The 72,089-nt window shown below is 40.7% G+C and overlaps 3 protein-coding genes and 1 long non-coding RNA gene across 6 annotated transcripts in view; 2 read left to right on the top strand and 2 right to left on the bottom strand.

The window, feature by feature from the left end:
• Nucleotides 1-20,434, top strand: part of LOC124263003 (zinc finger protein 543-like) — a 21,807-nt gene extending 1,373 nt beyond the window's left edge. The window contains exons 2-3 of the mRNA XM_046697617.1: nt 18,364-19,225; nt 19,562-20,434. Coding sequence (XP_046553573.1) covers nt 19,000-19,225; nt 19,562-20,202 — 867 coding nt within the window. The 5' untranslated portion in view covers nt 18,364-18,999 and the 3' untranslated portion in view covers nt 20,203-20,434. The remainder of the gene's footprint in view (nt 1-18,363; nt 19,226-19,561) is intronic.
• Nucleotides 20,435-33,214: 12,780 nt separating this feature from the next.
• Nucleotides 33,215-33,805, bottom strand: LOC124263000 (extensin-like). Its single transcript, XM_046697615.1, has one exon. The coding sequence runs from the start codon at nt 33,803-33,805 to the stop codon at nt 33,215-33,217; it is 591 nt and encodes a 196-aa protein (XP_046553571.1).
• Nucleotides 33,806-41,344: 7,539 nt separating this feature from the next.
• LOC124262997 lies at nt 41,345-62,551 on the bottom strand. The gene is made up of 4 exons (XR_006894746.1): nt 62,061-62,551; nt 59,764-59,767; nt 47,787-47,796; nt 41,345-41,355 (listed from the first exon to the last, which is right to left on the bottom strand). It is a non-coding gene; the product is annotated as an uncharacterized LOC124262997 (long non-coding RNA).
• On the top strand, nt 44,666-67,406 carry LOC124262993 (zinc finger protein 2 homolog). 3 transcript variants are annotated; one of them, XM_046697611.1, is made up of 2 exons: nt 44,666-44,836; nt 66,323-67,406. In XM_046697611.1, exons 1-2 carry the CDS (start codon nt 44,669-44,671, stop codon nt 67,028-67,030), a joined length of 876 nt encoding a protein of 291 aa, XP_046553567.1. In that variant the 5' UTR covers nt 44,666-44,668; the 3' UTR covers nt 67,031-67,406. The 3 variants fall into 3 exon arrangements, with proteins under 3 accessions (XP_046553567.1, XP_046553566.1, XP_046553565.1); XM_046697610.1 differs by lacking the exon at nt 44,666-44,836 and adding an exon at nt 54,006-54,123 and having other exon boundaries at nt 65,911-67,406; XM_046697609.1 differs by lacking the exon at nt 44,666-44,836 and adding an exon at nt 61,853-61,880 and having other exon boundaries at nt 65,911-67,406.
• Nucleotides 67,407-72,089: the final 4,683 nt, after the last annotated feature.

The raw sequence follows: 72,089 nt of genomic DNA, 5'->3' as shown, positions 1-72,089 counted from the left end.
CAAACTCATACTTCCATTCATACACATATCTAATCCAGTCAACCCCCGTCACTCAGCCTGCATCCAGTCATTCCTTCTTTACACCTACACAAGCTTCACACTCCAGTCTGTCATGACCGCCTCCGTGGTGTAGTGGTTAGAGCGTCCGCGCGGAGAGCGGAAGGTCGCAGGTTCAATCCCCGACCACGTCTTACCAAAAGACGTTAAAAATATGGTACTTGTTGGTTCCTGCCTGGCGCTCGGCATTAATGGGTACAACAAGGACTGGTCGGCTCGGAGTCAGTATAATGTGTCTGAGTGGGATATTTATTCTTCACTGTGGCATGGTATCTCAGTGGAATAGCACTATAAAACCAGCTTAAGTCTGGGCTAGTACAAGCAGCCGCACATACACAGGCATGCACGTCGTCATATGAGCGAAATATTCTCAAGCACGACGTTAAACCCAATTTCACCTCACCTCACCTCCAGTCTGTCATAATCTCATCATCCTCTCACTATCACATGTACTTTCCATAACATACTATCACAAATAATTGTCAAACATTAACTGTACATACAAATCATATCATGATGATATCCCAGAATTCTTGACTTGTTTGTGACCTCTGCTGCACCACCAGCATGCGCAATTGATAGCATAAAAAAATATAGATTGATCAACAACGATGAAATCTTTTGTACTTGATAATATTTCCATCTTCATTAGGCCAGACCAATTTTATTTCTTGTTTTACAGATTTTTGTCCTCAGAAAACCTAAAGGCAGGAGGGAAAAAAATAAAAAATAAAAATCCCCAGTCAAAGTAATATTTCTGGTATATACTAAAAGTATTTTACTTTTGGCAATTTACGAAGTGTATATGGGGCCCAAAAAAACAATCTAAAAGCATTTTCTTGCATATTTACATTTTTGGCCTATAAACATCTAAAAAAATTATTTTTTGAGCGGGGAAAATTAATTTTTATTTGAAAAAATACGACAGGCGGATCCATAAAACAAGAAATAAAATTAGTCTGGCCTTATTGTGATAACAAATAAGAACATTTTGAAGTTTAACCATCTGCCAGTGGTAAAAAATATGAGGACTGAAAAAACACGGAAGTCAATGTGCATCTCTATATTTTGTCTTATAATACAGTGACATGCATAAAGTACTGTGACTATGTGTCCCAGTCCACCCAGCTGTGAATGGGTACCTCGTTAGGATGAGAAAGCCACAGAAACTCGGTGCGCCTAGTGGCTGCAAGAGTTATATACTCCCCAGGGAGTTGAGATTGATAATAAGATGTGGCGTTTAGAGTGACATCCAATGATTGAGGGAAAAAATACCAGCTCCTTGAGCCTTGAGCATGTACTAGTTGCCTGGATCCCAGATAGCATTCGGACGTTGGCTCAACATTGGCAATGTTGGCAAAACCATTGCCAACGTTGGGCCAATGTCTGAATGCTATCTGGGATATGTGCGCTATATGAATATCCTATATTATTATTATTAATTCTAATTAGTTTATTATGATATTTGTGTGCATTTTGAAACTTGATAAAAAGCACATGATCTGCTTATACTTTATGAATTTATAACATGACTGTAATATCTAGACATTTTATAGATTACGTCAATCATATTTCACACACACGCCCTAAGTGCGACCTAGTGTATATTGTCTCATAACACTTCATGGCGAGGAAATGATTCTGTTGAATGCTACAACAAATGAATAAAAACAAAATGCAAATATTAAAAGTAAAACAGACTTAAATTATAGCAACAATGTCAGGCTATTACCTTGTTCAAGGAATGTATCCATCAATATCCACATAAACAAACGATATGCCATTCATCTGCAGGTGACAAAGAATCCTGTTCCATGTCATGTGCCTTTTAACAGCCTAATACAGTAGAACACGGATATAACGAACTCCAAGGCACCAAGAAATTTAGTTCTCTATATCCGTTGTTCGTTATTCACATTTACCGCCATCTTGGATTGTAGAGGTGTAGACATTCACAGACATTACCTATATCATGTTGATAAATATGAAGTTTATTTTTATAATAAAATTGAAATAATACAACTACAACAATGTTGATTCACCGCCAACAAGATTGATGTATACTGTACCGCTAAGTGGCTGAGCTGACACTGAGTGAGTTCGCTAATCACGTCGTTAATTGGGTCTTGGGGGTAGTAAATCAGTTCGCTATAGCCGTTAATTCGCTACTCACGAGTTCGTTATTCACGTATAATTTTAATGATATTATAAAGGACTGTTGATGGGACTTTTAAATTTGTTCGCTATATCCGTGTTCGCTATATCCATGTTCTACTGTATGTGAAAAAGTGATGTAACGTTATGACTAGTGGTAGTTTCTCAGCTGATCACGTGACTGTTTCAGGTATTTCACATTGGTGTATAGTCTCATTGGTCACCCAAGATAGCACACCTGGCAAGTAATTGCATGATGTCCGCCATTCTTTAAGAAAGTATGGTAATTTAGTTAGCCAATAATGATCAATCAATCAATGTATTGGTGGTTAATCCTTTGAAGGAAGGATGTTGTTTTTACACAGGCACTTTACAACAAGGTGTATTCAGTATAGATTAGTAAATCTACATACATAAACACTACCTTTTGACAAATACGCAGTGCAAGATGTAATTAATCAGTCAGCGTGTTATCTGTAATCCTTTGATCGATATTTGTTTTTGTAACTCAGTTGATAATTCCTCTTGCTGCACTTCCATGCGCATATTACATAACATTAACTTCTTTGAGAGCCATTTTAGAAGTTGGGTAGTACAATATAGAACAAACTTTATGGATGACAACTTCTTTATTTGTGAGTGCGACGCTTCGATACAGATTCTTGTACCATTGTCAGATATATATAAGTATTTGCGGTGTACTTACATTAAAAAACTATATACCTATTCACCTTAGTAAATTTTCAAACTTTTCTAGCAATGGCAAAGTGGAGTTGTTTAGTTTACTTATTCAAATAAATCAAACATGTTTTTTTAGGATCATAGGTAATACACATTTTTACATGTCATGATTAAATATTGAGGTAAAAAAGTAGGATTAAATTGGATAAGTCACCATACCATCCAGGCATTACAAAATCTGAAAAGCCTACAATGCTGGGATACATTATTACAATCAGACAAGAACTGCCGGGAATATTTTCAACTAATGGCATCTGTTGGGCATCCACCCTACCTAATGTCCCACTGTTTAGATTGAAGACATTCTGCCAAAGAGGACAGTAGCCCAGTCCCTGTGTCCGTCACGGTTTGAGAGAGATGGTACCCACCAGCTTTCAGCAAAGTATCGTAATTCGACTGTTTGCGAGAAACATACATCGCTCTGGATCAGTGTCCCTTTAATGTTCACCGGAAAACTACTGAATGTGGATCACACTGTAAAACGTCATTTTTATTTGTGCATTCATTGGGAGAGTAATTTCTATTATCACATACATTATACATTAGAATAATCATTGTATTAAAATGTATTAAAGTAATCTTTATATTAGGCTATAAGGTATCTTTTTTCTTTCTGAATGCATTTCATTCATTGAAATTGACAAAATGTTCATGGAAGATAATTCTTCAACTTATGATGTCAGCCCTCAAGATGCATGCATACTGTTTTACTTAGAAAATCAGAGGTATATAACGTTATTATATACCTCTTAATGACTTCAATTAACCAATCACAATCCAATATTTACTGAAGTCATGGTAGAATGTGTTGTAGTCTGTGGTCTAACGTTAAGGTGATGTCGGTACCCAGCAAAGAATACTTGGTGTCCACCTGCTTGTGAAGTGATGAATTCAACATGATGAACATTTACCATTGTGTGATGGGTGCTGTTGGTTCCCATTCTAATTGATCAGGAGTTTAACTGAGCAGACTCATTGTATAAGTCTTTATGTATCTTGATTGGATTATAAGGACCAACCACAGCACAAACTTTTAACTTGCCATTCATTATCTCCAATATCAGAGGCCCAGATAAGCTGCGTATCCAGGTAAAATATGCATAGAAAATTTCCAATTACGCATTGAAAAATAATTGTTGCGTACTAATTAGGCATTTAAACTGTTAGATACACAAAGAGTTTAAAACAAATGCGTATGGAATATACTTATAAAAATCGCTTGCGTAATGAAAAGGACATTGATTGCTATCATGTTGTACTGTTAGTATAGGACAAGTGTTGTACTGTCAGTATAGGATGACTGATTTTTTATGAAATCATTTCCATTATAGTTAAGTTGGTTTGTATTAGGTATGACATAAGGCAGAACATACCTGCTTAGTAAACTTACTCAATGACATAATACTTAGGTGTGTAAAATTACTGAAATACCCACATATTTGAAAGCAGTGAGTAACGGAAAATGAAATACCCACTCAACATTCATAATACCCACTCCAAACAAATATAGTGGGTACAGTACCCACATTAGCTATATCTTATCTGGAGCTCTGTCCAATATCATGATGTCGTTTAATTTAAGTGAAATTGCATTAAGTACCCTTTCTCCTTCAGTGACTGGTAAATGGGTTGTGTCATTATTTTATAGGTCAAATATCATATCCCATTCTGGCTACAGTCATTTTTGTAGGCAAACTGGGATGTAGGCAAGTTGAGACTGGAGACAGAATGGGATGTAACCATCTGAAAGGGTTTGGGTAGTTTCACCAAAACAAGCTCTTCCAGTAAATAACAAATGACAGTAGTTTCTATTATCTATGTGATAAATAATACACATTGCCATCACCTTCATTCGCTGAAGCATATGAAAAATATAACAGGTGTTTTTATTTTGATACACATTATACATAAAATAGTCTTTGTATTAATGTGTATTAAAGTAATCGATGAGGCTACAATATATTCAAGATATTCGCTCTACTTTGACCAAGGCGTGGAATAGTGCTAAGTTGAATCAAATCCGCTAACCTCTCTCCCACTCGACAGCTCCATAATTCCTATAGCTGGACCTGTCAGTCATCTCAAAGCACTCAGATGGTCACGTGACATCCCACTACTGTCATTCTCCTTCTTTTCGCCCACTAGTGTGGACATGTGTTATGCTCTGTCTGCCACTCGTCTCTACTTTTCATCATCGGGAAGTAATCGATCTTCCCGGAAGAGATAACACTGTGACATTTATGGAAGTATTTTTTTCTGCAGTGTTCCTCACACGCTGTGTGTTGATTGTATCGGATGGTGTGACGTGCCTCACCATTGCTCTTATTGAGCCAATTTGGACGATGAAGTGTTCTCTGATATTGTGAAATGGGCACAAGACGAGTGGCAGACAGGGATCGTCGGAAGCTTTCGGAGGGTCCATCATCATCTCAACATTCGATGCAAGATTGTCTGTACCAAACAGCTTGCTGTTCATCACCATCACCACACGAAGATTTCTCCATGCAGCGCCAGATTTCTACCTCAGCAAGAATAATGTTGGTTATTCCAACCCTAGATTTCATGTCCAGTATCGGGACAGAATTACTCGCCGTCACTCCCGATTGACAGATCTAGTGACTTTTTTTCAAACACCTGATAAGGCATTGTCAGCGCCTACTGGCAATGTGTCTCTATTTTCTTGATCGGCAATTAACTTAACTACAGTGACTTATTGTAGTGCGAGCTTGTCTACGACGATCCCTCCAACTCCAGTGATTATATCAAGTTCAACAATCCCTGTTTGTTCGGTGTTTTCCACCTAGTGCACTGATACTGTATGGGTTGAGTTTTCACTCCAGTGCGTCACTCTTACACTATTCGACTCTCCAGAGCGGCCCTACACTTCTGTTTGGGTCGTCAATACAGGCCGGAGCGCCGTTTCGGTTCGGCCTGGCACTTTGTACCAGTGTGTCGCTGTCACAAAGGGAAGAAGAGGCCAGTGCACTGTTTCGCTTCAGTTCACTGCTCTTGTTTGGTCCAACGCTTTAGCCCTGTGTGCCGCTTTTGATTGGATCAACACTTCAGACCAGTGCTCCGTTTTCGTTTGGAACAACGCTTCATCCCAGTGCACTGTTTTCGATTGGAACAACATTTCAGTCCCGTACACCATTACCATATGGTATGGCAATAGGGACCAGTGCATGACTTCTGTTTGGTTTGGCGATTTAAACCTGTTCGATGCTCCTGACTGGTTGAGTCATTCATGGGGCGGTGGGGTAGTCTAGTGGTTAAAGCGTTCGCTCGTCACGCCGAAGACCCGGATTCGAATCCCCACACGGGTACAATGAGTGAAGCCCATTTCTGGTGTCCCCCGGCGTGATATTGCTGGAATATTGCTAAAAGCGGCGTAAAACCAAACTCAGTCAGTCAGTCAGTCATTCACACCAGCTTGCTGCTCTTGTACGGTTCAGCGCTTTGGACCAGTGCACCTGTCCCGATCACGTGGCCGAACCGAATCACAGTACCATTCCAGATCTTCTCTCATTGAACCAGATCACCTATCCGATCCAGATTGTCACACCAACCTAGATCTCAGAACCGATCCTGGTCGCCAAACCATACCAGATCGCTGTTCCAGATCGTGTTGCCGAAAGCTGTCAGCATTCGCCGAATCATCTGATTACCTCTATGGTTTGCAAACCTATGCCCCCAATTGGATCATTTTAAATTCAGTCGGATTCTCCAACTCGGGTGGTGGTACTCCATATCTCTCAATCTCAGTCTAGACCGTCAGTGTTAGTTACTATTTCACATCACCCGTTGTGATGGGTCCAAGCGAGGGTCTGTTGTCCAAGTGAGCGTTCTGGTGAAGCCCCGTATCTAACTGGCATGCTGGTCTGCTTGGGGGAATTAACTCAACAAAGAGTCCGAAGTCACAAGAAGCTAATTACAATTTTATTTACATGAACAGAATAACATGGGGTGGCCACAGAGAGTCGGTACAACCCTCTGGGCTGAGGGCTAGAGCTAACCTGTGTTGGGAGAGTCTTAACCCTACTGACTAAACATTTGATTTTCAAACTATTTATCTAGAATTAAAACATTAAAAGGATTATGATTTGCTGAATGATACAAACTGGGTGTGCCCTAAAAAACCCAATGAAATACAGAATATACAGAGTGGACGTCCTACTGGAATGACCAGGCAGAGGGGTGTACTCTTAATCCTGTCAATACTATTTCAACTGGCACTAATCTTGTTTGCACATTTACTGCATGCTTGGATGCTGACCCTGGGCTAGATCTTAACGAGCCTAAGTTCAAGTGTCAATTATAGGTGCTTGGATTACAATAACTTCTTTGAGTGGCATTTTAGGAGTTGGGAAGTACAATATAGAACAAACTTTATGGATAACAACTTCTTTTTATTCGTGAGTGCGACGTTTCGGTACAGATTTTTGTACCCTTGTCAAGCATAATTCTATACAATTTCACAGATGTTCAAGATAAATCCTAGCCTAAGGTATCAAGGGCCCAGCTGTTAGACAAACCTTTCAGTAAGACAAATGTTATGTCTAGACGGTTTAATAAACTGTTTTGATAAAGTAAACGGAGCACCTTTAGAATACAGCACCACAACTTCTCGTGAGGACGATCTCTGCCGTAGGTCACGTGTCATTAAGACAAGCAACCAGTTTGTGAGAACCCGTCGGACGCGAACCCGCGACCTTCGGATTGTTAGCTCGACAGCTAACCGACTGAGCTACGTCCACACTGTTGCACAATGTGCAAATTTATCGAGTCATTCCTGTGACGTCACGGAAATGAACGGAAAGAGTCGAATAGGTCACGGACAATTACGAATGCTACGGGTAGACTTGGTGTCGTGATTTTATTCTCTGGAAAATTGCGAATGGATCCGATGCCATTTGGCACACTTCGTCCCATTCCGTAATCTACAAATGCGTGTGGCGTGGAATGAGCCGATATGCCTCAAACTGAAAAGGGTTGTTGGCGTCAGGCGTCAGGCGTAGATTTCACGGTGCATGCATGAATGGCGCTTTTATATAAATCGGTGATTTTGTGACAGAAAAGTGATGTAGGGAACACTGTAAGGATAATGTGGATCGCACTAATAAGGAACGAGGGAGACATGAGCATGTGTAGTGACGGCACTTTCGGGTGAGTTAGCCCCGAATCATTACTTTACAAAATTTCTGTTAATGTGAAAGAGGCTTGAGTGCAAATTCCAGACCAATTTCCATTAGCCCAAAATTTCTACATTAACCCATTTCATAATGTACTTTCGACGTTTTGGGTTTCCCGTTTTTGTGTGAAAAAAAAGTATTAAAATGCAAAAAGGAAAAACAACAAATGGTACTCACGTATTACACCGGTCATGTACCTGCTATATTGGATTAGGTCCCTAACCCTAACCCTAACCCTAAACCCTAACCCTAACCCCTTGAAATAATCCTAATAAATAGAATGCATTGACCGAACCACCGGACATGTACCTACTATATATTGCATTAGGTCCCCAACCCTAACCCCTAAACCCTAAACCCTAACCCTAGTCCTAGTCCTAGTCCTAGTCCTAGCCCTAGCCCTAGCCCTAGCCCTAGCCCTAGCCCTAACCCTAACCCCAATCCCTTGAATTAATCCTAATAAATAGAATGCATTGACCGAACCGGCGCAAACACGACTGACGTGTCTAGTGTAATGCATTATTACCGCTTCGACAAATAAAATACTAATAAAACACTTTTCTATGTAATGGTGCAAATTACTGAATGACAAAATATATATATGTAAATTTAAAAATTAAAAATACAAAATACACAAAACATAACACCTCAGCAGCCCGTAATACAAATAAATATGAGCGTATTAGTGAAAAAAGAAAAATATTTCAAACTGGTGCTTGCAAAATATTACGCATCCGCCGGTATACAACTACTGGAAACTCTCAACATCGTTGGGCTTATGCAATGACATAGCTCGTAGAGATGAAACACCAGTGAGCGGAGCTTATACGCACTCGCTGAGCCAGACAACCGTGTTGCCATGCAGGCGTCATAAGGCATTGTTTCGAGAACGTGCTTTCGAACAAAATCACATTACTTTACGTAAAAGGGTATTATGACGTATTTTTAAAGTTTGTGGTGCTGTATTCTAAAGGTAGGCCAAGTAAACATGTCATCATCTATATCACAATAACATCTATTGTAATCCAAATATAGAACAAACTTTATGGATAACAACTTCTTTTTATTCTTGAGTGCGACGTTTCGATACAGATTCATGTACCGTTCTCAAGCATAATGCTTGACAACTGTACATGTGTCTGTATCGAAACGTAATTCTTGACAACGGTACAAGAATCTGTATCGAAACGTCGCACTCACGAAATAAAAAGAAGTTGTTATCCATAAAGTTTGTTCTATATTTGGATTACAATAGATGAGTTTACTCTGGGCCATGTCTCAATGACCCTAAATTGGTGTTTGCTCAATGTTATTGTGATATAGATGATGACATGTTTACTTTATCAAAACAGTTTATTAAACCGTCCAGACATAACATTTGTCTTACTGAAAGGTTTGTCTAACAGCTGAGCCCTTGATACCTTAGGCTAGGATTTATCTTGAACATCTGTGAAATTGTATAGTCGTAACTTATGTTTTGTCAGTATGTCTGTGAAATGGGTTTTACTACTTTTGACTGGAGTCTTTCTCTAAGCTATTACTGATCACGATGAAACTAATGTTCTTTATTTATATTTGCCTAATATCTGAATCCTAATATATTGCCTGCAGTGGTAATAATAAATAATGAATAATGAATTTTGTATGAATAATTATTCCATGACACACCGATTACGACGATGTGTACCCTACTGTCAATGTGATTTTATTTGCTAGTTCGCAAACAACGTTACCTTCAGTGACTTTTTCTACTGCAACTTTACCTTCAACAATTCTTCCAACTTTGGCGTTGATACCTCATTCTACAGTTTCTACTGGTGCTCAGCTTGGCTTTGGGGTTACGCCTTCTGCTTCTGCGGTGTCTATGTATGGACAGAGCGTTCACTCTAATGTGGCCCTTTCATTCAGTTCAGCGCTTCAGAGCGCTCCTCAGGTTTTGATTGGAGCGTCTCTCCACACCAGTGTGGCACTTTGTCCCAGTGCGCCGCTTTCATTAAATAACATGTTGTCTACTAGTGCGCCGCTCTTATCCAGACTGCTGCTTTACTGCAATGTGCCGCTCTCTTATGTATCAACATACAGACTACTTGTAGCGTTATGGTGTATCGGTGGGTGTAATTGTGACCTGTTTTGTCATTTATATCACCTTCCTTTTACATCATCAGTGAGTTTCTGGACAGATGTGTTACGTTTCTGCGAGTGGCACCAGCAGTGATGTCTTGTCCAGTAGCTAGTGTCCCTTAGCCCGGATTTTATGGGTTGGGACTTGTCTGGTTAACCGAAGACTGTGTTGTCCGGATTTTGTCACTATTGCATTTTGGGTAACATTTGCAATGGCGGACTACTGTTTGTTTACTGGAGACTTTTGATGATTAGAGTGACTATGAAGTGCCCTGACAGTGGTCCTGACGAAGCGGATAACTATCCCAGCATTGAATTGTCAGTGATTGTAAGAGTGATTATGTCGAAATTCGTCAGTCAGCCAAGCGAAACAGCTTAATGAGGGTGTCAGACAGAATCAACTGAGAATGCTTTGACTTTGGCTAGGGTTACTCGGTTTCCTGCATTAGCTTAAGCCCTCCATTCAGTGGTCACTGCAGCTATGTTTGGACAGTCAGCAGGCATAGATTTTACCACCTTCGTCTCCCTTACAAACGTTCCTGGGGTCACCCGTCTTTTTACCTCCGCAATTCCAACAACTTTATGAATGTCCCGGTAGACTGACGATCCCAATGCGTCGAATCTACTAACTTTCTCACTCCATCTGGCTGACCAACAATTCATTTGGTGAATGTTCCTGCAATCACTGATTGTACGACCTTCATCACTCTGTATAATGTGAACATTCCTGTAGATTGGCTGGCAATTTCCATGCCCTGTACCAACTACTGTAATGGTAGCTCGGCTAATTGAACGCTTCCCTTATCTCAGGAGAGATCCCTTCTTCAGTGGCAATATTTGCTAGGCTTTCTGACTCAAGCCCTAACATACGGGGGCCCTCTCCAGCTTGTCCGATACAGAAATTTCTATGCCCGTATCTCGACCCCGACAACCCCAAGGAATTGATTTGCCCTCCAGAACCGCATCGTCCAGTCCTTCAGTGGTGGCTCGATCAGCGGAATGTCTGCGCTGGAGTCTCTATGGTACCCCTAACGCTCTCGCAACACAGGACTCTTCCTCAGTGGCAAGAACTTTGGGGTCTGTTGACGGCAGCTCAAGTTTTGACTCTCAGGGGACAGCTTCAACTATGGCCTCTCCAATATTTTCTGTCTGCACATCAGGATCGGCAACCCTTACACATTGATCTCTCTTCCTCCGGTGCTCCATCCCAATCTCCAATGGTGGTTGAATGTTTGTCTCTTTAAGGCTGTTTGCTCCAGTACACCACCTGTACGTAGACACCTCTCTACACGGGTGGGGAGCTCACATACTTGATCATCAAGTAGCAGGGCTGTGGTCTCCCACAGACCAAACATGCCTCATCAATGTCTTTGAGTTCAGGGCAGTCATTGGCAATGACTTCTTCAGTCAACCATCCTTCTCATTCGTTTGGACACCCCTGCAGTAGTGTGCTATATCAACCACAGTCAGCTCAACCATCCCCGATGTTAAGTAAGACTCGTGGTAAGAAAACACCGAGGCGAAGTTGCCAGGACATATACTTTTATTCCTCTCGCATGAGTGAATCTAAACACAACCACGCCGGCCGGCACATGGTTCTTCACTGCCCTCGCTGACACCCTTTCGCATGCGCATGCCTCTCACGCAAAGCTACTTCCTTTCCTCTCCAGTGCTCCAGCCACCCATACGTACACATACGTTAACACACTCCCAATATTCCAGATTTGTTATGAAACTGGAATACATATATACATGCACATTTATAAAAGTTCAATCAAATTATTGTTATTTTTGTTTGTTGTTGTTGTCCTAAAGAAAAACATTAACAGTCCTGGCAATTATATAGTGACACAGAACAATATCAACAGTCCTGGCAATTATATAGTGACACAGAACAATATCAACAGTCCTGGCAATTATATAGTGACACAGAACAATATCAACAGTCCTGGCAATGACACAGTGATCAGATGCAATTCATCAGGAAAACTTCAGATGTTAACAAATGTCTGATTACTTCTTTTTCAGTCACATATATGACATGCTCCCAGATCGGAGGCACTCAAGGAGCTGAGCGGCACTTGCTCCCTTCTTCGTCATACAGTCCGACAATTGTTGATTTGTATCCACCCAGTGAACATTGGATATCACATTCTGCTGCAACATTTGCTTGATGCTAGCGATGTCAACCCGTAAACGTTTCTCGTTTACAAGTTTTGTTGAATGTATGTTTTCAAACAGTGATTTGTTGTCTGTAAAACAGTCAATAGGGATTACGTTAGTGTTTCTCCTAAGCAGAACTTGGCTGAGAAGATGTCCAAGGTAGCAGGCAGTATCTAGCCCATCTACCATGGATAACGTCTCAGGTTGCCAGCGTACTTCTCACTACCCTGTGTATCTTGTTGACTTTCCAGGCAAGCGGAGAACTTTGACATCGTTCATCTGTCAGCAGAATGATAAATCCACTAGCACTTGAAACTCCATCGTTCAGATTGGCATACGAGGCATCACAGAATAACTTGATTCTCAAATCTAAACTTTCAAACTTTGGAAAATAGAGAGGAAAGTTTTCATATTTTAATTTTCTTAATGTCTTATTAGCCCTGAGAATGTCCAAGACTCGAGGATGCTTCATTGCTGTGCTTAGCTCAAGAACATCAAAACAGATATCAGGCCTAGTCTGGTTTCCTACCCAACTTAGCTGTCCGATCAAACTTCTCAGATGACCTACTTCTTCTTTGTTGAGATCATCATCTTTTTGTGCCGAACGACTTGTTGATAAAGGTATCGGCTGTATTCCGCTGATATAGGACCACTGATCAAGGATAATTCCTTTCGTCTGTTTGATTTCCATTCCAATGTATTTAAACATCATTCTCCCCTCCTTTCCAATCTTGAACGAAGATCTAATCTTATCAATGACAATTCTTTCAAATGGGAGTGCTCCGGACCAAATGTAAATCATCTACATGCATCAGGAAAAGACCTTCTAACTTGTCATGATACCAGTAAAATAGAGCTGGGTCTATTGTAGATTGCAAACATCCATGCTTTCAACAACTCTTCCCTAACACTGAAATACCATTTTCTTGATGCATCATTGAGACCATACACACATTTCCTTAGTTTCCATAATTTTCCTTCAGTATCAGCTTCAACAGGTGGCTTGAGGTATACATCACGATCTATGTTATGTCCTTGTAAGAATGCTGCCTTAATATCTATGGTGTTTAATTCCCATCCAAAAGCTGATGACAGAGACAACAGAATTTTAAGAGTATCTTTACCTGCAGTCGGTGAATCACTTTGTATATCTGCCGTTTCTTCGAAACCACGAACAACTAGCCTGGCTTTATTTATCAGCTTTCCATCCTGTTGTTTTTCAGTCAACACCCATCTGGTAGACATTTGAGGCTGTCCATGGTCAGTAACCCATCTGGCAGACATTTGAGGCTGTCCATGGTCAGTAACCCATCTGGCAGACATTTGAGGCTGTCCATGGTCAGTAACCCATCTGGCAGACATTTGAGGCTGTCCATGGTCAGTAACCCATCTGGTAGACATTTGAGGCTGTCCATGGTCAGTAACCCATCTGGCAGACATTTGAGGCTGTCCATGGTCAGTAACCCATCTGGCAGACATTTGAGGCTGTCCATGGTCAGTAACCCATCTGGCAGACATTTGAGGCTGTCCATGGTCAGTAACCCATCTGGCAGACATTTGAGGCTGTCCATGGTCAGTAACCCATCTGGCAGACATTTGAGGCTGTCCATGGTCAGTAACCCATCTGGCAGACATTTGAGGCTGTCCATGGTCAGTAACCCATCTGGCAGACATTTGAGGCTGTCCATGGTCAGTAACCCATCTGGTAGACATTTGAGGCTGTCCATGGTCAGTAACCCATCTGGTAGACATTTGAGGCTGTCCATGGTCAGTAACCCATCTGGCAGACATTTGAGGCTGTCCATGGTCAGTAACCCATCTGGTAGACATTTGAGGCTGTCCATGGTCAGTAACCCATCTGGTAGACATTTGAGGCTGTCCATGGTCAGTAACCTCTTCATAGACATTAAAGTTTTTCCAGTTGTCTAATTCTGCTTGTTTAACATCATCAATGCTATTAGAAGAGGCAAGAAAAACATGATTATCACCAGTCTTTTCTTCGACTAAGTCACTGTTATCCTGTGGTGAAGCTTGAACTAATTCCCATGATGTTACTCCTGTCTCAAAATTAAGTGATTTGATTTCTTCACTATCACTGTCCTTGATATTAAACCAAGCTTTGTTCCTTCCATGCACCTTGCCCCCTCTACTGATCACGGTAGCGGAAACCCACATGTCACCACCCACAGGTAGGTATCTTATTTCCGTATGTGGTTTCAGTAAGGCAGACTGAGACACTGTCCTTAAGAGTGATCAATTGTTTGTGATGTGTTTTCTTGACTGTCATCTTCAAAGAGTTGTTCTGTATTTTGTTTTTCTACTATGGTTTCTGTACATCCATTTCCTTCCTCAATGGTACCTGTATTTTCCACTTCAGGGTTAAGAAACTCTTCACCCACTCTGTTAAGTCTGCATGGATGGACTCTGACGTACACACTGCCATGTCTGACAAACACTGTTTTTCCGTCTTGTCCTATCACCTTTCCAGGTCCTTGCCATGTTCCGTTGCGTTGATAATATACAGTTTCTCCTGGTTGGAAGGGAACACCTGATGCCCTCACTTGATGTCTCAAAGCACGTCTTATTCTCTCTGATGATTCAGCCTCAACAAAAGCTTTTCGACTACTGTGTATGCAATTCAGATGTTTGGCAAATATCTCACTCACAGTTTTCCCTTCTAATGCAGGGGGGGCGGTCAATGAGTACTGATGGCAAATTGGGATTGCATCCAAAGACTTAGCTGGTAGGGGCTGTATCCATGAACCATTTGAAGGGAGTTCTTTGCATTGGTGGCCCATACAATTGCAGTCTTCAAGATCAAGTCTTGGATTGTCAGCTAACATCTTCTGTACACAGTCATCAAGGATGGCATGATTCCTTTCATAAAGTTCCATTTTGCCAAGGGCTCTGAGCTGCTGTTGTACAAACTTGAATGTTTAGATTTTCCGCCATGTCTCTCACAATATCATTAGCAAACTCACCACCATTGTCCGGCCAAAAATTTTCCTGGAACACCAAAACCACTGCCGATCCACAGACCAAGGATTTTATTCACAATTGTCTCTGGCAATTTGTTGTAGATAACTGTTGCCAAACTAAATCGAAAGTAGCAAGATCCACCATATGTAGAAAGTATATCCCAGCTTTCCACTCCTTCAGGTCAAGTGCAACTACTTCACTGAATCTAGTCAAGCCAATGGCAAGGAAACAACAGGTTTAGGAAGAGTTTTCTTAAATTTCTTGCAGACATCACAGGTAGCAGTTACATCCTCCACGCAGATTATTCATGCTTTCTTCATAACAGCCTGCATCTTGTAAAAGAAGTGTTAATCTGTGGCTTGATGGATGTCCGAACTGTTTGTGGAGCTTGGTTACAATCTTCTTCTTTTCTTGTTCTGACTTTTCTGATACATTGAAGAAGACCTCCAACACTGCTACTGATGTGGTATTGTCAGTTAGCGAAACACAATAATGTCCTGAAGAGGTACACTGCAATTCTATTTCTTGTCCTAAAATATTTGCCCTATCATTCTCAAGGTCCAGTACAACACGGGCCTCTTTCATGGATGGTTTTCCAAGTAACAGGGGAATGTCACTGCTCACAACATCAGTTGTTATCGAACAGTTCTGTCCTGCGATTTTACATGGGAAGGTAACTTTCTTGATTGATTTCAATTTCTCTCCCCCGCCGAATTTGAAAATGTTATCACTTTCACAAACAGTCACTTTCTTGAGTTGATCCTTGTCTAAACTATTTACAAAGTCATCCAACCAAATCTCACCTGCAACTGTTGATGTACAGCCACTATCCAAAACTGCAGCATTCATGGCTTCACACATCAATACTTGCATTTCAGTTTGTTTGTTCCCTGTATAAAGTACAGCCTCTTCATTAGCCTTCATGTTTTCATAGGAATCTGGACAATCTCTTGCAAAATGGTAAATTGATTCACATATCACACACCTTTGAGGACCATCGTCTCCCATTGGATTAAGAATTCTATGTCCTCTACCCCTTTGTCTAGTATTTTGGGAAGACAAACCCAACTGTGGAGGATAATAAGCTCTCCTCCCACGCCGACCATTCCTGTTACGACGCGGTCCATATGCACGTCCCTGTGTATAATATGCTGTGGCCTGTGTTTCATCTGTCAAATACACTGGTTCAACTTTAATGGTGGGACAAGAAAAATTTGTGTTTGGCATTGACTGCTTCCCAAAGAATTTTCTTAAAGATAATGACATCTGTTTGAAGAGAGTTGATGCTTCATTGTAATCAACACCTGTGAGAACCCACTGTCGATCTTTGTGTTCTAACCCTGACCCGTCAAGCAGACGGAAAGCTAGCAGTGATTCTGGAAGTATCATATTAAACTTCTTAGTTTTGTTATAAAGTTTTTCAAATTCTGAAACATACGTTTCCATACTCATATTTTGTGTTCTTTTAAATTTATCAAAGTCACCATATACCTCATACGCTGCCGTGATTTCATCCTTCTTGTAGATTCCATCCATAAACGCAAAAGTAATTTCCATCCTTGTCACCAAGTTTCGCCGCTCCCAGTTCATTAAACACTTTGTCCCGAATGTTATCTGTTTCTGGCAGTGAAAGAGCTATTGCCGCACCCTGTTTATCTTCTGCCAAATCTGTGACTGCTTGCCACACCTTCACTTCTTCCACCCATCGACTGGAAGGCTTGTCGTCGAGAAACGCTGGGGGAATTCTGTAATTTCCAGACGCCATTTTCTTTCGGTAGACACTTCGCTTCGCTATTTCACTGTAGTTGCCCTGTCACTGGCCTGGGAACTATTAACCACGCTCTGCTACCATGTTAAGTAAGACTCGTGGTAAGAAAACACCGAGGCAAAGTTGCCAGGACATATGCTTTTATTCCTCTCGCATGAGTGAATCTAAACACAACCACGCCGGCCGGCACATGGTCCTTCACTGCCCTCACTGACACCCTTGCGCAAGCGCATGCCTCTCACGCAAAGCTACTTCCTTTCCTCTCCAGTGCTCCAGCCACCCATACGTACACATACGTTAACACCCGACAGAGTGGAGGCTACATCCGCAGATCTTCCAGACTCACTGCTTTCCTATGTCAAGCCTCACAGTGGATCTATTCGCAACCCGCTTCAACACTTAGCTTCTGAAGTTTTTAAATTATTATTTTTTTTATACACTTTTTATTTCAGTACACCAGGGTTTGTACAGCAGTATATCAAACAATATGTTTTATATAATTACATGTTCATACAGTAGCTGACAAATTCATACAGTTCCTAAAAGGTAATTATAGTGATGGACAGGTAAATAAAGAACATGCTCATACAGTAGTATATAAAGCAAACACCGTATAAAGTTACCTGTTTTGATGAAGAACGTGTTCATACAATGGCATATAAGTTCATACAATTCATACAAGGCAGCTATGCACTTCATACATGGTAGCTGTACTAATGGACAGGGTGTAATGTTTGCTTTAATAAAAAGCAAACTGACATAGGTTGATAGCCAGTTATAGTTCCAGTATTATTACAATTGTGCATATAGGTATTCCTGTTAAAATGCTTTCCCAGTACAGAGGGAGAAAGCATTAACGAGCAATACAAATTCAGGTGTCAGGTAGTGATATATCAATTTCTAGGAGAATTGAAACCATTCTGCCAATACAGGGTACATTCATGTTACTGTATAGATACAAAGAGAAGAGTTTGTCACATTGCCAAAATATCACACATGACAAGAAATGGTAATAAATAATCCGTAGTTTCAAAGGTTAATTATTAATGGTTAAACTGATGAATTTATAGTATTTTTCAAATGCAAGAGAAAAATGTCAACCAATAATAATTATACATCTCGTCATTGAGAGTTTGAATGGTCCTTACCCTAGCTGTTATAAGAGTGTGACAACATGTTTTATGTTTTCAGTGTACACCATAATACCCACAGCTCAATGATGGAAGTTGAAAGCAATCCACAAAATCCTTTCCCTGGTACTGAAACAAATGAAATCTGTTAAAGGCATTTGCTGGAAAAAAGATATCTCAAGAAACATAAATATTGATACCACTAAACTAGGTGATCTCAAGAAAGAACCCATCATTGGAACCCTGGAAACTGGTGATCTCATGAAAGAACCCATCATTGGAACCCTGGAAACTGGTGATCTCATGAAAGAACCTGTTACTGGAACCCTGGAAATAGATAGTTTGGAGAATCCGTAGTGAAACCTTATAAAAACTAGTGATCCAACAAAGCAGTCTCATACATGCACTAAGAACTGGGAAACATTTCCTAAATCAGGTGACTTATCAGTGTGCTGAATGTCAGAAAACATTTACACAATCAGCTAATCTTCAAGCACATGTGAAGATTCACAGTGGAATCAAGCCTGAAGAATGTGTTGAATGTGGGAAGAAAATTATATGCAGGCACACATGACGATTTACATTGGAATCAAGCCGTATGAATGTGGGAAAGAAATTACACAATCAGGCCATGGTGGAATCAAAGTGTATTGTGTGTGACAAAACATTTACACAAACGGTTTATCTTTAGGAACACATGAAGATTCACAGTGGAATCAAAGCTCATCAGTGCATTGAATGTGGGAAAAAGTTTACACTACCAAGTAAACTTCAGAAACACATGAAGATTCACAGTGGAATCAATCCTTATGAATGTGTTGAATGTGGGAAAAAATTTACACGTTCAAGTAATCTTCAGACACACATGAGTATTCACAGTGGAATCAAGCCTTATGAATGTGATAACAAATTTACACATTCAAGTAAGCTGCCGACACACTCGATTATTCAGAGTGGAATCAAGCCTTATGATTGTGTTGAATTTGGGAAAAGATTTACACAATCAGTTTCTCTGCAGTCACACATGAGAATTCACAGTGGAGTGAAGCCTTATGAATGTGTTGATTGTAGGAAAATATTTACACGTTCAAGTAATCTGCAGAGACACATGAGGATTCACAGTGGAATGAAGCCTTATGAATGTGTTGAATGTGGGAAAAGATTTACACAATCAGGTGGTCTGACGGCACACATGAGGATTCACAGTGGAATCAAACCTCATCAGTGCATTGTGTGTGAGAAAACATTCACACACACAGGTACTCTGCAGGCACACATGAGGATTCACACAGGAATCAAGCCTTATGAATGTGTTGAATGTGGGAAAAGATTTACACAATCAGTTTCTCTGCAGTCACACATGAGGATTCACAGTGGAGTGAAGCCTTATGAATGTGTTGATTGTGGGAAAAGATTTACACATTCAAGTAATCTGCAGAGACACATGAGGAGTCACAGTGGAATCAAGCCTTATGAATGTGTTGAATGTGGGAAAAGATTTACACAATCAGTTTCTCTGCAGTCACACATGATGATTCACAGTGGAGTGAAGCTTTATGAATGTGTTGATTGTGGGAAAAAATTTACACATTCAAGAAATCTGCAGAGACACATGAAGACTCACAGTGGAGTCAAACCTCATGTGTGCATTGTATGTGAGAAAACATTTACACACTCAGGTGATCTGGAGAGACACATGAGGATTCACAGTGGAATCAAGCCTTATGAATGTGTTGAATGTGGGAGAAAGTTCACACATTCTCATAGTCTGCAGGCACACATGAGGATTCACAGAGGAATTAAGCCTTATGAATGTGTTGAATGTGGGAAGAAATTTACACAGTCAGGTACACTGCTGACACACATGAGGATTCACAATGGAATCAAACCTCATGAGTGAATTGTGTGTGAGAAAACATTTACACACTCAGGTGACCTTCAGACAGACATGAGGATTCACACATCAGTCAAGCCTTATGAATGTGTTGAATGTTGGAAACAATTTACAAGACCAGGTCACATGCGGGCACACTTGAGGATTCACAGTGGAAGTCAAGCTTGATTACTCTCTCTCACTCTCACTCTCTCTCTCTCTCTCTCTCTCTCTCTCTCTCTCTCTCTCTCTCTCTCTCTCTCTCTCTCTCTCTCTCTCTCTCTCTCTCTCTCTCTCTCTCTCTCTCTCTCTCTCTCTCTCTCTCATTTTGCCTGTGTAATCATAGTACACGAAATTACAATTAATACAAATTACTTCCGTAAAACAGTAAACTGATGTTTTCCTTCTCCAACTCCTTATTCACATACAACAAACACTTAATACATAACATGGCATGCTGTACAGTGCACCACAGTTTATTCGTTTCAGACAGATTATAAATAATTTTTACACAATATGTACAAACTACATCCATCGACCCTGAAGTTATAAGGCGCCGTCACCTTACATCGCTGAAGCAGCTACGAACCCGCCATTTACATCTTGCATTGCTCATGGCATATGCCCCCGATGACTCACGTATTCTAACGGCTCGCCAGCCTGGACATGTCCGTCCCACCCAACAGTGCCAGTCATCAGTCTGTAACATTACACGAGAATTAAACTTTCAGTATAGAACACATACATATATACGGACAGTGTATATATCCGCTCTCATAGAAATCACATCATATAGCATCAAATCAAAATGACGGCTGGTGCACCGCAGCTGAGAATGGCCTTATTCAAATTTCCCTCCCTTTTATACCTATCAGAGTGCCCTCATACTCATAGCATTACTTCCCTTTGTTGTATCTTCCGACGCTAGAGAAAAGAAATTTCATTCTAATTCGTACCTCAAACGAAAGAAATTATATTTCTCCAACTCCTTATTCACATACAACAAACACTTACATAACATGGCATGCTGTACGGTGCACCAACTGAGACATAAAGAACGGGCAGATTTACAATCCAAGCGAAAGAGACACTTTCAAACGCTTCTCAATATCATCTTTCACATAACCGTCTTTTGCATTTTTGCTTTTCCACCTGCCATGACGCTTAAACATTCTATCGGGAATGCCATTGTTTGCGGCTGCAGTAGCTCCACCTGCTCTCAAACTGTGCGGACCAAACTTCGATATATCACTCACATGTGAACTAAACACCTCAATGAAAATCTCTCTCAAACGAGAATAGGACATGGGCTTATTGTCAGCTCTCAAAATGTAACCATTTTTAGTCTTACTCATATTTCTGAATATAAATTCAGGATCTTTCACTTTGGTAAGCTTAAAATATCGTTCCAACCATTCTACAGGGCACATATTTGTACCTGTCCGGCCTATGATAATCCAGGCCCCATCTCTATAGACATCAGTTTTTGACTTCTGAATAAACACAGCCATGTAAGCTTGACAAAATACTACATCACTCCGAGTTATCGCTAATAACTCCAATGATCTCATGAAACCTGATTAAGCTAACAACCACATTACAACAGTTCTCATTTTGTACAATGAGCATTCCTCAGCATTGTCTGGTACAATCTTATTCAACAACTCAACTGTTATAGGCTCTTTCTTAGAAACAGGCTTGGCTAACTTCCTCTTAGCTGTTTTTTCAAATACGTGGTTTACTAACGTACTCTCTGTGGGGCTTTCTAAACCAACTAAAACATGGGCATGTCTCAAGTTATAATAAGCTGTCTGAACAGGTGAGAAAGTCTCACTTTGCTGACACATTGCTAACAAATATAAAGAACAGTGCAAAGGTGATACTGGCATATCTGTTGTACCCTGGGCCAAAGCCCACTTCTTCCATGCTTTAAAACCATAATCATACTTCTTATTTGTGGAGTTTGCTCTCGAGCAAGACAAATGCTCTGGAAGACTTCTTACGAGCGCCCTCATAGGTGGAGGTAAAGTCAGTATCTCACTTTTATATACATGTTCAAACACACCTGCAACACGCAAACAACATCATCAGAATATCACACGTAAAGCCATCATGTTGAAGTTTAAATCGTTCACTCCAAACAACCCTCCAAACTGTCTGCTTGGTACATATGCCTCCTTACAAGTCGGAAGATACATCCAGTCTTTAACTTGAGGTATAAATACCTTATTAGGAAACAATATAGGCCAGAAATTCGCTGAATACCATACAGGAATCACGATAGTTCCCTTAGCGTGACACTCCCTCATATGCTTGAGAACACGTGCAATCAAAAACACAGGAGGCACTATCCAGTTATTGTCTTCACCCCAGGACATAGATTAAGCATCCATTCCGTCACTTCCTTGGTTCCAAAATCTTGAATTAACCTTACAACCTTAGTATTGTAATATGACGCAAATCTGTGAACATCAAATGGGCCCCATTTGGCAGAGACGCGTTGAAACACGTAATCCTGGATACCCCAGTCGTCGGCATCGACTATCTTACTCAGATAATCAGCACGCTCATTTTCTAACCTTGGTATCCACTGCATGTCAACTCTGATATTATATTCATTGCACAGCTTGAATATATCTAGAGCCAAAGCTTGAAGATCGACTTTCATGCTACCTTTCGACACAATCGACTCTATCACATTTTGATTGTCAGTTACAGTTACGGGACTGTTACAGTAGAAGACAAAAGTTCTGCTATACTTGGCTTAAGCTTAGTTATTTTCCGTTGAGGAATATACAACTTCATTTGTCTTGTATCTATGATAAAACCTAACCATTTGATCTCTTGAACTGGCTTCCATAGGGACTTTTCTACTTTTGGTACAAAGCCTGCTTTTGACAAGTCTTGCTTGACAAGTTGGCCAACAGCTGCCGTTTCACATTCGGAAAAACTTGAAAGGATACCATCATCTAGAAAAGTAACAATCTTGTAACCTTGGAAACGCCGAAACTTTACCAACTGTCTGGTAACCTTAGTAAACACATAAGGTGCTGTACTCAAACCAAAAGGGAGGACAAGAAATTTAAAATACTTCTTGTCTGTTCCTGAACCCCATACAAATCCTAGAAACTGCGTATGTTCATGGTAGATATCAATATGGTGATATGCAGAATGGATGTTGAATTTCAATAGCGAATCATTCTTTTCAGTGTACAACAATCTGTCATTTGTAAGGCCAGGTTCAACAACGTTTACAGTATCATCACGTAATGTATACTCAACTTCAGGTTCTGCTTCCTTGGAACGTATCCTACTCTCTGTCAAGCTTCCCGCGTTGCTGAGTTGTGTTGTTAAGCAAGGGACACTGACGTCTCCAGTGGTTGAAGTTGCCACACATGAAGCACGCTCCTGACCTTTGACCACGGCCACGAAAATTATTAGACTAGTCACCAGCATGAGAATCCGTTGAAGCTTGAGTGACTGTCGAGGAAGGACGATGGATCGACTTGTAAGGATGCAATCGTGCGGAACGAGATGCCCTTGTCTTGATTTTCTTAATCGCTTTGCTTTCCGCTCGGTTGATTCTTTTGTCATCATCAGAATCTGACGCCAATTCATGAGCCACATAATTGCGCACTGTTTCCCAGCCCCCCTCTGAGGAATCAGCTATTTTTATGTGTTTATTTCTTCTCTGGAACCTGGAAACTTCTTGACTTCTCAATTCCAAGGCGTAATCAGTCTTACCATACTGAACAGCAAAACGCAACTGTTCTAAGTTTTCCAGAGCTTCGGAATTGAAAGCAAACTGAATTTTGTTCCCATACGTCTCGCCGAACCACAGCCCACGGCTTCCGCCCATTGTACTTCGATCTCTGTATGACGATGAGTTAAAGCATCCACCCTGGATGCTATTAATACAGTAATAGCTACGAGTACTGGTACAAAGATTTCTATGGTACCTATTGAGCTCAAGTCCCTATTGTGTTCCTACAAACTGGCAGATCAGTCGAGGAAATTCCATCCCTGGCTTAGGATTTGTCAATCGTCTTATGACATCTGGTCTCTGATGATTGTGACCCTTTGGCTCAACAGACTATAGAGCACATCACCTTTAAAACATTCTTCCTGGTGGCGTTAGCCATGCCATGCTCGCTCCAGCTCTCAATGTTAATCGAATTTGATTTGAGAAGGGGACACATAGATTTTCTTGCACCCTCGCTGGGATTTCATTGCGAAGAATCAATTGCCTAGTCAATCAGATCGGCTGTTCACCATCCAACCATTTATCTACCATACTGGGGCCAGATGACACTGATGACCTTTGGCTTTGCTTTGTCGGAGCTCAGAAAATCTACATTGCGGCTTCACAAGACCGGCACAGGCTGTGTAAGCAGTTTTTTTATCCCACTGTCTACGGCCTCTTTTGCGGAGGTTTCCCTACGACTTTAACTGTTTGGATGAGGTCGACCATCCTACTGGCATTCAACTTCGCCTGTCTCCCTCCACCAGCGGCATCAAACCCAAATGAGACGCGAGCCTTAGTGTCCACAATGGGGCTACACAGTAACTGCTCTTTGATCTCCATTATGGAGGGCTGTTCTTGGTGGTCTGAAACAGTCTTCGTCTCTCACTGTGTTCATGATTTCTTAGTGATGGACGTACTGGGTCTCTATCAGTCTGGCCCCTTAGTCAGCAATTGTCATCGGTCCATCAGCATTGTGAAAATGTTGTGCTACTTTGTAAATAAGCGAATTGTACTATGCAGAGGCGTTCGACACTCATGCCTACTGACCTTTACTCCTGTGAGCAGTTACGTCAGTGAAGTGTGAATACAGAATTCCAGTGGATTTCGATGTGTCCCCACTCCTAGGTTGCAGGACACATCCTTGACTAAGTTTATGTAAGGGAATGAGGGTCTTTTGATGTCGTTCTGAACTGAACATTAAACTAGTTGAGCGTAACGAGCCATGTTTCCTTTTGTGCATGAAATGGGGCATGGTTTCGAAGTAACGGTCTGCCGAGATTAGTGTTGCAAGTTTCTTTTCTGATGAGGTCAATGGTATACAGGGCATGAGCTCTGTCCTTTTCCTTGTACAAAATTTGCGGCGGAAAATGACATTTACTCGGCAGCGCCCATTGCCTTGGAGTTTTTGTGCCAAAGGGTTTGGAAGAAGCAACTCATCACAAATATAGAAGTTATATAGTCAATCCTAGATTGCACCTCCTTGTGTACCATCACCACTTCACACGACTCATCTATAAGCTGCATTCACCGAGTAGATTGGGTAATCTGCACCCACCGTCCGACTGTGGGGTATGTACAAACCGTGAGATAGGATAAGTTTAACAAAAATATAAATTGTATACTAGTATTTATAATACCTATCTCACTGACTTGAGAGAGGTATTATACCCGACCTACCCACTAAACATTACTTTTTCTTACAGACTACTATGAATGATCAGACTAAGGTGTCACGTGATCAGCCGGAGGGCATGCTGCATGCTTTACAGGGACTGTGGCTGTCTGGGAATGGGACCAGTGGGGCATGTTTGGGTGAATGGTAGAAGAGAACCTGAATACTTTGTTTATAGTTCGTTTCCACACAGCTGTCAATCATGAGAGAGAGTACAAATCATGAGATAGGATAAGTATGATAAATATGCAATTTATAGTTAAACTTTTCAGGAACACAAGACGTTTCACTGTGGAATAAAGCCTTAAGAATGTATTGAATGTGGGTTCTCAGTGGAACCAAGTCAATGTGTTGAATATCCGTAAAGATTTACACAATCAAGTCATATGCAGGCACACATGAAGATTCACAGTGGAAATCAAGCTACATGAATGTGTTGAATGTGAGGAAACATTTACACATTCAGGTAGTCTTCAAAACCACATGAGGATTCACAGTGGAATCAAGCCGCGAAGACTTATCACTGTGTTGGGTTTGGGAAAGGATGTACACTTGCAGGCACCCTGCAGAAACACATAAGGATTCACTGTGGATTCCCCTCTTTTCAATGTGTTGGATGTGGGAAAACATTTGCAGTCTGATGCTTTTAGCCAGTAAACAGTTCAACTGATCAACTGATTGTTGTTTTAGTGTTATGTATACATAGCAAGGTGTAACTGACTGACTGACTGACTGACTGAGTTTGGCTTTACGCCGCTTTTAGCAATATTCCAGCAACATCACGGCGGGGGACACCAGAAATGGGCAACATATTCCAGACTAAGGCTTAGTCTCTGAACATATATAATTTGGATAGTAACAAACAAGCCCATTTATATTGAAAAGGAGCGGGGAGACCAGAGATTCAGAACCTGAAATCTAGACTTCTTCGTTTAGGGCTTTAGCACTACAGTACCCATGTAGGGAAAATAATGTTGTTCAGGGACTGTGAGACAGACTAATTGTACCCATGTGGGGATTCGAACCCGGGTCTTCGGCGTGACGAGCCAACGCTTTAACCACTAGGCTACCCCACCGCCCCAGCAAGGTGTAAGATTGATTATAGTTCTCCAGTGGTAATTTGGGTTAACTTGTGGCAATTCACTGCGTACAGTCCAAACTGACATAACTTGGAGAAGGTGGAACACAACAACTATGTGTTAAGACACACGTATTTAATGAGTATTCCACTGTTTCAAAAAGAATGCAATAATACCTCTTTGTTTTATTGAGTGAGTGAGTTTATTTTTTGGCCCCTTGTGCAAATGTGCTTAGCACATCGTATCCATTAGGGGAATTGAACCCGGGTCTTCGGCATGACATGCATGCATGAGCAAGAATATCCTATCCATACCAGGTTAAGCATAATTATAATCATCATAAATTGGGGCGGTGCACCTTATTCCTGACTGAATCAATTAAACAACTTTTCATGACATCACTTCGAGGCTGCCAACTGCGTATGTCACACCAGGGAATCAGTCACTATATACATCACTTCGAGGCTGCCAAATATGTCATACCCAATCAAATAATGACCCTCAGAATGAGCTAACTTTGGTTAATGGTTGATGAGGATTATACCTTGCTCAGCACGAGTTCATACGAGTCAGTCAAGGGTTTCGATCACTGTAAAGTGTCCTTTTACCTTTCTTCACTTTTTAGCGACTACAGTGGTTAGTATATTTCCAAGGGCTCACAATGGATTAAAACAGATATATGTGTGACAAATGATATATGTGACAAATGACTTGAAAACACACACACACAAATTAATATTATCTCATAAATTTTACAATGAAGGAAATGGGCAGAATGAGTGAAGACGTATTTTCATTTTGGTAATAATTAGATATTTGTGTGTGTGTGTGTGTGTACGTATGGTATATATGTATTTTATGTCTCTCTGTGTATGTGTGTATAAGTGTGTCTCTGTATATCTGTATGTGTGCATTACAGAAATAGCCAACTGCGAACACCACACAGTTTACATGGTTAACCAACAAACATCTGTAAATATTGCCTACTCTCCAATTCACTGATTCACTGATTCACTGAGAAATATTGTGGTCTTTTCAGTGTTCCCCATTGCTGATCATCAGCCCGTAGTTCCACCACCTGGGGATCATCACCTAGTAGTTCTCCCCACTGCTGATCATCAGCCCATAGTTCCACCACCTGGGGTTCATCATCATCATCAGCCCATAGTAGGGATCAGCACCTAGTAGTCCTACCCACTGCTGATCATCAGCCCATAGTTCCACCACCTGGGTTCTCCCCACTGCTGATCATCAGCCCGACCACCACCTAGTGTAGTTCTCTACCAGCCCGTAGTTCTGCTGATCATGCTGATCATCAGCCCATAGTTCCACCACCTGGGGATCATCACCTAGTAGTTCTCCCCACTGCTGATCATCAGCCCACCTAGTAGTTCTCCCCACTGCTGACATCACCTGTTCCACCACCTGGGGATCATCACCTAGTAGTTCTCCCCACTGCTGATCATCAGCCCGTAGTTCCACCACCTGGGGATCATCACCTTAGTAGTTCTCCCCACTGCTGATCATCAGCCCGTAGTTCAACCACCTGGGGATCATCACCTAGTAGTTCTCCCCACTGCTGATCATCAGCCCGTAGTTCCACCACCTGGGGATCATCACCTAGTAATTCTCCCAATTATCGATCATCAGCCTGCAGTCACACCAACTGTCGTTTATCACCCAGTAGTTCCACCAACTGTCAATCAACAGCCAGTAGTACAGCGCCCCCCCCCCCTGCCCCCTGCACGCGCGCACACACACACACACACACACATAAAATAGTGATCATCACCCAGTTGTTCCCTCCACTGTCGATCATCATCCAGCTGTCCCACCACCCACCACCCATTACTGCATACAGCCAGTTGCAATAATCATCCAGTGGTCCCTTCACTGTCGATCAGCACCCAGTAGTTCCACTAAGTGTTGATCAAAACCCAGTAGTTATCCCCATTGTCAATTTCCACCTAGCAGTTCCACCAATCGCTGACCATCACCCAGTAGGTCCACCAACCATATAACCGTTCGGGAATCATCCATGATCCATCATGTTACGATAACTGATAGTTTCACTTCCTGGTATTTGAGCATAAGAATGTCATCACCAGTCTTTAACGAATAAAAACTTCTCTCTGCAGTATAGGCTTCGCTATTTGATTTTGTAGAAACAGTGTGAACACGTGTACATTGTAGACTATTTTGTTTTATTGGTTTGACTTTAAAAGAATGGGCTTGCAGATTTCATTCTTGGCCTGTGGATTTAAAAGCCTGCAGGCAGGCAGCAGCAGGCCCTGATGGCCAACTTGCAATTTAAAGTATTGCAAACACTGCCTTAAAGCCCTCCAAATACTGCTCCCTCTTTTGGCAGTCAATTAACACACCTGGTTAATGAGCTAGAACAGTTGTCCCGGTTTTGGCAGTTTATGACTCACACCTCATAATTAGCCCTTGACACATCGTGAATGAGTCTTAATTGATTTAATCAACTCCTATGTCGAGTGAAGAAGAGGACAGAATAACAAAGAATTTTAATGGTGATGATTGTACCTTGATGCCTCCAAACATCTTGAGATGGGCAGCAATCTCTTCTGGAGCAGCAGACTTGTAACCAGTCAGGAGCTTCTTCCTCTCCTCTTCGTAGATCATTCGGATGGTAGTTACTTCTTCCCGGGCTTGCTCTTCATGTTATTGGCAAGAAGGTGTGCACCAACAACACTGTAGTCAGGAGTGTGGGTGTGCTCCTTGCCTCTGCGGATGTCTGTACCATCAGTAGTTGTCGTCACTGTCGCAAGACATTTCTCTTTTTACAGCCTGGCACTTCCATGGAATTGTGCCATTCTTGTTCACTTTCCGTCTGATATAGCGATAGCCATCCAAAAGCATGTCGGCACCTTGCTTTCTTCCATCCAGGATCTGTCCTTTCTCTTCCATAGTAAGCATAAGTGTATCAAGAAATTCAGTTTCAAATCTCTATATACTATATTTAAATCAAACATCCTTCTTTTCTATTCATCTACTCGGGAAATTAGTTATCTACACCAGCATCCTACTCTAACCTCTGCTCTATTCTGCAAACATCCTCAGTGCCTAATTGGTCCTCATTGTCCCAGTAGCAAATTAGTAACCACCTTAGTGACGAGACCTAATTGATCTTAATTGATCACACCAGTTGTCCCAATTTTGGCAGTGAGATACAACACCTGCATGGTCCAGTGCACAACAGACTGCCAAAAATGGGAAATCACCAATTACAAAGTCTAAAGTCTTCGATCACATTACTCCAATACTAAAAGATCTATACTGACTACCAATCACCGCAAGAATTGACTAACAAAACCTCGGGAATGAGGTACAAGTGTCTCAACGGAATGGCCCCAGACTACCTCGCAGAGTTACTGCTCCTGTATCAGTGCACGCTCGCTGAGATAACAAAACCAAATGCCAGTGACAGTGTCAAACATCAAAACCAACTTTGGCAAAAAAGTCGTTCGCTTTCAATGCAGCAATGAAGTGGAATGCACAGCCGCTTGAACTCAAAACCAGCGTGTCACTAACATCTTTTAAGACTGCCCTCAAAACACATCTTTTCATGTGTCAATTTCCATCTAAAGCATACAGAGCATTTACTAGTGATTGATGCGCTATATGAATGCAAATATTATTATAAATATTATTATTAGTTCTCCCAACTGTTGATCTCCTTACAGTAGTTCCTCAACCGTCGATCATCACTCAATAGTTCACCAACCATCGATCATCTCCAAGTTCGCACCCCCCCCCCCTTATTGTCGATCACCACCACCCAGTTGCTCCACCAACCATCGATCATCATCTTGTAGTTGATGTCAACTGTTGATGTCCAGGCATGTATGATGCTATTTTTTTATGATAACATATTCAAAATGGTGTAGAAAATTGGGAAGACAAGTACATTAAGTGAGACTATCCTCTTACTGATTTTGGCAATGGCGTTTACTCATTCCAGCAAACAGTGCTACTAAATCAAATTGTCAGAAACACTTCACATTTACAGGAGAGTCTCATAATGGTGTGACTAAGGAAAATCCAAATTTTCATTTTAATATGACGAATAATCAAATAATCGAATGTCAATAAAACTTTAAAAGCAGCCAAACGATCATTTGTATGCACCTCGATAGCGCGCAACTGCAACAATGTCATGGAATTGTATTCCTTGAACAGTCTCTTGAAGCGGGATACAAACTGTACTCTAGCCAACAGATCTCAGCTCAGGGTCAGAGCAGAGTAATGTTTTGAACTAACAATTGAGTCACAGAACGGCAGTACGCTTAGGCACCTGTTGAAGGTTCCCTTGGCGACCCAGTTCCCAGTTACTCCATGAAGGGGTTGGGGCCCTAGACTCGGTTACGACACACCTGGCATTTATAGCTGTTACATCAGGGAGTCTACATGTCGACGATCTCATCCAAACCATAGGTCACGGAGTACCCAGTTATCGATGGAGTTATCTTCCGTACCTGATGAAAGGTTCACAAGTTCCTGTGGAACACGAGACTAAAAAATATTGCTATAAATACTCCAATTTGTGTTGATACTAAAAAAAGAAAAAGAAAGAAAAGCGTTTTCAAATGTACAGCTAGCAAGCACCATTGGGCTCCTTTCACCAAGGAGAATAGAAGATGGGGAGTGGTCTCTCCTTGAAAAGCTTCTTCGGTTATGCCTCGACCAATTTAGCCAATTTTAACTAAATTTTACGATTGAGCCTGATTTATTTTCAAGAGTTGAATACATTCGCTGAGTGTTGTGACAACTGAAAACTTACATGTGCATATAGAATGTAAGTCACCTATTGAGGGCGCGTTGGGCGAGCTGGCTAAAGCGCCAGGCTAGTGATCCAGTGAGGTTGAGGTGTCGGATCTAGCCCACCTGTGACCGGGTGTAAGAACCTTGGAGTCAACTTTGTGTGCAGACTCTTTCAGTGTTGTCACAACCCCTAGTGCAACCCCAAGTACATAACCATGTGCACTTAAAAGAACCCACGAATCCGTCGGTAAATGACCAGATGGTGACCACAAGAATGCGTGCAAACACCTAGTTGCAGGTACAGCAACGTCCAGAAAACCTGGACAAAGTACTGTGACTATGTGTCCCAGTCCACCCAGCTTTGAATGGGTACCACGTAAGGATGACAAAGCCTTAAAACTCGGTGCGCGTAGTGGCTGCGAGAGTTGTATGCTCTCTGGGGAGTTGAGATTGATAATACGATGTGCCGTTGAGATTGACATCCATTATGATCGAGGGAAAGTACCAGCGCCTTGAGCATGCACTGGTTACGTGGACATGTGCGCTATATAAATATCATATACTACTATCAACTTTTTAAATCTACTTTTAAATCTATGATGACTGACTGACTGAGTTTAGTTTTACGCCGCTTTTAGCAATATTCCAGCAATATCACGGCGGGGGACACCAGAAATGGGCTTAACACATTGTGCCCATGTGGGGAATCGAACCCGGGTCTTCGGCGTGACGAGCCAACGCTTTAACGACTAGGCTACCCCACCGCCCCAAATCTATGATGAAGCCGCCAGGGGACAATGTCGTTGAGGAGAGGCGGGAAACGACCGGTATAGGTCGTCGCTATTTCATTCTCGATCAGAAACAGTGTGCCTGTGTTCGTTTTATCGACTGCAGTATAATCCCCCGAACCTGAGAGGTCGAAGTGGTGCCGCCCAACTTAAGTAAATGCAGCAGAGTACAAATCACGGGTAAAGCAGTCAGTAATCAACGGTATCTATTATCAGGCCTACCATACAAACGGTGAACAAATCATCAAAACTGAACTCATAGGCACCAAAACAGAACAAATATCACCAAAACTGCTACAGTATCCTCTAAAACCGGAACAATACATCTGTAATGGAAGTCAACCCGTTTGAAATGGAAACAAAACTCGCGTATGAGCGACAAGAGCGCGCGAGAACGGTCGCCGAGCGTTCAAAACGGCATTCATAGCATCCCAACGCGGCAGTCATAGTTTCCAAGGCGTTCCGACTAGCACCTGTACCTGGCAGGTAGATGGTATTTACCTGTCAGTATCCCACACCTTGGATGGTGTGTCGTTACCTGAACTACGGTATACCCCCGTACTCCGAACCTGACGATAAGGGATATGCGACAGGTACAGTGTCAGTACCCGGGGGCCCTTGGAACTTTACCGCAGTTCCTCCAGCAAACACAAGACGATGATCTTCGTTCAATAGTTTTTATTAACACTGTGTTGCTGGTCAACCTACTCTATGGTCATTCTATAAGACTTCAGCCGCAAAGCTTCAGTCTTAAGCCAAATGCTGGTGCTTCAAGATAATTTCTGAGACGATTCCTAGTGACCAACATCAAGAGTAGGCCCGCACCAGACTCCCGTCTCTGAGCTTTGCTTCAGCTTAAAACTGGGTTCCTACGTCACAGCCAACACCCTTTTCCATTTTTCTATTGGTCAATAACCCATAACCTGACTATCTATTAATCTCCCCCACCTCTATTTCGTACCCCCTTATATCATATTTGTAAGACCGTGAGGTGGATTCCAGGAATCTCAGAGTCTCTCTCCCCATGCCAGGCCCTCGGGAGTGGCAGGGGGCTTGAGTACACTTGACCCTGGTGGCGTCTTGGTGACATCACATCACGGGTGACATCAGGCTTGAATACACTGGGACTTGGTGACAGGTCATCACTGGTGACAGATGGCTGGAGTACAGTTGCCCTTGGTGACAGGTCGTCAGGGGTGACAGAGGATTTGAAGACACTTGACCTTGGTGGCGGATCCATTCTGATGTCAGACGACTTGGGGACATCCGACCTTGGTGACATCACATCAGGGGTGACAGCAGGCTTGAATACACTTGGACTTGGTGACAGGCCATCACTGGTGACAGAAGGCCGGAGTACAGTTGACCTTGGTGACAGGTCATCACTGGTGACAGCAGGCTTGAATACACTTGGACTTGGTGACAGGTCATCACTGGTGACAGATGGCTGGGGTACAGTTGACCTTGGTGACAGGTCATTAGGGGTGACAGAGGGTTTGAAGACACTTGACATGGGAGGCTGGTCAGTTGGTGTGACAGTCGTCTGAGGTACACTCAACATGGTGGCGCTTTCACCTTGGAGGTCAGTGGACGTGGGGACGTAGTTGACGGATCCTCAGTGACGACCGATGACATATTAAAGGTCACATAAACCCTAGGGGGTACAAATACATAAATCACTAACTGGCATCGTTATAAATGAAACCCCGTCATTACAACTACTCATTTCGACCTTTAAATGACTTAAATCGACCTTTTTGACAACAGTGCACAATTCTAACCCGCGAACGAAATTTCAACCAATCAGAGCGACGCGCCTCTGTGACGTCATATGAGGAATAGCTTTGAGGGACGATGCAGAATTCATCTACATTTTAGGGGTTAAATTATCTTGTTTACAGGCTTGTATAACCTGAAATCGTGACAATTGTTGTGGAAAATTAAAGCTATATGTTCTCACAATCTACTGTCATTTAATTTTGTCTCCTGCTTTGCCTAGTTTCCGAGTTACAACTTGTTTTCATAGACGATTCTGTCAAAATCGATTGGTGTCGTTAGACCCTATTGGTATAATGACTGATCCAAATTGATCCCATTTCTGTGTTTTTTTTACCTCGATAATTAATCATGTCATGTAAAAATCTGTTTGTATTCTCAAAACAGTGTCGGCCCCTAAGTTTTCACATGCAATACAGCAATTAATACCCCCTTATTGTAACCCGTGTTAGGTGGTATAAACCTACACATGTTATTTGTCATCATTCACTTAATGGTCAGTTAATGAATTTATAACAGGTATAATTAGTGGTAACACACTTAGATTACCCGACAAAAGTTCCCATTTGGCATTTCTTGTGTCTGGAGTAAATATTCAACATTATAAACATCGATCAAAGGATTAACCGATAACACGCTGATTGATTAATTACTTTTATCTTACACAGCGGAATTGTCAAAAGGTAGTGTTTATGTATGTAGATTTACTAATCTATACTGAATACACTCTGTCGTGTCGCTGTCTGCGTAAAAACAACGTCCTTCTTTCAAAGGATTAACCGGCAATACATTGATTGATTGCCCATTATCGGCTAACTAAATTACTGTTTTTAAAGAAAGGCGGACATTATGCAATTAGTTTCCAGGTGTGTTATCTAGGGTGACCAATGAGACTATACACCAATACCTGAAAAGATTGATCACTTTTTCGTATATTAAACTGTTAAAAGACACATCATTTGGAACAGTTTTGTGGATATTGATGGATACATTCCTCGAACAAGGTAATGGCCTGATATTGTTCCTATAACTTTAATCTGTTTTAATTTTAATATTTGAATTTTATTCATTTGTCGTAGCATTCAACAGAATCATTGTTTTCGCCGTGAAGTGTAATGAGACAGACAACATGTACTAGGGTGTGTGTGCGAATTATGATTCACATTGGCAAACTATAAAATGTCTAGATATTACAGTTCTGTTATAAATTCACTATAAGTATCAGCAGATCGTCTGCTTTTTATTTAGTTTCAAAATGCATACAAGTATGATAATAAACTAATTAGGATTATAAGACCAAATATACAGACGCACATTGACTAGTATCTACATACTGGTGTGTGGACATTAACCATGTGAATGTAGTAAGAAATGTATCGCGCAGTATTGTGACTTCGACCCCCACCTCGTTTCCGTGGAAGAAATCGTTATGTTATAAGTTGTGTCATGCAAAATCCGTTTGGTTATGATTCCAATACATATTTAACTACGAGTAGAAAGTAGTTTTGATTTTCTAACTTGATGAAAACAAACTACAATCTCATTAATTCTAACAGACTTTACGATTTTCAAAATGGCGGCGCCCTGTCGGGAACATCCGCCAGTCTGAGGATAAATGCTATTTAGGTTTGTTTTCACCGAGTTACAAAATCAAAACGACTTTCTACTGGTAGTAAAATATGTATTTTATTGATGGCCAATAGGATTTTGCATGACATAGCGTATAACATAACAATTTCTCTCGTGGCAGCGAGGTGGGTGTGAATATAATACTACTTACAATATTATTGTTACTTCGACCACAAACTCACTTCCGAGGAATAAATCGTTATGTTACAAGTTGTGTCATAGAAAATCTTTATGGTCATCAATCATATGCATATTTTACTAGAATTAGTAAGTAGTTTTGATTCTTTAACTTCCGTGAAGCGATCTGAACACAAGTAAGATATCGTTTCAGGCTTCCGTAACGCTCGCTTCGCACTCACAAACATGACCCATTTAGCACGAACTGCGGGGTCCTGTGGAAATCTGTGCATGGGGACACCATCGCCCGATCCCTAGGAGCAATTGACGACAAAGCAACGATTCGGCATGTCGTCGTTGATGTCGAGAAATCATCGCAATGATGAGCGTGCTACACATTTTCTATACAACTACAGTCAAATCCCGATGAGTCGAATCTCTTGGGACCAAGTAATAAATTCGACTAATCGATGTATTCGAGACATAGGTATGTCTATGAGGGTAGGAAAAAAAGATGATCCAGTCCAAATTCCTCCGCCTAAGTATTTGTTTATCTAATGATTTCCCTATCACTAATAGGGGCACCTTATCAGTTCCAGTCTGATTAGCACAGACAGTGATTTCCGTAAAATCACTAATCTGCCTTGTGAACTCACCCGGCAAAGGCGGAAAGGTGTGAGCCGCGATGGTTTGTTAAATGGATCAGTTTGCTACACCAATCAACTTCTCATTGACTGACTTCGGCTTATGTATACAAGATTGCTGTTGTTTGAATCTCATAGGACCAAATTTTCTTCTTGAGTCATCGTGTGTATTTATGAAACGAATTCGTGTAACCGATATTCAAATAATGACAACTATAACAGGGAATGGTCGGGACTGACAGATACTTCGAGTTATGCATAATATTCGAGACACCGACATTCGACTCATTGGGATTTGACTGTAACAGAAAATCGTTCCTCATATGACGTCACTGCAGTGCTCTGGCGACAGAGTTACGTAACCTGTCTGTGGTTTCGTTGGCGGGCGAGAGGGAGGCAGGCGACTTTTTTGGCCACTTTTAATCGCTCGGTATTAATTAACCACAAGTTTTTAAAGAATAAATTTGGTGTTCCGCATAAGACTAACCACAAATCTTTCATATGTAATGGTTAAAAGAGTAACAAAAAACAAAGTTTAGTGGTTCTTTAGGACTTGTTCTGGGCGACGGGTCATTCCGTGCGGCTGTCGCCTGGATTGGACTCGGCTCGGTGGGGATGAGCGCAGGTGTGACAGTGTGTAGATAGAAGGTGTGACATGGTTGGACACAGTAGACATGTCTAAAGTTGTGTCAGGGGTTGGTGACAAGCCAATATCAGCGACACGGGGTTGGTGGTCATTGGTTATGGCCGGCACCTCGATGTTGGGTCCGTTTGTTAGCGGTCCCGAGTTTCCATCAGATATTTGCATTCCCATATCAAAATCATCCTGTAGTGTTTCAAAAAGTGCGATCTCAGTCCCTTTTGTAATATGTACGGGGGTGTCAGTGGGATTGAGAACTTAGAATGGTGCAGAACTGTTGTCAACCCATACCAAGCAATGACCACCTATGACTGAATATAGAATATAGACCCCTGTGAGTCCAGTTGTGTCAGAGTCAAGTAGTACCGAGAAACAAGCTTCCGCGCGTGGAGGGATGGATAGTGAGGCTGCAGGGGTCGTTGTCGGCACGGGTACTACAGATATGTACCGCAGAAACGTACCCTGGCCATAATGAGAATACAGAAACGTACCCTAGGTCGATTCCATTCCCATTCTTGATCGGAACTGTCATGTTGTTGTATTAGATACATTTGATTGCGTTATGGAAGTAATGAGAATACACAGTAACGGATATTTCGCGATGCATATGAATACCTAGTCTGTCTCACAGTCCCTGAACCACATTATTTTCCCTACAGCCTAGCCTTCCCTGTAGTGCTAAAGCCCTAAACGAAGCAAGTCTAGATTTCCCCAGGTTCTGAATCTCTGGTCTCCCTAGGGCTCCTTTTCAATATAAATGGGCTTGTTTGTTACTATCAAAGTTATATATATTCAGAGACTAAGCCTTAGTCTAATGAATACCGCTCGCAATCAGGAACAACTACATACGGTTTCGGGTTTGGATTGCGGAATATGGACTCGTCCGCCTTTTAGGGTACCGGGTACGTTTCTGTATTTTGACTTTGTTTAGGGTACATATCTGTATACAGAAACGTACCTGGGGTACGTATCTGTAGTACCTGTGCCGACCCCTTCAGTGACAGTGAGTGTGGTGTTCGAGCAAGTGTGGTTGGATATGGTGTGAAGAATAGTGTAGCCTAGTCTGTCGTACAGACCCTGAAGCAAATATATCCAAGAAAGCCCACACAAGTCTAGAAGAAGTGGCAAGTCTAGATTTCCTCAGCTTTCTGAAAATGAAGAAAGTCTCTTTTTTCACTATGAACTTTTTTCAGTAAAATATGTTCATTTCAGAGACTAGTTGTTAAGCTAGTTGTAGCCGTGAGACCCTGCTTTAACACTAATTGTCGTTTAGTGAAGTCGATCGAGGCGGCATGGTCTGTTAAAAAGTCTAACCCCAAGATGACGAGATGAGATGAGATAATTTCAAGTGAGCTACTATGACAGGTAATGTGACTATTCCTATGACCGTGAGAGTGGCTCCGTCTGCCCCAGTTAGTCGAACCTGTGGAGCTGACTGTAGTGGGAATGATCCCTGACTCCCTACTTGTTTGTAGCGTTGTGAGTAAAGACACGATGTGAATGCGCCTGTGTCCAACAACGCGCGAAACTCCTGGGCCTTAATGTTTATTGGTATCATGCTGTTTGCCAAGTGTGCACTGTTGATGGTGTGAAGCGATGGAACCACTATCGGTGGGGAAGGGGGACAGCGCACCTCTATCTTGGGAGGGGAACCCCGCGGTTCAATAACATGATTGACCTCTGACCCAGCTGTAGTATTGCTAGCAGTAGTGTAGTTTTGGTTAAGTAAAGCACTGGGGGTGTTGTCTGTCTGTGGAGGGGGATCAGGGGAAGCGCGGTTTCCCTTCCCTGACTGTAACCTTTCCTGGCCAAGTTCCACCCCCAGAGGAGGGGTGCCTAGTGTCTTCGTAATGGTTCGCCTAGTCTGTCTCACAGTCCCTGAACCACATTATTTTCCCTACTGCCAAGCCTTCTCTGCAGTGCTAAAGCCCTAAATAAAGAAAGTCTAGATTTCTTCAGGTTCTCTGGTCTCCCTAGGGCTCCTTTTCAATATGAATGGGCTTGTTTGTAACTATCAAAATTATATATATTCAGAGACTAATCCTTAGTCTATGGTTCGCCCTGAGGTTTGGTGGCTGAGTGACAGGTCTGTTGGCGGGGGAGGGGAGAAAAGGGGAGAATCTGGGGTCGGTGGGCAATCTACACTTGTCGAAACCGTAACGGGGGTTAGTGTCCCCGTCTATTTGTAGTGATGCGGACGGTTGGTGGGTCTGACTACATCGAGCTATATGACCTTGTTGATGGCACCGATAACCAGTAATCAGCCTGGCTCTACATTCGCGGGGATGGGAGTGAAGCATACCACAACCCTTACACGTGAACGGGCGTCTGTCCTGCGCTGTATTTCGAAGGCAATAAGAATTCCCCGGTCTATCGGTATAGTTTCCCTGTTGGGCAAAACGGACATTACGACTATTTGTACTTCTCCCAGTGTAGTGGTTGTTGTTCTGGGAGCTATAGGGTATTTGCGATGTGTGTGTAGGCATGAACTGTGGATGGTTGGCTGTGGATTTGAAGTCGGTGGCTCCGGGAGCATGTGGGTGTTCTGCTGTGTCGGAGTGTGTAAGTACTGACTTAAATCAACAACGTTTACTGGTTGTGGAGGTTGCCTAGCATGAGTTGTTAGTTCATCCACCTGTTCGTTCAATAAATGAATGGCCTGCATTACTTTGGATTCGTCCTCAGGGGACCCAGCAGCATCGGCAATTTCTGCACTCTGTATGACCTAGGAGAGAGGAGCGTGTGGCATAGTGAGTACAAAACGTTTTACATTTTGGCATGCGTTTCTAGGAACGAAATCCCTGACGAAATCATCATTGTTTCGGCCGATTAAGGCTGCTTGACGTCTGACCGCCTGTAAAAAGTCAGCGAATGGTTCAGACGGTTTTTGTTTCCTGTCTATGAGGTCATTAGCCCTTTTAAACATAACAATGGAATTTGGGGCATAGCGTAGACTAAGGCTTAGTCTCTGAATATATATAATTTTGATAGTAACAAACAAGCCCATTTATATTGAAAAGGAGCCCTAGGGAGACCAGAGATTCAGCCTGAACCTGAGGAAATCTAGACTTGCTTTATTTAGGGCTTTAGCACTGCAGAGAGGGCTTGGCGGTAGAGAAATTAATGTGGTTCAGGGACTGTGAGACAGACTAGGCATAGCGCTGCAAGAAGGGTTTTTTTAAGCTTGGCCAGGAACACTGATCCTTAGCCAAGGTCCCGTCAAACCAGTGTGACGCCTGTGAGGACAGATATAATGGGAAGAGTTCTTTCTTTTCCTCATCTGTATAGCCATGTACTTTAGAATAACGTTCAAATCTTTTTAACCAACCCTCTGCGGAGAGGGGGTCCTTACCGTCAAAATGACTCATTGGCACGGCAGATAATGAGACAGCTCTGGTGAATGACTGAGCCGGGTTCACTGACGGGACGGACTTAGACTAAGGCTTAGTCTCTGAATATATATAATTTTGATAGTAACAAACAAGCCCATTTATGTTGAAAAGGAGCCCTAGGGAGACCAGAGATTCTTGACAGATGAAAATGTGAGGCAAGATTCCAGACCATTGCTGAGGATGTTGGTCCGGCCAGCCATGGCAGTTAGATATGTTTACTTTGTAATCCAACCCCCAAAGTGAGTTAGTTTTCTTGCAGATGTTAACAGACCCTGAACCTGAGGAAATCTAGACTTGCTTTATTTAGGGCTTTATCACTGCAGAGAGAGCTTGGCAGTAGGGACAATAATGTGGTTCAGGGACTGTGAGACAGACTATAGGGCTCTCTGAGTCAGATGGAACGGTCTTACTACTTGGGAGTGGGGAAGCAAATAATGTAGACCAGCTGGAGGATGTAGCTACAGGGGATAAACATTGCTGATTGACAGGGCGTAAAGAGATTGGATTCCTGCTGCTGGGTGTTAGAGGCATGATTCTCTCAAGGATCTCGCTCTTTTACAAAGTGTTCAGCATAAGTAATAATAGAATTGGCTTACCTAAAGCAGATTCGATCCCGTGGAATGTGCACTATAAGTTAGTCTAAATGTCACACAACACAGTCTGTCACTTTCCTATTGGATCACTGTCACATAAGAGTTCCGCCTGTTGTTTCCCTGGTGGCTCACTGTTCTGTAGGGGAGACCGGGACCAATTGTAACACTTTTTACTTAACTTCTTGTAGTTCGATCCCAGACGACCGCTCACAAAGTTAATCGGTACTAACTAGTACATTGGCTTCTTGACTTTAAACCTCAGTGTCGTTTCAAGTTCACTATCATGTCTTTACAAAGTTATTACGTATCAAATGCAATGACTACAAGTGTTACAATTGACCGCTAGCACGGGGCAATTGTAACAGGTGGATGGGGCAATTGTAACAAAGAATGTTCAAATGTAACAATTTGTTTATTTTCCAAATAAAATCAAACTAAAATGTGTAAAGATGTTATCTTGATCAGTTGAGGTGGAAATGGATTAACATTAAACCTCTGTCACCATCGACATTTAAAATGTTTATCGTTTAAAATTCATGTATTGGTATGGCCAAAAAATAATACAAAGACTTACACCAAAAACTTTCACCCGAGGCTAATGCTGTCAACATAAAACTGAAAATGTTCTACTATGATAAACCTAGTAAAGAACTAACATAAAACCTTCATCATAATTTGCTTTATTATCATAACACAAGGAAAAATTACATGGGGGCAATTGTAACTCAGTGTTACAATTGCCCCTAATGGCAGTAGCCATATTTCATGCCACGTCACACGTTAACAACCTTGGGCTTCTCAAATATTTCTACTTCCAAATATGTCGCAATATCTAAATTTTACACTTGAAAAGTTAATTTCATACCAAACACCATTTACTGCATTAAGAACGGTTTAATACGTTATGTGAAAAACGATTTTTCGTCAATTGTATCTTGCCATAAGCGAGCAGATGAAAAACGCCTGGATGAGTACCGCAGGAAAGTAAAGGGAAATAACTCTACTCACTTTACACTATGCTTGAGCGAAACAATTTAGAGTAATCGCCCTCGTTACAATTGACCCGTGTTACAATTTACCCTGGTCTCCCCTACGGACCGTCCCACCTATGGTTCCTTCGATCTGGTGTCGTCATTCTGCCTTCCTCTGTACCTGCGACCCTCTCCCTCGACCAGTTGGCGTTGGTGGCATAGCCCTTCCTCGACCGGTCCCAAAGTCGTCGTTTGCACTCAACCTCACTAGTGCAGTGTTTTGCTCGTGCAACCGCTGCACGTTTTCAGCCTCGCTTTGTAAATAAGCAGCCCAGCTTTACTCTACTTATTGCAAATTGCCGTGTGTGCCCTCGCTGCGCAGCACTTTCAACCTCTCAATATTCTAAGCAGCCAAGCATCACTCTGCTTATTGCAATTTGCAGTGTGTGCCCTCGCTGCACAGCAATTCAGGGAAAATGAACAAAGTTTTTGTAAACTTTTTAAATCACTAAAATATAGTAATGTTGAATGTGACGCTATGAACACTTTATTTACAAAACTGAAGAGAAACAGGACCACGGCATGTTGACAAGAAATCCTATTCGGTCGAACGAGGGACCACATTGTGTAGAATTGCAAGCCTGACACTAAGAAGTATGGACAAAGGTTTGAAGCTTACTACAATAGGGGGTTCATGCACTACATCCCGATATCAAATTTTCAAGATTAGACTCATAGTGACGAAAAACATTATGTACCAAAGCCTATTGGTCTCCCCTCGCCGCCATCTTTGACGATTTGTATGCCGTTTCGGGATACTATGACTGCCGTGTTGGGATGCCATGAATGCTGTTTTGTACGCTCGGCGACCGTTCTCGCGCGCTCTTGTAGCTGATACGCGAGTTTTGTTTCCATTTCAAACGATTAGTCTTCCATTACAGATGTTTTGTTTCGGTTTTAGAGGATACGGTTGCAGTTTTGGTGATTTTTGTTCTGTTTTGGTGTATATGAGTTCAGTTTTGATGATTTGTTCACCGTTTGTATGGTAGGCCTGATTATGTTACCGTTCGCTTTCTTCACGATCATGACTATATGCGCTTCTCTGACCAAAGCTTCCCCCCTATGTTATACCAGCCGCGTGTCACTGAACATTGGAAGGACGGAAGTGAAACTTATTAGATAAGGGAAATGTAAACAGAGAAATGTTATTCGCATCTTCTGTCAATTTGTTATTTTTAGGATTATTTTGAAGGGTGCAAATGTATAGTATATAGAACCATGTTCAGAGATGTACATTTTTCATTGAAAATTAATGAAGAGTGATTTTGGATGATAAATAGAATTTCACCCTCGTGTCTTCTGATATCAAATATATCAACACTCGTTGATAAAGGTAAAAATATCCTCGGCAAGCCTCGGATATTTGTATCTTTATCAACTTGTGTTGATATAATTGATATCAGAAGACACTTGGGTGAGATTCTCTCTCTATATTTATTGCTTTTAACCAATTTTACATAATGGTGTGTATCACATGTACACCGCTTTGCAAGACATCCATTTGTTTTTCGTTTTGTTTTGAAAGAATAATGAACTAGTCATAGCCTGTAAATATGTAACGCCAGAAAAAGTTTGGATATTAAACAGCTGAATACAATTCATTGTGTGACTATAGACAGGATAATCATACCTCACCTCACTGGCATTTTCCATACTGAACATTTGAAAATCACTCAAGTGTGCTGTGTGTGGGAAGACAATTTTAAAGTATCAGGTTTGTTATCATGCTACTTGTTATGCAATCATATTGTGTATGATCCCTAACCTAGTTGTTATAAGAGAGTGACAACGTTTCTTATGTTTTCAGTGAACACCATAACATCCAGAGGACAATGATGGAAGTTGAAAGCAATCCACAGAATCGTTTCCCTGTCACTGAAATAAATGAAATCGTTTAAAGGGGTTTGCTGGAAACAGTAGATCTCAAGAAACATTTTTACAGACACCTTGGAAATAGGTGACCTCAAGATAGAACCTATCATTGGAACCCTGGAAATAGGTGATCTCAAGATAGAACCTATCATTGGAACCCTGGAAATAGGTGATCTCAAGAAAGAACCTGTTATTGGAACCCTGGAAATAATTTCCAAATGGTTTGGAGAATCATCAAAAACCAACAAAACAGTATCATACATGTTGTGAAAGCCAGGGGAAATCTTCTAAACCAGGTGACTTGATAAGACCAATGTTCTGTCGCAGTAGAATGAAGTCTTATGAATGTGCTGAATGTGGGAAAAAGTTCACACGTTCTAGTCTGCCGGTACACATGAGAATTCATAGTGGAATTAAGCCTTATGAATGTGTTGAATGTGGGAAAGAATTTACACAATCAGGTCATCTGCAGAGACACATGGGGACTCACAGTGGATTCAAACCTCATCAGTGCATTGTGTGTGAGAAAACATTTGCACATTCAGGTTATCTTCGGAAACACATGAAGATTCACAGTGGAATGAAGCCTTATGAATGTGTTGAATGTGGGAAAAGATTTACACAGTCAGGTAGTTTGCAGGCACACATAAGGATTCACAGTGGAATCAAACCTCATCAGTGCATTGTGTGTGAGAAAACATTTACACAATCAGGTACTTTGGAGAGACACATGAGGATTCACACAGGAATCAAGCCTGATGAATGTGTTGAATGTGGGAAAAAGTTCACACATTCTAATAGTCTGCAGGCACACATGAGAATTCACAGTGGAATTAAGCCTTATGAATGTGTTGAATGTGGGAAAAGATTTACACAATCAAGTAATCTGCAGAAACACATGGGGACTCACAGTGGAATCAAATCTCATCAGTGCATTGTGTGTGCGAAAACATTTACTCACTCAGGTGCTGTGCAGGAACACATGAGGATTCACACAGGAATCAAGCCTTATGGATGTGTTGAATGTGGGAAAAGATTTACACAATCAGGTTGTCTGCAGGCACACATAAGGACTCACAGTGGAATCAAACCTCATCAGTGCATTGTGTGTGAGAAAACATTTACACTATCATGTAATCTGCAGACACACATGAGGATTCACACAGGAATCAAGCCTTATGAATGCGCTGAATGTGGGAAAAGTTCACACATTCAAGTAGTGTGCTGAATGAGGATTCACACAGGAATCAAAAATGAATGTTTACAAAAAGTTTACACGATCAGGTCATATGCGGGCACACATGAGGATTCACAATTGAAATCAAGCTGGATGAATGTGGGAAATAATTTGCAAATTTTAAAATCTCATCCTGTCTCACTGTTTGTTTTGTTTTACATCATTTTTGGCAATATTCCAGCTCTATCATGGCGTTGGACACCAGAAATGTGCCAGTAACATCGTATCCATGTGGGGAAATCGAACCCCGGTCTTTCCCCTAACGCTACTATTGCCTGTGGTATGAATATAACATCTAATGAGATGCACAGTCATTACCACGGGTGCTTTATTTATTCTTAAGTATTTAATCAAAGGTTATATTTCCCTTACACATGCCAGAGCAAGAATATACTGTCTACACCTGATTAATGATAATAATAATAATAATAATAATAATAATAATAATAATAATAATAATAATAATAATAATAAAGTGCCAGGATCACCCGAACCCTCTCTGCTGCATATTATCTTCAATCTGTAAAACATAATAATAATTAACCGTGTATATATGCCAATCAATTCTGGAGGTCGGGGTTTGATTAATGTGGAGGCTCTTCATGACAGAATTATATTGTGTACTTTTGCACATATTTATTTATCGGATGATCCTCTGGTGATGCATGTGAAGACTCATGATGAAAGCAAGGAATTCCACAGCTATTTTAAGCGTGCCAAGGTTGTTGGACAGAATCTCAAATTTGAGGTTGACTTTGCTGATGGCGATGTACTGCTGGACGGTACAGCGATGGGAGTAAACCAGGTAAAGTCCTTCACCAAGTCTGCCCAGAGTCGGTCTTTTGTGGATAAGCTTTCTGAGAAGCCACTGCATCGTGTGTACATGCAGTGTGTTGAACAGAATAGCAATCCCTCTGACTCCTTCGCCTGGATGAAGTCGGCTGGTCTTAAATGTGAAACTGAGGGCTTCCTTTTTGCTGCTCAGGACCAGTCACTTCCCACTCGTAATCGCCTAAATGTGATTCTTAAAGAGAATATTAACATGAAATGTCGACTTTGCAATGAATTCACAGAGACTGTCCAACACCTTGTCAGTGGATGCCCTTCCTTGGCACAAACAGCATATCTTAAACGACATGATGGCATGGCTCGCTGCTTTTACTACCGTCTCCGACATGCCTGTGGCTTTGACTACGAGGTCCATCCATGGTACGACCCTGAACATGTCCAGGGCGTCATGGAAAATGATGCTTTCAAACTTCTGTGGAATAGGCCCATATACAGCCTCAGAAGAATTCCTGCCAACAAACCTGATCTTGTCCTTTTTGATAAAGCCAACGAATTTATATACATCATTGAATTTTCTGTCCCTTTTGACAGGAATGTGATTGACAAGATCAAGGAAAAGCATGATAAATATGCGGACCTCGCCTTTGAAATGTCTCGCTTGCATCCCAAGTACACTGTCGTCAGGCTCCCCATTGTTCTCGGTGCCCTTGGTTTGGTACCTCCTGATCTTTTGGCACAGATCAGGAGAGTGCCCGGGGTTCTCCACCGGGAGTACAGCTCTTCTGACACTCTGGGTAATGCAGAAGGCTGCAGTGTTGGGGAGCCTTCATATTCTCCGGAAAGTTCTTGGTGGGTTCGACTAGGCAGCGTTTCCTGGGAGAAGTCCCATTCGCTGTCTGGGCTGCGTGTAGAGGGGGCAAGGGCCCTGAGCTGATGATGAGCCTTACCAGCCTGACTGTGCCAGGATCACCCGAACCCTCTCTGCTGCATATTATCTTTAATCTGTAAAACATAATAATAATAATCATAAAGATGTACTCGCAAGGGCAGGGGCAGACTTCGGAATCTATTCCCATCAGAAGGGGAATTTTCCAGGGGGACTCCTTTAGTCCTTTGCTTTTTTTGTTTGTCTCTAAATCCTTTGAGCTTTCTGCTCAACAGAGAGGAGGGTTACCATCCCGGACCTCCTCAGCAACTATCCCCAACACCGCTTACTCATCTCCTTTACATGGATGACATCGAGCTCCTTGCCAAAGGAGATTCCAATTTGAAAGACCGGGTTCTCCTTGTCGAGTCCTTTTCTAATGATATTGGCATGACATTTGGACTCGACAAATGTAATACTCTTCATCTGAAACGTGGCAAGGTAGTTAATGATGGATCGGTCAAGTTACAAGGGGGAGGAGTTATTGAGCATCGTGTGGAAGATCAGGCCTACACCTATCCAACAACATGTCCACTTGTGTGTGAAATGAACAACTGGCGTGAAGTGTTCTTGTTTTAGGTTTCATCTGTTGTGACCTCCTTATCTACAGGATTGATACATTTGTTATATTTACATCACGTAAATATAGTAGTAGTTGTATTGCGCGTCTGTTTCACCTGAGTTGTACCTGTCGAGTACCTGCGTCGCGTGATTTCCCCCTCATCAAGCTGACATACCTAGTATTTCTACAATATTATTCAAAGCAATGTTTCTCAAGCAGCAAAAATCAACACAAAACTACAAGTTATGCAGTAAAAACACTAGAAGGCGCTATACTCATTGGTCAAAAGCAGACCAAGGTTCGTAGCATCATGTACACTCGTGTGTGAAATAAACATGTGTTCATCTGTTCCGGGCTGTTTGTAAACTATGACATGCCTTTTCAGTAGCGGTGGGTATTGCAGGGAATTTTCATATTGCGATATATTGCGATGCGAAAGCATGTATTGCGATATGCATTGCAATATATTGCAAGAACGTTTTTTCAACAAATCTACATATAATCGAGTTAATGCTTGATTTATAACGCAAAAACACAACAGAAACACAATGCTTGATTAGGCTTTAACAAAACCTTTTAATCATGACAAAATAAAAATATAAGTAATGTTTGGCCCAAATCAAACAAGGAAAGAACGAATTTAAAAACCGGAAATATCGGAAGATTTCTGAGTGTTACGAAGTTTTCCGAATGCATGTCAAAATACCGGTTTTCGATCAGCGTATCGCAATACGCATCGTTTTCATGGCTGAACCGGTATATACCAGTAAACCAGTTATATTGCGCAGCCGTACTTTTCAGTGAGTGAGTGAGTTAGTTTAGTCTTACTCAGTTTTTAGCAATATTCCAGCAATGTCACGGCTGGGGACACCAGAAATGGGCTTCACACACTGTATCCATGTGGGGATTGGAACACGGGTTTTCAGCTTGATGAGCAAACACTTTAACCACAAGACTACCCCACCGCCCCAGTTTTATCCGTCTCAGCTGTTTCATCACGGAAAATATAATGTGGACGAGCACACTGCGACCAGAGGTCACGCAGTATCCAATAATCAATGAAGTTGTCTCCCGTACCTGATGACAGGATCCCCCTTGTGAAATGTAAACAGAGAAATGTTATTCGCATCTTCTGTCAATTTGTTATTTTTAGGATTATTTTGAAGGGTGCAAATGTATAGTATACAGTACCATGTTCAGAGATGTACATTTTTCATTGAAAATTAATGAAGAGTGATTTTGGATGATAAATAGAATTTCACCCTCGTGTCTTCTGATATCAAATATATCAACACTCGTTGATAAAGGTAAAAATATCCTCGGCAAGCCTCGGATATTTGTAACTTTATCAACTTGTGTTGATATAATTGATATCAGAAGACACATGGGTGAGATTCTCTATATATATTTATTGCTTTTAACCAATTTTACAGAATGGTGTGTATCACATGTACACCGCTTTGCAAGACATCCATTTGTTTTTTCGTTTTGTTTTGAAAGAATAATGAACTAGTCATAGCCTGTAAATATGTAACGCCAGAAAAAGTTTGGATATTAAACAGCTGAATACAATTCATTGTGTGACTATAGACAGGATAATCATACCTCACCTCACTGGCATTTTCCATACTGAACATTTGAAAATCACTCAAGTGTGCTGTGTGTGGGAAGACAATTTTAAAGTATCAGGTTTGTTATCATGCTACTTGTCATGTCATCATATTGTGTATGGTCCCTAACCTAGTTGTTACAAGAGAGTGACCACGTTTATTATGTTTTCAGTAAACACCATAACATCCAGAGGGCAATGATGGAAGTTGAAAGCAATCCACAGAATCCTTTCCCTGTCACTGAAACAAATGGAATCTGTTGAAGGGGTTTGCTGAAAACAGGAGATCTCAAGGAACATTTTTACAGACACCTTGGAAATAGGTGACCTCAAGAAAGAACCTGTTATTTGAACCCTGGAAACTGGTCATCCCATGAAAGAACCCATCATTGGAACCCTGGCAATAGGTGATCTCATGAAAGAACCCATCATTGGAACCCTGGAAATAGGTGATCTCATGAAAGAACCTGGAACCCTGGAAACAACCTGTTATTGGAACCCTGGAAATAGTTTCCAAATGGTTTGGAGAATCATCAACAACCAACAAAACAGTCTCATACATGTTGTGAAAGCCAGGGGAAATCTTCTAAATCAGGTGACTTGATAAGACCAATGTTCTGTCGCAGTAGAATGAAGTCTTATGAATGTGCTGAATGTGGGAAAAAGTTCACACGTTCAAATAGTCTGCAGGCACACATGAGAATTCATAGTGGAATTAAGCCTTATGAATGTGTTGAATGTGGGAAAGAATTTACACACTCAGGTCATCTGCAGAGACACATGAGGACTCACAGTGGAATCAAACCTCATCAGTGCATTGTGTGTGAGAAAACATTTACACATTCAAGTATTCTTCAGAAACACATGGAGATTCACAGTGGAATAAAGCCTTATGAATGTGTTGAATGTGGGAAAAGATTTACACAGGCAAGTAGTTTGCAGACACACATGGGGATTCACAGTGGAATCAAACCTCATCAGTGCATTGTGTGTGAGAAAACATTTACACAATCAGGTACTCTGGAGAGACACATGAGGATTCACACAGGAATCAAGCCTGATGAATGTGTTGAATGTGGGAAAAAGTTCACACATTCTAATAGTCTGCAGGCACACATGAGAATTCACAGTGGAATTAAGCCTTATGAATGTGTTGAATGTGGGAAAAGATTTACACAATCAGGTAATCTGCAGAAACACATGAGGACTCACAGTGGAATCAAACCTCATCAGTGCATTGTGTGTGCGAAAACATTTACTCACTCAGGTGCTGTGCAGGAACACATGAGGATTCACACAGGAATCAAGCCTTATGAATGTGGTGAATGTGGGAAAAGATTTACACAATCAGGTTGTCTGCAGGCACACATAAGGATTCACAGTGGAATCAAACCTCATCAGTGCATTGTGTGTGAGAAAACATTTACACTATCATGTAATCTGCAGACACACATGAGGATTCACAGTGGAATCAAGCCTTATGAATGTGTTGTATGTGAGAATAAGTTCACACATTCAAGTAGTCTGCAGAGACACATGAGGATTCACACAGGAATCAAGCCTTATGAATGTGTTGAATGTGGGAAAAAGTTTACACGATCAGGTCATATGCGGGCACACATGAGAATTCACAATTGAAATCAAGCTGGATGAATGTGGGAAATAATTTGCAAATTTTAAAATCTCATCCTATCTCACTGTTTGTTTTGTTTTACATCACTTTTGGCAATATTCCAGCTATATCATGGCGTTGGACACCAGAAATGTGCCAGTAACATCGTATCCATGTGGGGAAATCGAACCCCGGCCTTTCCCCTAACGCTACTATTGCCTGTGGTATGAATATAACATCTAATGTGATGCACAGTCATTACCACGGGTGCTTTATTTATTCTTAAGTATTTAATCAAAGGTTAAATTTCCCTTACACATGTCAGAGCAAGAGTTTACTGTCTACACCAGATTAATAATAATAATAGTAATCATAAAAATGCACTGATTCCTGACTGAATCGGTTAAACTAACTTTTCATGACATCACTTCAAGACTGCCAACTGGAGTATGTCACACTGAGGACTCAGCCAGTATACAGAACTTAGGTGGACCCAAATACGCCATATGTCAGAATGAGCTATTTTTGGTTAATGTTTGATTAGGATTACACCTTGGTCAGCATGGGTTCAAACTTGTCAGTCAAGGGTTTCGATCACAGTCGAATGTCCTGTTACCTTTCTTCTTCTACAGTGCTTAGTGTATTTTCAAGGACTCACCATGGATTAAAACGGATATGACGTGTGACAAATGACGTGTGTGTAATAAATGACATATGTGACAAATGACTTAACTTGCGTATATATACAATCTAATATCGTCTCATAAATTCTACATTGAGGAAAATGGGTAAAATGAGTGCACAGAGAGGGCGTATTTTCATCTACGTTTTTCATTTTCATGATAATTTGAACAAGTACTGAGTGATGATCGACAGTGGGGGTAACTGGTGTTGATTGACAGTGTGTGTGTGTGTGTGGGGGGGATTACTTGGTGATGACTGACAGTTGGTGAAACTGCTGGGTGATGATCGATACTGGTGGGAACTAATGGGTGATGATCGACAGGGGTGTGTGGGAAGAACTGGGTAATGATCAATGGTTGGTGAATCGACTTGGCGTTGCTTGACTCTGTGTGTGTGTGTGTGTGAGAGAGAGAGAGAGAGAGAGAGAGAGAGAGAGAGAGAGAGAGAGAGAGAGAGAGAGAGAGAGAGAGAGAGAGAGAGAGAGAGAGAGAGAGAGAGAGAGAGAGAGAGAGAGAGAGAGAGAGAGAGAGAGAGAGAATATGTGTGTGTACTACAGGATGGTGATGAACAGTGGGTGATGATCGTCGGTTGGGTGATGATCGACCGTCGGCGGAACTAGTACTGATGGTTGATTATCGCCTGTTGGAAGAACTAGTAGGTGATTATCAAGAGTGGGCAGAACTACTGGCTGATGATCGACGCTGGACACAGCAGTTCCACCAACCGTCGATCATCACACAGCAGTTCCAATAGCTATTGATCATCACCCAGTAACTCCACCAACTGGGAATTATCATCCAGCAGTTCCACCAACCGCTGATCATCGCCCTGTAGATCCACCAACTGTTGATGCCCAGGCATGTCCAGGTTCGCAACATTATGTCCACTGGCGTGTAAAATGAACAACTGGCGTTAAGTGTTCTTGTTTTAGGTTTCATCTGTTGTGACCTCCTTATCTACAGGATTGATACTGCAAGTGCCAGTTATAGCATCTGTTTGACACTGACAGCAGTAAGCTATAATTAGAAACAAGAGTATGGGTCATGTGACAGTCATGTGACAGCGAGAGGAGGCGATGCGAGGCACGGGCAGTGGTGAGAGAGAGGTCGGCCGAAGCAGAAACCATGCTAGCGTTGTTCAGGCATAGGGCTACACGGTTTTGCATTGGTATTACAGCGTAATTTACACGGTTTTGCATTGTAAATATGAGTTGTAACTGTAATGGGCCTGAATAAAGAAGTGGAACAACGTCCTGCGTTTGTGGAACCTACAGATACATTTGTTATATTTACATCCCGTAAATATAGTAGTAGTTGTATTACGCGTCTGTTTCACCTGAGTTGTACCTGTCGAGTACCTGCGTCACTTGATTTCCTCCCTTATCAAGCTGACATTAGTTAGTGAGTTATTTAGTCTTACTCAGTTTTTAGCAATATTCCAGCAATGTCACGGCTGGGGACACCAGAAATGGGCTTCACACACTGTATCCATGTGAGGATTGGAACACGGGTTTTCAGCGTGACGAGCAAACACTTTAACCACAAGGCTACCCCACCGCCCCAGTCTTATCCGTCTCAGCTGTTTTATCAGGGAGAATATAATATGGACGAGCACACTGCGACCAGAGGTCACGCAGTATCCAATAATCAATGAAGTTGTCTCCCGTACCTGATGACAGGATCCCCCTTGTGAAACTTTTAACATTACATGAATTAGGGCATTACTGAAAATGATGACATTAACAATTCTGTAACATACTTTGCTTTAATGCGTCCAACTGTACAGCAAGAAGGCCGACCTTGACCGTGGTAGTTCATCAGAACTGTTTGAAAACAAACAATTGTTATTGTAACAGACATTAGTCCAGATAGACCAAATCATGGTGTAGGGCTGGGATATTGCTCCATGCGACGTAGAACAGAATAAAAACACCATTTGCATGATTTTGCGTTGACGTCTATTATTTATTGTGATCGTAAGCATATTTAATGCAGGAACCTTGGGCGTTCACTTATGATTTGCATCTGTTAGGCCTTTGAACAAAATTGTGATTGTGTATTCGGATCCTGTAGGTTCGGATCATAGATTCGATCTGGTGTCTAGATTGGTCAGCACCAAACCTGAACTCGTGGGTTTGACCAAAGCTGTAAACGTCCATAGGACCAACATGCCCCCATTTACGTGCCACATCAAATTCCGTGATGTTATGTTAGCACTGTTCCAAACAGCCTTAAACGTATTGTGTTAAGCCTACCATAATGTAGAGCTCGACTGTTGCTCAAAGTGGCGTAATGCATGACAGAAGAACATAGCAAGATTTATCTGGGTGTTTTGGTATGACTTGATCTAGAAACATTGTTGAAGTCGGCTTAAATTCATAGCAATAACAATATATAGAATATATATGTTAACTTTTTAAATCTACATTGTGCGTGGTTAACATCATAGTATTGATTTGGTGATGAGTTATATTTGAACCCTGTGTTGTGGCAACGTGCATTCCTTATCACTATAAAAACAGACTGGCCCCCGGCCTCCGTTGAGGTGTCAGCCTGGTTCCCTGGGTATTTTGCGCTGGCGCTACTTTGCCTTTGATATAATGAGTCAGCCGCCAGGGGACCAGGTCGCTGAGGAAACCAGTCTTTTCTGAAAATAGCTTCAGCCGCGCTCTCATCGGAAATTCGGGGTCGTCGCTATTTCAGTTTCACCCTGACGCCGAGAGGTAGTACATAGTGGTGGCACTCGAACGCGAGTAAATGCAGCATAGGTATGTCTTCCGACCCTAACTTTTAACTAGGAGGAAAAAAGATATGTATATTCATGTGATATGCTTTGACTTGAAGCCAGGGATTAGTGTAGGTCAGCCATTTTTGTACGGGAACAGGTGAAAAATACATTGGCGTAGAGATTATTGAAAAAAGTTTTCTTTAATGTTCCATCAAACCTTAAAAATTTCCCCTCCTCAGGTTCCTGGTCAGCTTGAAATAAATGGGAAATTCACTCCGACTGGGACTTCATAGCAGCTTGAACTTGTTTTTCCATGCTCTCTCATCAACAGGTTGGGGAAACCTACCGATCTGCCTTTATTATGTGATGAAAATTCTCAGAAAAGGTTTGAATGAAAACCTAAGGACATCAAAACTTGATTAATGTTAATATCCTCATGCGGAAATGCACCACTTCAAATATATTTGATAACTATCATAATTATAGGCCGACGGGCCTATAGCAAAATATGCAGAACGGCCTATAATATCCTGTTTGACCTATTATAGGTCGATTGGTAGGTTTCCCCAACCTGATGAATAACATTAATATTTGCTGGACTATCTAGTAGTTAGTGTTAGCCCCTTCACAATTTGCTCGAAATGGTTGTCTGCTCCTTGTGTTGAAAGCCAATCAGCTGAAGTTCCTTTAATAAAATATTGTTCCTGAGATGAAACTGTCATATTTACTTTGTTGTGTGTGTAATTTAAAGTAAGAACACAACACAAGTAAGGATGAGAAAAAACTTTATCAGATAATTTCAAGAAGAAATAACAGTTTGCCCTCTCAAACCTGTTGAGCTGGAGTAATTATCACCCTTCAATGGTATCACGCACAGCACACACATCACACAATTCACTATCACTGTTTCCCTCAAAAAGGTTACTTCATACCAAGCACTAATACATTAATAGTATACTAACACTCCACCTACCTCATACCTTACATCCAACTGTAGATTTGTAAGGCATAATCCCACTCTTTATTCATGTGAGTAATGTCTAGGGATAAACTTAGTTCTGTTAACTGATTTCATTCAGAATTTGCTCACAAGATTGGAATGTTATTTCTTATCATCAGCCCAGGGAACAACTTTAAATTGAATAAACTGTAGGTAGGCTTAAGAGGTATTATCCCTCTTCTGGTCAAGTGCATAGGAGTGTATTAATAGGTACAAATCTGAACTATTGACCCAGGACATTCAGAATTGGCTCACACATGTGAAATGCTACTTACTATCTTCAGCCCAAAGGAAATCTTGAAATTGCATAAGCTGTAGGTTTTAAAGGCATTATCCCACTTCTGGTGAAGGGCATGTGACTATTAATAATAGTTAAAATTCTGTGAAAATTAGAACTATTGACCCAGTGCAATCAGAATTTGCTCATAAGTGTGAAATACTATTTACTTTTATAATATACTAATATACTATATAAATATCATATAATAATAAAAGTAATAATAGTTTGAAGTTTGAAATGTTATTTAGTTTCATCAGCCCAGGGGAAATCTTGGAATTACAGTAAATTCTCACAAGACATACAGGGATAGAAATACTCTTTTTTCTAAGTGTGCCTTAGGGCACGAGGCAAATATTTTAAATAAGTCTTTCAGAAATCAAGTGTGCCCACGTTTTTAGAATATATGACTGTAGCAGTGATGATGATCTTTTGAAATATATTGTTTGTAAACAACAAATGTAACCTGTTTTCTGTTTTCACTGATATGTCTTCTGTTTAAGATGGGTTTCTTAAGTTTCATTTGTTCTGCGTTCCCAACGCTTTTAATAACTAAGAATTTTGTGACAGGTTCACTTGTTCAATATATCTAACATACACAATTTCCTCTTCAATTACCAAATCCCCACATGGGTACAATGTGTGAAGCCCATTTCTGGTGTCCCACCCCCACCGTGATATTGCTGGAATATTGCTAAAAGTGGCGTAAAACCAAACTCACTCACTCTTCAATAACCAAACTATCAGTGTTCCCATCACTTTAAATGGTAAAACAACCAGATATCTTTACATCATCCATCATAATTCAAGTGATTTCCTGGGCGATAAAGTCAATAAATGTCTTTGCCTGCTTTTCATTTGCGTAACTGTATTGTTTTGGGGATTAAATGACTAAAGATGAGTTGTGTTTCTAACAAATTAGGCATACCATAAGGGCACCGAGAACATTTTTTTTATCCAAGCCATTTCAATATTTTCCGTGCCATGGCATGCTAATATATGGGGGTATTTCGAACCCTAATATATAACAAGTCTCGATTTAAGAGATGGTAAACTACTTGCACCAGGTGCAACCAAAGATAAAAACCTAGTTGCACCAGCCAAATTCCAGTTGCACTGCTTTTATTGCAATATGTAATGAAAGAAATAAGCTATTGAATTATTCAAAGTTGATAAGAAAAATGAGCTGACATAATTATGCTTATAATGTTAGATTTACATTTGCTTTTTTTCTCAAAAATTGACTTGCACCTGGTGCAAGTTATACTAAGAATTAGGTTGCACTTTGTAATATTGGGTTGCACCAGTGCAAGTAACAAAGCACTATATCGAGCCCTGTAGAATAAATAAAAAGAAATTCTGCTCATTGTATGTCTATTTTTACATGAAACTCCATACATGGTAGCTTTGAAATATAATGATGATATGACATCTGCAAAACTTTAAAAGTCATTTTGTCAGTCATTCCTCTATTTGCAGTTTTCAATTTACACAGGGTTGGAAATTAACATAGGCCTCCTTGCCCCTCTGCTCCTCTGTATGACAGTCACAACAGTCACAAACACTTGGGATGTACTCCGTATCTGACCTTACATTGTTGAGATGCTTGTAATTCAGGCTCTTGAATTTCTCAATCAGAAAATGACATGCTTATTTCACTGCTACATACAAATTGTGGTGTCTTGTTGCACTGTAAACAATACCCAGAAAGACAATCAATGTACCATTAACTAATTACACCCAAAACATTCACAAGAAAATGCTGACCAACATGCTTAAAAACCATAGAAAGTATTTTGAATAAATAGGAATGGCAGTTGCAGGTGTGAGTGAGTGATTGAAAGGGTGTGTGGGAAATGAGTGAGTGAGTGGAGCGGGTGATGCAAGAGGAGGGGAAAGAGGAGATTGGCGTGGGTGGTGTGGGTGGAGCAGAGAGGAGAGGCATGGCAAGAGAGGAGCGAGCAAAGTGGATTGGGTGGAGGAGAGCGGTGTGGAGTACCTGGAGTTGAGTTGGTTGAGTAAGTTGAGTGGCATGAGGTGGGTGGAGCGGATCAGAGGGAGCAGGGTGGATTTGGTGGAGGAGAGTGGTGTGGAGTGCCTGGAGTTGAGTTGGTTGAGTAAGTTAAGTGGCATGAGGTGGGTGGAGCGGATCAGAGGGAGCAGGTTGGATTTGGTGGAGGAGAGTGGTGTGGAGTGCCTGGAGTTGAGTTGGTTGAGTAAGTTAAGTGGCATGAGGTGGGTGGATCGGATCAGAGGGAGTGAAGTGGAACTGTGTTGAGTGGAATTGAGTCGAGTGGGTGGTGCAAGGGGGTGGAGCTGACTGGAGAGGAATGAATAGAGTATCGCTGAGATGGTGATGTGAGAGGAATTTAATGGCGAGAAGCAATTTAATGAATGAAGCGGAGGGAGTAGAGTGGAATGGATTGATTGAGTAGAGCTAGTGAGTGGATGGAGCGGAGTGAGTGAACAGTAATGGAGCGAAGTTAGTGGAGCAGAGGGAAAGGAGCGAAGTTAGTGAGTGATGTGGAGTGAGCGGAGAGGATCAGAGCTGTGCGGAGGCAGTAATGTGGAGTGGAGTCGAATAGAGGAGGGGTATTTAGTGGAGCGGAGCACAGCAGAGTGGATGGAGTGGAGTGAGCGGAGCAGAGACGAATGGTGTTGAGCTGAGCAGGACAGGAGTAAGGTTATTGGAGTGGGTGGTGTGGAGGGAGAGGAGTGGAGAGGTTTGAGGTTGAGTGGGTGAAGTGAGCTGAGTTCGTGGAGTGAGGTGGGTGGAGTGGGAGGAGCGAGCGATTTCAGCGGAGCGAAGATAACTGAGTGTAGTGGAGTGAAGTCTAGTGGAGCAGAGTGAGTGGAACGGAGTTAAGTAGGTGGAGTGAGCAGAGTTAATGGAGTGGAACAGAGTGAGAGTAGTGGAGAAGGGGGAGTGAGTCAAGTGAGCCGAGTGGGTGGAGCAGAATGAAGTGGAGAGGAGGGCAATGGATGGAGTGAGTATAACAGAGTGAGTGACATGAGATTTGTCTTGGTGTCTATAAACATTTCAGTAATTTTAGTTTTAACAGTATCATCAAAACCTTTATCTTACCAAACTGGTGTGGGAGAGAGTTAAAAAGCGTAATATTAAACTAAACATCTTCACTTAAGTACTGTATGTATTCATTTACTAATTCAGTTACCTTTACAGGTATATAACGGGATGCAAATCCTGCCTTTACTTCTCTGTAGAAACATTGTGTGACTCCTCCTCACCCATTCCTGTTGCCACTGTTGAGAACTTTCTTAGAAAACACACATCATATGGATCAAGGATCTAGGAGCAGGCCAAACTTACCGTATATGACCGTCTATAAGACGACCCTATGGATAAGACGACCCCCAAACTTGACCCTTAAAATCAGTGTCAAAATGGTATGTTTCGTGCATAAGTCGATTTCCGCGATGGGGTCCTAATCGCGGCAAACACGGACCACAGACAACTGGCAGTTACCAATAATTATAACTTTGGTCCACGTTATTCAAAGAATTCACTGTCATATATATTGTGTCTACTCACGTATCGAAACGAAGTGTAGTTGACAGAAAATGCATAATATAGCTTCTCTAAATATCAGATTTATTGTAGCAACAAACTGGCTTGCCCATTCAACAATCACGAACTGATTACCGCCTCGTTTTCCATTGACTGCTAGTTTACAGTAACATCGGTAAAAATGTGTGAATTTAAATGGCTTAATTCCGTATTTTACCCTATTCCATGTGCTTACCACGTTCATGAGGGTCCGTATAACCTTAGTGTTGATTATATATATTTTACATAAAAACTATTACACAATGCTAGGATATATTTCTTTGGGTTAAATAATAGTATTCAATCAATGGAATTCATCCCGTTATATTATTGTGCATGTTTGAACTTGTTCGCCGGGAAACGTGGGCACAGCTGATTGCTATTTCCGGCTTTGTGTACGAGACAAATATGCACGGTAATCTTAATTAATTAATAGAGCAAAAACTGTAACTAAAATTACACAATGCTAGGATATATTTCTTTGGGTTAAATAACGGTATTCTGTATTATATTTTACTGATGACTGCGTCAGAATTCGTCCCGTTATACTCAGCAATAGTCCAGCTAAATGACAGCAGTCTGTCAATAATCTGGACCAGACAATCCAGTGGTCAACAGCATGAGCATCGATATACGCAATGGGGCCACCTCATAGAGAAAAAGAAATTGAACACTGAAGAAACTCCCCATGTAAACTCTTGACATTATGACACTTTATAATGCTAAACTGGTAGACAAAATATATTGTTATTTATCGTGCATACTTACCTCATTCTCTTGGAACTTGCATAGCTTCTGGAGTTGAATGCTGCTATTTTCTGTACCTGAATCAAACTTTTCTTTATAGTAGATGTGATTTCACCGTATACATGGAATATCTTTGATGTCAAGGAGGATAACATTTTTCAGTGTACAGTTTACAGGAAATAGCTCCTAAAATGTTCAACCAGTTAACAGTTAGACACTGACATTGGGGATGGGTAGAGAAGGGGGTGGGGGAGGGAGGGGGTTCTTGGCATCTGAGGGAGGAGGGGTGCAAACAGTTCACAGCCTAACTAGGAGGCATTTTAGGCAGCTGTGATTTAGAGATTGAGAATACACTTTCATTTTTGAAAAGAGAGTAACTGTGCAGGAATTCACAGCAAACACAAGTGTAGTTCCCATAGGGTCATTAGTTTGGTTTAGGTGTCTTATGTATCATGTGTATAAAAGACTTTAATTAGCTACTAAAATGTAGTGTATATGTATATGTGTAATGCTTTTACATCAATTTAACACCTTGTTGATATAATCTTGAAATAGAACTATTTAAGAGTGTTATGCTACATTACATCAAGGCTGCTACTTTAGTGTTGTGCACCATGGGCTTGAGCATATGGTGAAGGGCTAGCTGAATCTATTACATGTTACCTACCAGTATGACAATACCGCCAACTTGCTCAGTACATTTTGGGTGTACTACAAAGTATATCTGTTAGACCAAACAAATGCTCACCTTTTAAATTTTCCTATTTTATTGCTTGTCAGTTTTTTGTAGCTAAGTAAAATTTCATTTTTTTCTAGCAATGGCAAAGTTGGGTTGTTTATTTTACAGATTCAAATAAATCAAATGTGTGTTTTTAATATCATAGGTAATAGACATCATATTTTTAAATGACATCATTAAGTATCGAGATAAAAAACACAGAAATAGGATCAAATTGGATCAGTCACTATACAATCCAGGCATAAGAAAATCTGAAAAGCCTACACAGCTGGGATACTTCATTACCATGATTACAATCAGACAAGAACTATCGGGGGTATTCTTATATAATGGCAGCTGATGGGCATCCACCCTTCCTAATATCCCACTGATTAGGTTGAAGAAATCTGCCAAGGTGGACAGGAGCCCAGTCCTTGTGTTTGTCACAGTCGAGGGAGCAGGTACTATCCAGCTAGGTTTCGTAATTAGACTGTTGGCGAGAAACACTTATCGCTCTAGATCAGTGCTCCTTTAAAGTTGACAAAACCTATGCATTTATGGCAGATGTTTAAGCATTTTAAACAAGTTGATAGCATTTTGACTTTCATATTCGCAACCTGATTGTGATACCTGAGGTTACCGGCGGTCAACGCTCCACATACTGTAAACGTATTATATTTCGCGCAGGTTTTATTTTCGCGCTTTTCGCGCAAAACATTTTAGCGCGTTTGAATAAACCTGTCATTCATTCATACCATAACACATCAAGTTTGAAGACAGAAATCTACGGGAATCTTAAAATGACGACTGATAGTAGCATAAAGAATCATACTTAACTGTCAGCTGTGATGGATTTCCCAAAACATAATTAAATAATGAACCAAATCCCATCGCGAATTAGCGTAAAACAGCAATGTGTGTTGTGGCCGCCATGGAAATTGATCACATGACAGATGGTTTGATACAAAACAGATTACCATGAAACGACTCGGAAAGAAATAATACAGCAGTATTTTATTTATTCATTAAGATTTTATTTACCAGTACATCATGAAGCGAATAGTCACTTAACACTCAATCATCTCATTCACAACAACCCGGCGTGTTTGAAATCACAAAGAGCTTCATATACAGTAGAAGTTAGTTCGTCAGATTGTCAGAATTCGGAACATAAGACTGATGTGTTTTTCATCTCTTCCGTGAGTAAACGGATTACTGTGTACTAGTATATCGCACAGATAGGGATTTCCTGTGAGTAAGCAATAATCGCCGCCTGACAGGTTAAGCCACTCTGTTTGTTTTCACTGCTATTAGTGGCGGCCAAAGAGACAGCTGGCAGTTCCGGCAATTACTGATTGCGCGAATAATTGACCGTGCGATGTAGTCTAAACTGTCAATTCAGAGAAAAATTGCACCAACCTCTGTGGGAAAGAATGCGCGAAAATAAGTACGTTTACAGTACTTGTTACAGGATTGTGATACCTGAGGTAAGCAAATATAACACGAGAAAATATATACATGTGTCACGTTACTGAGACTCAGCAAGTAACTTACCCAATGCAAGGAAATGTTTACTTCATTGTGGTATTTATACAAATATGCATAATCCAAGCACACTTTTAATATAAAGTTATATTTTTAAACTTATCCGATCTCACGGTATGCACCTCTTTAAAATTTCTAAACACATCTATTCTTTTGTTTTCATTATTTAACCCTTGACAGTTTGAACATAATATTCTTACGCTATCTACCATTGCGAAGTATTTATATATTTCTTCCCTGTGATTTTACATAGTCCATGTACAATGTTATGTCCCAGTTTTCTTTTGTAAACATGACAGTGAGTGGAAGACAAAGTGATTCTATGAGTGTAAAACATGAAACAAAGAAGAAAGAATAACGTTTCTTCCGATACCAACCTTATGGGTAGCATCCCTGGCTTTTCAGCCAACCCACAGTATATTTGTTGACTAAAGATAAAACTATTCTACGAACAAGGTTATGGAATGAACAAAACACTCAAGAGGACTATAATTTAAAGTGTAGTGTTTTTTTATGAGGTAGAAGAGTTGATCAAAATTTAAATCTGCGGAGGTATATCTTACTTTATTAATATATTCCTTGGTGATAATGAAAATATGATTAACTAATACACCTGCTTTAGGGTCCCCCAGTAGCAACTTAGTAAAAGCAATACTGAGGCAAGCGCTAGTCTTGGAATTGTACCAGCTTGTAAACTGACAGATTAGATGTTTAGTTTTCTCACATGAAAAGAATAAGTACTCAAGAGTTTTTATTTCTCGGCCACACAAAGTACAGAGATTATTGTGATTAATACCTATTTTACATAGAAATGACTTCATTGAAACTATTCTGTTCATCAATTTAAACTGGAAGTTCCTAGTCTTATTTTCTATAGTAGTAGTATTTATCATTGCAAAACAGTCAGTGAGATAATTCTCTGATAGAGTAAGTAGTATTAAACTTGGATTCCCATCTATGTAGAAGATTATCTAATGATATTCCATGATTGTCACACAGCTGTGAGTAAACAAATTTACAATCAGCCGAGTTACATATTTGTTTAAGAATAGTACAGTTTCTTGTAACTAATTCATCAACAATAGGTGTAGCCTTAAGAAGATTAAGGCATCGTTTAGGTACTATTTAAAAAATCTAAAGTAGAGAAGGTATGTTTCATGGAGATTAAAATCTTCTTTTAGTATTTCAAAAGGTTTAAAATCACCTGTAATTGATATGATGTCCCGCATATTTTTCATTCCTTTTTTATACCACGAGACAAACAAGCCTATGTCACCAAATGGTACAAAGTTCAAAATTGGAAGACAAATAAAGTCTCTGATGTTTTCAATATGGTTTCTATTAATACAAGAGGAACATACTATAGTACTGTCGGAAATAGAAAAAAACTGTATTTTCTCATTTATCTCTACAATTTATGTAGTTGATATGTGCAAGTGTGAAATATCTCTTAAACTAAGTTCGGCCTTACTACAGTCTCAGTGGTAGGGACACAAGAAACGTAGAAAAAGGACTTTACTGAGGTGAGATTAGTGCAGAATGAGCAATGCGATATTTTTCTAAGTCCAAAACGAATTATGTGGAACAGACCATGGCTTCTTTTTAAGTGACCAGTTTGAAATTAGACGTAGCTTCATTATAAACGATAGCTGGCGTAAAAAATAATAACTTTCATGCTGAAACTATTAAGGATGTAGCTACCATGGAGTCTCACTGTCACTATAAAAAGAAACAGATAGGAGGGTTCGTCTCAAAAGCAAAACCTGGACGGGTGTCGCAGACGATCGTTGGGGTCGGGCTTGGGGATAGAGCTATCAGCTAAGATACGATAATCCTTTAGGGCAATTATACTGGGGAAGTACACGGCATGTCATAACAATTTACAAATAATATCCAGTCCTGTCGATCTTCGCGATCGGGTGGTCATGCCACCTATATATTTTGAGACATTTAATATGATGCGTTTCTATGGTTATCAGGTATCAAACTCTTTTACATATCTCAACATAAACTTCAATAAACAAAAATAATCAATAGATGAGGCATAGTCAACACATGAAAAAGCACAAAATATCTTTGAGATGACCCCTTGGGCGCCTGGAGGCAGCACATGCATTTCATGCCAGGTGAGTCGATGGTCCGTCATCATACCTGGCTGAGCGACCTAATTGCCATCTATAGTCTGATCTATTGTTTTCAGCAGCTATTCATATTTTTTATAAGTTTTGCCCGATTTTACGAGTAAACATGCTTTTCTGGATATCCTATTACTCATTCCACTGAATGCCAAGTTAGGCCGAAGTGGGTTATTTCGACATATGCTATTTGCAGTTGTGTAAATTTTAGGGATACAGAGTAAGAGCCTAAAAACAGTTTTTTTCTATTTCCGACAGTACTATAAGACATCTTTCCAGAAGTAATTTTTAATGTTTTTGGAGTATAATAGTAGTTTTTCTCCTTGAAAGTTAAATAGATCAATGTCCCCAAAAGGCGATAGTGATTCAAATGCTATGTGCTGCCATAATCCTTTTGCTGTGAATAGTCTTTTGATCCATTTGATCTTCATATAGTTGCAGAAAGATATGATTATTATCTATCATTTTCAGACCCCCCCTTTGCATAGTTCTTTATTAACATATTCCTTTTGATCTTATCTCATTTACCACCCCAAATAAACTTAAAAAGGATAGAATTCAAACATGTAAAGAAATGTTTAGATAGGTTGGGAAGGACCATAAAAAGGTGTGTAAAAAGGGGGATAATCTGTGATTTGATAATCATAATCCTTCCTCTCAAAGTAAGAGATCTGTTCAACCATGATTTTAGAAAAAAGCTGTTCAAAGTTTAGTGGAATCATTTCATCTCACTTAGTTGAAAAAAGTATACCCAGAATTTTAAATGGTTCTTTTGACCAGCGGAGAGGTATATGAGGGCGAAGTTGTTCATTAGAATCATGCTTGGAACCATACTGTATCTGGGTTAAATCTTAACTGTGATAAAACCATAGCAGTATGGTTCCAAGCATGATTTTCAATAACATAGATTCGCTCCTATAATCCCTTTTCAGATCCATCAAGTGTGAAGTTTGTATCGTCGGCGTACTGGAAAATACCCTTTATTTTAATTCCCTTAATTAGGAGGTGATCAATATTGTATACATGCACCAGGGAGAGGTCAGCAATTTTGTACATGACATGCAGGGAGGTTGCTTACTTGGCATATAAATTTTAGGGGGCATCATTGTAAATACTTCCCCATTAAAATCATCATCACCAATTGTGTATGTATTATTTTTACCCGATCATAACCAAAAAAATATGTTTAAAACTTGTTTCCCCACGAAAGGTTCTGTTGCTGGATCTAAAGGTGCTCCAAGTGTTTAATGACAGGATGTGTCTCTCCTTATGATATCTGCCATGTAAATGATATTATTATGCAATATTATGTAATTAAATTGATCCAAGATAGATGTAATTATGTTCATATGAAGACATATTTGAATTATTGCAATGCAGTATTTATATACTATGGGTATGCTGATGATGATATTGGGGTTCAGACTATAGAGAGGATAATTGTACATCCTGCTTTTGGCATTTTCCATACTGATTATTGAAAATCACTTCGCGCTAAGTTGTGTGGGGGAAGACATTTTTACAGTATCAGGTTACTTATGCTACGTGTCATAACATCATATTGTGTATTGTCCCTACCCTAGATGTTGTAAGAGTAGGACAACATTTCATATGTTTTCAGTAAACACTACAACATCCCCAGGTTAATGATGGAAGTTGAAAGCAAACCACAGAATCCTTTCTCTGTCATTGAAACAAATTAAATCTGCTAAAGGGGTTTACTGCAAATAGGAGATTTACACTCGGTACTGTGTGGATACACATCAGATTCACAGTGGAATCAAACCTCATAAGTGCATTGTGTGTGAGAAAAATTACACAATCTGTTCCTCTGCAGGTACACATGAGGATTTACAGTGGAATCAAGCCTTATGAATGTTGAATATGGGAAAGAATGTACACAATCAAGTAGTCTGCAGACACACATGAGGATTCACAGTGGAATGAAGCCTTTGGGATGTGTTCAATGTACAATCAACAAGTAAGGAGAGAGAGAAATGAGGATTCACAGTGGAATGAAGCCTTATGAATGTGTTGCATGTGGGAAAACATTTTCATATTCAAGTAATCTTCAGAAACACATGAAGATTCACATTGGAATCAGGCCTTATGAATGTGTTGAATGTGGGAAAACATTTACAGAATCAAGTAGTCTGGAGAGACACATGAGGATTCACAGTGGAATAAAGCCTTATAAATGTGGTGAATGTGGAAAACAATGTACACAGTCTAGCAATCTTCATGCACACATGAGGATTCACAGTGGAATCAAACCTTATGAATGTGTTGAATGTGGGAAAAAATTTACACAGTCAAGTAATCTGAAGGCACACATGAAGATTCACAGTGGAATCAAATCTAATCAGTGCATTGTGTGTGAGAAAACATTTACACTGTCAGGTGAACTTCAGAGACACATGAGGATTCACACAGAAATGAAGCCTTATGAATGTGTTGAATGTCGGAAAACATTTACACAATCAAGTAGTCTGCAGATACACATGAAGATTCACAGTGGAATCAAGCTTTATGAATGTGGTGAATGTGGGAAACAATGTACACAATCTGGTAATTTGAAGGCACACATGAGGATTCACAGTGGAATGAAACCGTATGAATGTGTTGAATGTGGGAAAACATTTACACAATCTACTAATCTGCAGACACACATGAGAATTCACAGTGGAATGAAGCCTCATGAATGTGTTGAATGTGGGAAACAATTTACACAATCAAGTAATCTGCAGACACACATGAGGATTCACAGTGGAATGAAGCCTTATGAATGTGTTGTATGTGGGAAACAATTTACACTGTCTGGCAATCTGCAGACACACATGAGGATTCACAGTGGGTTCAAGCCTTATAAATGTGTTGAATGTGGAAAAACATTTACACAATCAAGTAGTCAGCAGAGACACATGAGGATTCACAGCGGAATCAAGCCTTATGAATGAGTTGACTGTGGGGAAAAAAATTACACATTCAAGCACTCTTCAGGAACACTTGATGATTCACAGTGGAATCAATCCTTATGAATGTGTTGAATGTAGGACAGAATTTACACATCAGAAACACAGGAGGATTCACTGTGTAATCAAGCAGTGAAGACTGGTCAGTGTGTTGGGTTTGGGAAAGGATGCACACCTGTAGACACCCTGTAGAAACACATAAGTAGTCAAAGTGGAATCCTGTCTTAGCAATGTGTTGAATGTGGGAAAACATTTGCACTTTCAGATACTCTTAGCCAGTAAACACTTCAGAGGATTCGCAGTGGAATCAACTGGTTGTTCGGTTTTAGTGTTATGTATACATTACAGTGCATATATTTCATCGTACACTTTTATATTCCCATCCCAACAAGTGCATGTTTTATCAGCAAGTAAGTCATCATTGAAAATGAACTTTTGTCGAACAAGATTGAGATTACCATTTTACCTTTAATATTTTCCCCAAATTATTCTTTACAAAGGAAATTTGTGTATGTGCAAATCGCTGTGCACAGTGTTTCTTGTTTATAGCCCTACATGTCAAGTGCAGCAGAAGACAATTAGGAAAAGCATCAGCGCCAACCATTAACTAATTAATTGAAGATAAAGTTAGTGAGCTGTGTCAACACTGGACTTTCTTCGCGGGTTTATCCCTTGGTCAAGTGCAGACAAGTATTCCCATCCCAGCAGAATACCGCCAGCTTTGTTTTACCACCAGCTAAGTCGTAACAGGGAGACTCTATAAGGGGGAGTGGTCACTCCTCGGGCAGCTCCTAAGCTATGCCTCGGCTCGTCACGTGACCAGTGCAGCCAATATGGCGGCAGCGTAGTTTTTAAGATTGAGCCCGGTTTATTTTCAACAGCTGATTACATACGCTGAGTGTTGTGACAACTGAAAACCTACATGTAGAAGATAAGTTAACCATTCTGTCACTTCATTTTAAGTCAAATACTTGTTATTAGTGTCAGTATAAGTACAGTAGCTTTGTAGTAAAGTTTCAAGTGGGCATGTTGTAGCTCACTGGCTTCAATTCTCAGTACACAGCTAAGAATTTTTAGACTAAATTATATGTATTTGAGCTAAAACTATCTTTCTGCATATTCGTTTTTGGATTTTTAGAGGAAATATACCTTTAGTTAAAAGGTGTTTGCAAGTAATAGTGATATTTTATTTTATAACTAAAAAAAAATATGTTAGCCGATCTGCCATTGAAATGTATTTGAGGTTTCTAGTGTGAAAAATATGACATATCGCAATTTTATGATCTGCCATTGAAATACTACAGGATAGTTTTATAATTTAAAAAATTGTTAGTGTGTATTTGAGGTGTGTAAAAATATGTTTGAGTGTTTCTAGTTAGTGTTCAAAAACATCTTTCACATACACCTTCAATTTTTTATGAGGGAATATGCCATCAGGTGAAAGGTGTTTGCAAGTAATAGTGATAGTTTTATAATTTAAAAAAATTGTTAGTGTGTATTTGAGGTGTGTGAAAAATATGACATATCGCCGATCTGCCATTGAAATACTACAGGGCGTTGTTTGAGTGTTTCTAGTTATTGTTCTAAAACATCTTTCACATACACCTTCAATTTTTATGAGGGGAATATACCATCAGGTGAAAGTTTTTTGCAAGTAATAGTGATAGTTTTAATTTTTTTTTTTTAAGTGTGTATTTGAGGTGTGTGAAAAATATGACATATCGCCGATCTGTTCTGATACGCCATTGGTGCTTGTGATGCTTGAGTGTTATAGTTCTAAAACTTGTTTCTTTCTTGTTGATCTTAGTATTTGACAAAACTGGAAAGGTGTTTGCAAGGCTTTGTGATAGTTCTAAACTTTCTGTTCTTGAGGGGTCTGTGACAGTGTCAGTTAACATTCTGTCAATGCCCATGTCATTCCACACATGCAATACGATATCTGAATAAGTTAATGTAAAAAAATGTCTCAAAGTAATTTTTTTTTGGAAAAAGGACAGCTGATGTTAACATGTGTTCTACCGAAAGTTTTGCGTTCTTTAACATGTCTGGGGAGGGATGGCCGTGGTGTATCATTTATTCTTTCATTCATTCACATATGTTCTTTTTCTTTTGTTCTTTTTCTTAATTTCTTTCATTCATTCACATAAAATTCTTGCTCTTAATTCATTCATTCATTCATTGTAAAATTCCGACCTATACAATACACTGGCTGAAGTACTGTTAAACGCAGCCGAAGTTGCGCTGGGACCGAACCAAGTCACTGTGTGCGTTGGAGCATGACGAGGCACACGTTAATTAGTACAAATGGTAAAGAAAGCAAGCGAGTGACCTATCCCTGTTGTAGAGTATCCCTGGTCGTAATAATCGAAAATCAAATTTTGTTGAACAAGATTGAGATTACCGTCATACCACCTCTTTTGTCCTGTCGTAATTGCCATGGTCAAGTGCTGACAGATGTATTGTTAGCAGCTGGCGCAAGTTGACTGTGGCTACACTATAAAGAAACTCAAGTTTGTTAGATAAGTACATTCTTAACACCTTCCTCGTGTTGTAATCTTTGTCAGCATAGGGTACATAGTGCATCTGGAACTTTAACTTAAGATAAATTTGATAATGATACTAGATGAGTAGAGCTGTGAAGTATAAAATCTTGGGGTTTTCTATCTCGGGCACACTTGCTTGAATAAACCCAAGGTACTCACAGTCACAGCTCTATCCTTTCTTTTTTCAAGGTAAAAAACATTTAAACTTTATTTTCTTGTTTATGTCTAAGTTGTTACTTCTATTGTAAATATCGTCTAGAAACTTTGAGGTAGGTTTTACACATTCCTACGATATTGAATAACTTTTTGAAATACCAACTATTGTAAATGCTAGTTCAAGATAACCAATTAATTCTTAGGCACTGTATCTAGTTAAGTCTATGCACATTACATCGTGGACACCTCAAGTTTTCATGTATATACACATATTTCTTTTCAATGTTTCGACACATGTGTATATCCACAGTAGTAGTATAGTGAGTGAGTGAGTTTAGTTTTACGCCGCACTCAGCAATATTCCAGCTGTATGGTGGCGGTCTGTAAATAATAGTGTCTGGACCAGACAATGCAGTGATCAACAGCGTGAACATCAATCTGCGCAATTGGGAACGGATGACATGTGTCAATCAAGTCAGCTAGCCTGACCACCCAATCCTGTTAGTTGCCTCTTATGACAAGCATGGGTTACTGAAGGCCAATATTCTAACCCGACCTTCACGGGTTCAGTTGTGGTATAGGAAATGACAGTTCTATTACAGGTACCCCTGAGAGTGTTATATCTGGCCAATTCAGCTCCTGGCGGTGGGTTATAAAAGTGGGGGGGTGGTGTGACTCAGGGACGTCCTTTGATATCCCCTCTGTGAAAGAGAGACAAAATTTTCATGTTGATTATTATTTTTGTTAAAGGTCACATGCAACGTAAAACACAACTTTGCAGATTCTGATCCCTTTCGGTATGGACTTACAGATACAAATCATGAAAAATGCAAATTCAACTTAAAGTTGAAAAATAACGCGATGAAACGCCCACCCCACACCCCACAAGATTGGAATTCAAACGATTAACTAAATTCACTGGCAATAATCAGCCAGTAGTTCCACTGCCTGTCAATCATCCCCCATTGTCGCTCATCATCCAGCAGTTCAACAAACTGTTGATCATCACCCAGTCGTTCTCTTCGCTGTCGATGATCACAGTGGATTCACACAGCAGTTCCACCAACTTCTAATCATCATCCAGCAGTTCCCACCAGTGTTGATCATCATCCAGTAGTTTCACCAACCATCGATCATCACCCAGCATTTTCACCAACGGTCTAACATCGTCCTATAGTACCAAGAACTGTTGATGTCAAGGCATATAAGATGCCAATGTGTTATGTTGATGTATTCAAAATGATGAAGAAAAGTTGTAAGACAATTGGACTGGTCCTCTTTCTAATTTTGACAATGGTGTTTACTCAGTCCAGCAAACATTGCTACTAAATCAACAAAAGAAATTCTGTTATCTTGTTACTACAGGAAAGAAACCTACTCTTAACAGTTTTTGGGCGGTGGTGTAGCCTAATGGGGTATTGTACACTCGTCAGGCTGACGACACTGGTTTGATTCTGCAAGGTTCTTGATACTGCAAGATGTGAAACATAACTGGACTCTATGAAGATGTGAAATACGATGTTATCAAGTGTCCTGCAACATATGATACACAACTGGACGAAATGTCCTGCAACATGTGAAACACGAGAGGGCCATCATCACTGGACCAAGTTTCTTGCAAAATGTGAAACATCGCCAGACCCAGTGTCAACGTGTAAAACATAACTGGACCAAGTGCACTGCAGCATGTGAAACATAACTGGATCAACTGTCCTGCAACATGTGAAACACACCTGGATGTCCTCTCGTGCAAGATGTAATACATCACCGGACAGATTGTACGGCAACATGTGAAGCATGACTGGACCAAATGTCGTGCACCTTTTCCACACCATTTTGAGTACATCATCATAAAAAATGGCATTTTACATGCTTGGACATAAACAGTTGGTGGATCTAAAGGATGGTGATCAGCGGTTGGTGGAACTGCTGGGTTTATGATCGACAGTTGAAGGACTCCTGGATGGTGATCGATAGTAGGGAGAACTATTAAATGATGATTGAAGGTTGGTGGAACTACTGGGTGATGAGCGACAGTTGGTGGAACCACTGGGTGATGATTGATTACATTTTGACAACTTTACTTGCTAAATCTCCTGAAGCATGTAACACAAGCCATAACTGGACGAAGTGTCCTGCAATATGTGAAACACGACTGGACCAAATATCCTGCAACATGTGAAACACGACTGGACCAAGTTTCCTGCAACATGTGAAACATCACCTGACCATGTGTCAGGGAACATGTGAAACATCACTGGGCTGTGTGTCCACAGTGTCCTTCAACATGTGACACATGACCCGACGAAGTGTTTTGTAAGTGAAATATGTGATAGAAATTGCAC

This window comes from Haliotis rubra, unplaced genomic scaffold (assembly GCF_003918875.1).
Source record: "Haliotis rubra isolate DU_JTF1 unplaced genomic scaffold, ASM391887v1 Scf863, whole genome shotgun sequence".
Lineage (NCBI taxonomy): Eukaryota > Metazoa > Mollusca > Gastropoda > Lepetellida > Haliotidae > Haliotis > Haliotis rubra.
Note: the sequence above shows the minus strand (reverse complement) of the source record. Positions and strands in the feature narration are given on the sequence as shown.

Coding starts and splice junctions, on each gene's coding strand:
- LOC124262993 (XM_046697610.1), top strand. CDS start 66,071: ATGAGGATTCACAGTGGAATGAAGCCTTATGAATGTGTTGCATGTGGG.
- LOC124263000 (XM_046697615.1), bottom strand. CDS start 33,805: ATGTTGAGTGTACCTCAGACGACTGTCACACCAACTGACCAGCCTCCC.